A 56110-nucleotide genomic window follows, 5' to 3' on the forward strand; every position below is an offset into this window, starting at 1 on the left:
AGAAACAGGTAGCAGGACAAAGCTGCAGGAAGCAGATATCAGGCAGAAAGCCAGGAACAGCTACAGACAGCAGGAACACAAATGCACACCATGCCACACTTACTAAAGAAAAGGGGGTGATGAGATATTGAGAGGCAGGTTTGTCAGCAGGTAGGGATGATTTGGGAAGGTGAACAATCAGGTGACCAGGAGTGGTGGGAAATGACTTCCCAGATAGGGGAGTGAGAAGTTCAATTCAATGTTATTTCCATCGCCAATCATAACAGAAGTTATCTAATTGCACTTTTCATATAGAGCAGATCTGGACTGTACTCTTTGTAATATTATTTACAGAGAACTTCCCACTATGAGCAAGCTCTTGGTGACAGAGGGACAGACTGAGCAAAATAAAAACAACTGAGGAAGCTGTCAAGACATTGTGTGCCAGGTCTTATCACCCAAAATCAGCGGTGGACCTCCCTGGTGCTCTTGTGGCTGAGAGTGAATCCTGTAGCCGTGTTCCAAAATCTGCTGGAAAGCCTGAAACCAGAAGAGTCGAGGCTGTTGCAGCAGCAGATTAATGCCTGTGGTTTAAGATGGAGATGCTCTACATTCACTTATCAGTATAATGTCCACATTGTTTGGGTGTACACACTTTCAATGATGTGGTGGGTATTGTACTTCCAGTAATATCAGACCACACAATACTTGATTTATGCCAATAAATTTAGTGGGTGGGAGAGTGAACATGACAGTATTACATTTGCAAAATCACTTAGTTCCATGTATAAAATAAAGGATGAGCTGGATAAAACTGAGAAAGATCAACATTCTTTATCTCATCTTTCTCATTCAGTCTGATGTTCAAGGTCAGACTTTGTGTGCTCAGGCAACATTGTTTAGACAACAACATCTGGGTGGGATTTTCCGCTGTTATCAGACCAGAGGGTTTAGCCACAATGACACCTTAAATAAGACGTGTGTAGCTCCATCAAACAGCTTACTACTGATTGTAAATTGTAAAACAATCTCAGGTGGGAAAATCACTCTTTGGTTGAAATGTTTACAACTCTACAATGAGGACTTTATTGTTAGGAGTCACAAGCCCAAAGGTTTGGGTACCACAGTGTAGGAGCAAAATGTTTGTAAAACAATATGGAGACACAGATAACTGTAACCAAGGGCTTAGAGAGTTTTTGAGCCTAGACTGTTTTTTAAGGTCATGCCACAACATGTCAATTGGATTCAGGTCAGGACTTTGACTAGACCACTCCAAAGTCTTCATTTTGTTTTTATTAAGCCATTCAGAGGTGGACTTGCTGGTGTGTTTTGGATCATTGTCCTGCTGCAGAACTCAAGCGCGCTTCAGCTTGAGGTCACAAAGAGATGACTGGACATTCTCCCTTAAGATTTTTTGGTAGAGATCAGAATTCATGGTTTCATTTACCACAGCAAGTCTTCCAGGACCTAAAGAAGCAAAACAGCCCCAGACCATCACACTCCTACCACCATATATTTTACTGTTAGAATGATGTTCCTTTTCTGAAATGCTGTGTTACTTTTACACCAGATGTAATGGGATATACACCTTCCAAAAAGTTCTTCTTTTGTCTCATCACTCCACAGAGTATTTTTCCAAAAGTCTTGGGGATCGTCAAGATGTTTTCTGGCAAAACTGAGACAGTGGTAACAGTGTCTAACAGTGGTATTTGTTTTGGAACTCTGCCATGCAGGCCATTTTTGCTCAGTCTCTTTCTTATGGCGGAGCCGTGAACACTGACCTTAACTGAGGCAAGTCTAGAGCCAGTCTGCAGTCTACTTTGGATGTTGTTGTGTTTTTTGTTTTTTTTTGTGACCTCTTGGATGAGTTGTCGCTGAGCTCTTGGGTTAAGTTTGGTAGGCCGGCCAATCCTGGGAAGGTTCACCACTGTTCCATGTTTTCACTATTTGTGGATAATGGCTCTCATGGTGGTTCGCTGGAGTCCCATAGGTTTAGAAATGACTTTATAACCTTTTCCAGTCTGATAAATCTCAGTTTCATTTGTTCCTGGATTTCTCTGTATTGCAGCATGATGTATAGCTTTTGAGGATATTTTGGTCTACTTCACTTTGTCAGGCAGGTCCTATTTAAGTGATTTCTTAATTGAGAACAGTAATCAGGCCTAGGTGTGGCTAGAGATGTGATAAATCAATATTTAAATTTGTTTGATGATCTGAAACATTCCAGTGTGACAAACATGGAAAAAAATAAGAAATCAGGAAGGGGGCAAACACTTTTTCACACCACTGTGTATGTCCTTTAATACATGCTCATGGGTTTCCCACTGTTGAAGAAACCATCATGTGTGCAGTGGTTAGTAAGTCATTATTATAATAGAAGAGATGTCAGCAGCTGTAAATGTTAAGAAATTGTAAATTAATGGCTTTTGGTCCAAATTTTGCAAATTTAACAGTGGAGTATCTTCCTGATTAACTATTCTATTCATTCTAAACTCACTGGCCACGGGCCAAACACCGCACTCACCAGAAGTCGTGACACAAAAGTGACACAACTGAAGGTTCAAATATTCATTAAAACACAAGACATTGCTACAAATCTGTGAGCTCAATCAAGAATTCGTGAACTCCTGTAGCCTATTACTACAGTAGTATTCATGGTGGTGAGCTCGAGGCTATTATTAGAAAGTTACGTCACGGCACAGTGGAGAGCGCATCTCTCTCTCTGTACAGCAGAACATCATAATCACTAGCAGAGAGCTGCTGGTCCCTCCTTCTCCCGCATGGACCGGAACCACGCATAACCACGTGACCCGGGAGCTCTGGACTGAACGAACATCTCACACCGCATCATGGCTGCGGAGGATGCGGCCGCGCGGTCCCGAACCGGAGCCCTGCTCTCACGCGGGGCTCCGCTCTCTCCCTCCCGCCTGCTGCTGCTCTCCCTCTCCGCCTGCACTCTGCTCCCCGCCCCGGCGCTCGGCTTGCTCGGCTTTCGGCCTGAGGAGACCGGGGCGGAGCTGTCCGTGGCGGACGGGGTGCTGAAAGCCACCGAGGGAACCCGCTTCATGCTGCGGGTTTATTACTCCACCTCCCCGCAGAGGCTCAACCGCACCGCAGGGACTCGCGCCAACAACGCCGCGCCCTGGATCGCCTTCATCGAGGAGCCAACTCCCGGGCGAGAGGGACAAGTTCACCCGAAGCGGAACATGTGCATGGACAAGAACACCAGGACGTCCGACATCGAGGTTTTAGGTTCTTTCAAGTCTGCGTCCAGTCAGAACTCAGTTCTTGTGGAGCTGCTGGCCAAGGACCTGCGGAAGGGGGAGAAGATCAAATACTACTCCATGTGCGCCTTTGACGGATCCAAATGGGAACACTACCGGACAAGGGATTTCTGGGTGGCCGTGGTGGAGCGCGCGGCTGTCCCGGAGCTCTGGTTGCAGGTGTTGGTGTCCGTCCTGCTGCTCGCGCTGTCAGCTCTTTTCAGCGGGCTGAACCTGAGCCTTCTGGCGCTAGACCCAGTGGAGCTTCAGGTCCTCCAGAACAGCGGCACCGACAAAGAGCAGAACTACGCGCGGAAAATCGAGTCGGTTCGTCGGCATGGTAACTACGTCCTCTGCACTTTACTGCTGGGGACCGCAATCATCAACGCCTCGCTCGCCGTGTGGGTGTGCCAGATCCTGGGCATGACCTGGCTCTCCACGGTCATCTGCGCCTTCGGGATTTTCTTCATCGGGGAGATCCTTCCACACTCGGTGGCGTCCCGTCACGGTCTGGCCATCGCCTCCAAAACCATCTGGGTGACGCGGCTGCTGATGGTGCTCTCCTTTCCCATCTCCTACCCCATCAGCAAACTGCTGGACCTCATCCTCAACCAGGAGATCTCCATCTTTTACACCCGAGAGAAACTCCTGGAGATGCTGCGCGTCACCGATCCGTACCACGACCTGGTCAAAGAGGAGCTCAACATCATCCAGGGAGCGTTGGAACTACGCACCAAAACCGTGGAGGACGTCCTGACGCCGCTGTCCGACTGCTTCATGCTGGCCTCGGACGTCGTGCTGGACTTCAACACCATGTCGGATATCATGCAGAGTGGATACACGAGGATACCGGTGTTTGAGAACGAGCGGTCCAACATCGTGGACATCCTTTTCGTCAAAGACCTCGCGTTTGTGGACCCGGACGACTGCACCCCGCTGAAGACTATCACCCAGTTCTACAAACACCCGCTGCACTTCGTCTTCAACGACACCAAACTGGACGCCATGCTGGAGGAGTTCAAGAAAGGTGAGGGTGGCGCGCAGGGGTGTGTGTGTGTCTGTTTCAGGCGTGGAACCCTAACTGGGAAAAGTTCAGCAAGTGACATTATTGAAGTTCATACAAGATTATAAAGACATTGTTTGAAATTGCAGACACATAGAAAAATACATTTAATCAGAGAAAAATACCTGCAAAGGAGGTTATCTGGTTAACACATAGTAGCATATGGTAATAATACTGTATTTGTAGCCTATAATGATTATGGGATACTTTATTCTGTCTTTCCTCATCTCTCTCACTCATGATGCATGTGTTGTGTTCATCATCATCAAGGCTCCTCAAAGCAGCAATACTTTTTGCAGCTGTGGTGCCAGAGTTAGTACTGGCATGCAGGGGAAAGGGAAATGAGCCCACATGGAGTCTGGCATCTGTTGGGTGTTTAGTTACAATGGTTGCCTCTAGGTGTGGGGTACAGCAGCTGAGGCTCTGGGTGCTGACTCGCCTGTTCATCCTGGCCCCTTTGACACCTCTTTATCTGTTGAGTAGTCTTTAATCTACAAGTCATCAAGATGACACCTCCATCATCTCTTTTATTTCCATTCTTTTAACAAAGACCGAAGGATTACACTCTTGTGGGGAAATTGTAACAACCCCAGGAAGAAGACATCTCTTCAGATTTGTAAAACCAAATGATACTGGAAAGTTGAAATAAAATAAGCTTTTATTTTTTAGAGTCTTGAAAGATTTACACATCTGGAGACATGAGACTGTCACCCGGCAGTGATGATGTGTGAGCATCTAAAAAATCCTGTGCAGGAGATCAAACACACATCATGCAAAAAGTAATTATAACCAAGCAATATGCCTTCCAGGTGTTCTTATCAAGACCATAAAGCCCATGTGGTACGCTTGGTCAAGGCCCCTGAGATATGTGGAGCATGTAAGTGAACTCACAGGTTCATTTCATATCACACAGTGTGAGAAGGGTCTAACCAAATGGGCTGTGTTTCTCACAGTGGTATACTGTTTCTCTCATGATTGTCAACTTTTGTCTGGGACATCTCAAAATGGCACATTGTGTAGGCGGTCAAGATGAAGAAACGTCAGGTGAAATTTAAGGGGAGAGTCAAGAGTTTTCAGAAATACAGAATTACTTCTATTTAGATACACATGGTCAAATAGGTTTATTTAAACAGGCAGTGTGAAGGAAAAAAAAACAATTCAAACCACTCCACTTTCTTGATGACCTCCTTTATGTATGTTCAATTTAGGAAAAACATGTTCAGACAGTGAGCATTTGTACCATGTTTACTGGCTGCATAATGCCACAGACAGACAACTTGTAATGAATATAGAGAAATGTAAACTGAGCCTCGAGGCTGCTCATTCGTTAACACTGAAGTATTGTGAATGTGTATCTGTGTAAATATGAAGCGGAAAAGAGTTTGCAGTCTGCATAGCCCCTCCCTGCAAGAAAAAAAAAAGTTAAAACCCAGTTTGCAGTGCTGCTGCGGCAGAACAGTTTATTCTCCTGTAAGGAGTCAGCTGGTATTCCTGCTCTATTATAGAGTGAAATGGGTGGGGTGCTCACCAGCCAATCACAAGCCTCGCTATTTGTCACAGGCCTTGCTGCATGTTCAGGCAGCCTGCAGAGTCAGCATTGTCTATTTTTTTTTCCTGCTGGGTTTATGGTGAGGACAGGTAGAGACAGAGGTAAACCTCAAAGGACACCTTGTTCTAGACAGCATGTATTTGCATTTTTGCTTCTTTCATACCCACTGAGTGAAAATCTAGTTTTACCTAAATGTATAATTTTCAAGATGAACACTTTGCACATTTTGAAAATGCATTGAAATGTCTATGGGAAGATTTTACAAAAGCAAAGACGCAATTTAAAAATTTCAGCTGATAATTTTATACATTGATCTCCATTCTTCTCTCTCACTTTAACCTTCTTATGTATGTATGTCATGATGAACACAAACATGACTCCTGTGTCACTTTGCCACAGGGGGATCTGGATGAGATAATCTGCACAGACTACAGGATTATAAACAAGTCCTTTCCCTCTGTCTTTCTCCCTGTGTTGCTCTCTAACTCCACCCATGCCTTCTCCTCTCTCTTTAACAACACTTTCAGGCACTGCGGCAGAAAAAAACACAGATTCGCTCATTCGCTTCAATGAGACCCTATGCAGCAGTGGATGGTGCCACAGAGAGCTCTGGGAAAAACAAAGCAGCACAATAAGATGTGTAGTGTCTTAGCACAGTAAATCAAACAGGTCCTCCTTGTTTTTGTTTCTTCTTTTAACTGTAGCATAGCAACATACCCACAATAATGCAGCCCTTTGTGTTGTTGTTAGCATATCACTGCTGTGGGTTTGAATGCATCCTACAAAGTTGAGAAAAGTGGGTCTCATATTCACTGTTGAACATACTGGAGGTCCTCCGCTGCTGAACAGCAGCATGTTTCTGACCAGTTTAACTGCAGTTATTCTCTGATCTGTTTTTGTCTATTTATGATTGTTTCTCCACTTACACATTTACACTCTATATGTCAGCTGATCAGCTTTCTCATTGTAATTTTCCTTCAAATTAATACATTTGATTTGTGTAGATTCTATGAAAAATGGGAAAAAGTCAATGTTTTAAAGTGTTAAGTCACAAGTAACTCTCAACTCCAAGTCCTAAACTTTGTGTTCAGCGTCCACAATAAGTCATTAGGTGCCCTTCACCGAATGTAATGCTGTTGGATTTTAGTTACAAGTTACAAAGATTGACTGAGCTGACTTCTTAACCACAACTCAGAGTGTTATGGAGTAGATACCCAACAAGGTTAAATTATCAATTTACTGTAATTCGGTTTCAAGCAGGTCTTAACTATGCATATGTTGAAACAATGGTTACTGTAAACTACATATGTTAAAAGCAAATCTGTGCTTCAGGGAGAGTTCCTTAGCTGCAATAGAAGATACGAGAAGAATGTGATGGAAGAAACAATATCTGGGGAATAAATCATATCTTTTGCCTGCCAAGTTAATAAAACACTGATTTCACTACATTTAAAGACACTGCAGAGGTGTAGAAGAGAGTCCGCCAGTCTACTGGCACTAAAGAGGGATTATTTGGCCTGAATGCTAAGCAGTATGTCTGGCACAAATGAAGCCGGCCAAGTAACACCTTCCCCACTGTGAGGAATGGCAGCAGTAGCATGCTTGTATGGAGAACCATGTCAATGCAAGAGAAATCTTATTTAGACAGACAGGAAGCTGAACGGTTAACATTACATGCAAATCCTGGACGAGAGTCTGCACACTTCTGCCAGAAACCTCAAGCTAGAGAAGGAGGCTGTCTTTCAGAAATGAGCCAAAACACACTACAAGAACAGCATTAGCTTTAAAAAATAAAAGAATGAAGTTAGTCTTAGTGTGGCCAAATAAGAGCTCTGACTTTAATCACATTGAAGCTCAAATCTTCTGCCTGTCACCACCTGACAATTAACCCAAGAAAGTTTCCAAAGAGGAAAGGCAAGCAAATACTGTAGCTTTCTGTCTCAGAGTCCAAATGTAAATGAGTGTTGGTATGCACCAGATGTGATAAATATTGACAAAAGAAGAAAAATACCTGATATATTTTTATTAAAAAAATGTATTTATGATTTACTCTTACCCTTTATTAATAGGGAACTGCTGTAATTATGGTGGGCCATATCCACACAACACAACCCAGGAGGCGTCTCCCAGGAGGCTGCGTATAAAATATTCAGTGGGCTGTATTTCCAGTGTGTCTCCCAGCCATCTGCTCTTTATATTCATGTAATTTTTCACATGTTTCAGTTGATCAGCCCTCATCCTGAAAACACAGGTGCATGTGGTGAAATAATAGTCATCCAAGGTAATCTTAAGCATTTTAAATGAACGAACAGGCTGTAATGAGTTTAAAATTTAGGAGGTTTTAGAGTCCTTCTTGGTCCATAGCACCCAAGCCTAAAATCATTCATCAGTAAATATTTTATTCTCTGGTATTTTGTTTAGTTTTAGTACCTGTAAAGCTTCACAGATGGGATCCTGCAATGACACTAGATGAAGTGAATTTAGTCATTAGAAGAACACATTAACAGGTCTTGCCACTGAAAGAGGTGGTTGCTGCCAGAGTGTGAAGGGACAAGGGATGCATTCATTACAGGGTAGCATTTATATCAATTACCATGACTCACACTCAAAATGTATTCTTTTTTTATGCTCGAATGAACTAAGAATCCATCCCTTAGCTGGTGGAAACAGGGTTGAGTGATTGAGGAAAGTGTGATTCATTGGCAACCATAGTCCCTTCGTATTTTGGTAGAAGTTGTAAAGGTTGATGATCAAGTATGGATGTAGAGTTTCATTTTCTTACTTCTTACTGCGGACTCCTCATTACTAAATTACCATACCATATGTTGTGCAAGCAAGCTCGCAGCCTGGCCACTGGGAAACTTAAATCTCATCTGGGCCATCATTAATTAATTAACAGAAGGACAGCTTTTAAAAAATTTAAAAAACTGTTGAAGAAATCTGGACTTTCCAACAATGGTTTAATCTGCTGTTTGATTTTTTCTAATTGGATTCACTCAGTGCATCACAGGACATTATTTCTGAGTAATTATGTATCCTTCGGGAAACAGCTGTGTTACCTGTTGAGTTACATAAAAGGAGCCAAAATAACAAAACCCAGTACTTGAGTGAGATAAGAGGGATGTCTTCAGTTTGAATATACAGTTTGTTTTATATCATTCAGATTCAATTTCATATAAGTCAGTCTTCCAATCAGAAAACTGATTTTATAACTTTGAGGAAACTTGTGGGGAAATCAAGGAAATGAAAGAATTTTAGGGCGTCAAAAAAATACCAAACAGAAACAAAATGTGAAGAAGACATTGATGGAGAAACTAAAACTAAAACTGAACTGAAATTGGAGATGTGGTTCTTAAATCTGCAGAAGATGGAGAGAAAGAACATATAACACATTAGCTGCAAATACTCTCTTTCACTCTGTTCTGTAAGGCTGACCCATTTAGCTGAATGCTGCTCTGCCAGACTTGTGTTTAGTGACTCTGTGTGTGTATTGGCGTGTGACAGAGGTAGTAGGCCTATTTGGCAGGCAGAGAGTGTAGAAGCAGAGAGAGAATCTCAGTGAGGAAGTTGATTTGGAGCCAGACTGTTGAGGAGGAGCCACAAACAACGATTCACTCTGTTTTCTGGCAGTGTGTGTATGTGTGCAGGGAGTGCACGAGTATTTGTGCATGCGTGTTGTGTGTTTGTGTGTGTGTGTTTGAGCCCATGGACACTGACAGTAAAGTTGTGAATTATGTAATGGTGGGATGACTGACGCAAGGACAAAACTGTAGCTGCCTGCAATGCAGATACAACCCTTTCCTCTTGTGCCTTCCATGCCATTTACAGAACCGCCTACCTTAAATTAACTTAAATAAGCACTTAACATTTAAGATCCTGTCAGCCTGATTAAAGACTGCTCTGTTTTGTTTTATTTTCTTCTGCAAAATCAGTTTTTCATCCAGCAGTGCATGGATTATTAATTATTCCATTTATCTTTGGAAAACCCCCAACATTTTTACCCTCAAAAGCATACACTCATCATCCTGGAGGTAAACACAGCAGAAGCACTGCGGATTCTGGAAATGTCATCTGAGTGTGTTTATGTGATGCATCCAGAGACTGTGTGTTTTGTATTGAATCCTCCCTGCTGTTACACCCACTCCATTCAGCTCCTGCTGTGTCCCGACTTACTGAACATCAGACTGCAGAGCTCCTCTCCCACTCAGCGTGAGTCATACATGTGAGAGGCGATGTGAGCTTTACACAAATCTAATCCAAACTCTGAATCTAAAATCTAATGATCTTATTTGAAAATACTTAACCACTACAACTGTATTCTGGTATCTCATGACTCACTTGTTCAGTGAATAACAGCAACAACATCCATACCTTTTTAAAAAAAACTTTCACTGCAACTAACTGCTGCAATTTTAATTTATTAATGTAGTTATGTTTCAGAGGATCTGAGTAAATCTCCATATTTCTCTTGCTGTCAGTAAAATCTAAACATATATTGAAGCCAGGATGTTGTACTGTGACGCTTCATCAACTCCTTTGCCATCCAATCAGTTTTAAATCACGTGATCGAGTATTTTCCATTACTGGGGGAGCAAACCAATTTTGCATGAAGAATCACAAGAATTAGATCACTAATCGACACACATAAGATAATTATACCTATTACAATTCCTGAATATACACATAATTCACAATCCCCATATTGTCTTAATTTACATTTAAATGAATGATGAAGAAGAGGTTCAGTCACTGTGAACAGTTGCATAATTGTGATAAATGGGCGTACTTATAGTTTTAATTGGGTTAACTTTAATTGACATATTCTTGAAGTGGGTTCGTGGCTGCAAGTCTGCTGGTTTGAATCCTGGACTAGCTTTATTCTGGATGGAAAAACTGAATGAGGAAAAGCAATTCCCTCCCTTATTATTTCATACTTTTACATTTTGGTTAAAAAGTTTCTTCAGTGAAATCAAAGTGCATATTCTTTCTGTCACCACAGTTGAGTATCATGTCTGCCCATGTTATGTTCTACAGACATTGTTTACAGCAGAAAAAGTGATTATCTTGTTTAAATACTCCTTATTAATGTTTTTAAATTGTATTTATTCATTTACACTTTAGTCTTTGTGTTTTATGTAAGATTTTCTTCTGTTTTTTTACTATTGATGTCTATTAACATACTCTTTTTTTTTTGTTCAGGTGCTGCTGTCTGCAAGGGTGTTAAACAATGCATTGTGGGTTAAAAGCAAATCTGATTTGAGCTTTCCGATTAATGTCACCCTCCAGGGAAGTCCCACCTCGCCATTGTGCAGCGAGTAAACAACGAGGGCGAGGGCGACCCTTTCTATGAGGTGCTGGGAATCGTCACCCTGGAGGACATCATCGAGGAGATCATCAAGTCAGAGATCCTGGACGAGACAGACCTCTACAGTATGTACGCACACACACGCACACGTAACATGTCAAAATATTTTGAAACATAAAAAAGTGTGATTTGAACATCCTCATTTTGTGTGTGTTGGTGTGTGTGTGTGTGTGTGTCCTGTCAGCTGATAATCGCTCAAAGCGCCGTGTTTCTCACCACGAGCGCAAGCAGCAGGACTTCTCCATCTTCAAACTGTCAGAGAACGAGATGAAAGTGAAGATTTCTCCTCAGCTTCTCCTGGCAACGCATCGCTTCCTCTCCACAGGTAACAGCCAATCAGCTTGCTGCTGATGCTGTTCCTGTATCTCTATACTTCATGGAACAAACATCCTCACGAGGAAGGAGCTTTTATTCCTTCTACCATGTCACAAAACCTAATAATCTCAGGGCAGTGGTAAAAAGAACAGTGTACCATTAACGTCCACATATGGAAGAGTAAAATGAGAATGAGAAAACCCTAATAAAGTCAAAATATTCAGTAACACTGACGCTTTCCTCCATCCTTCAGAGGTGGAGCCCTTCAAACCAGGTCATATCTCAGAGAAGATCTTGTTGAGGCTGATCAAACACCCCAGTGTGGTTCAGGATCTCAAGTTTGATGAGAAAAACAAGCGAGCAACACAGCACTTCCTTTTCCAGCGCAACAAACCTGTGGACTACTTCATCCTGGTGCTGCAGGTAGACTTCCTGTCTCTTTGTTTTGGACATTTGTGGTTCAGTCCCTCCACAACATTTTGAGAGGCTCTTTCAATATGCTGTTGCTGTTGTGATTATTAAAACTCTCTGAGGGCTACAAACGATACATTGATGTGTCCTGGGTTGATAAAGAGTCTAGGCCATTATGTTAACATTGGAAATGATGCACAGTAATTAACAGAAGATAAGATGCAAACTAAAAAACATGTTTATCTTCTTGTGGTGTTTCTCTGGTGTGTTCAGGGTAGAGTTGAGGTGGAGTTTGGTAAAGAGGCGCTGAAGTTTGAGAATGGAGCTTTTTCTTACTTTGGGGTACCTGCCATCATGCCAACAGGTATAAATACACACACAAACATCTTATAATTGCATTGTTATGGGGACATTTCAATGACAAACCGCTCCCAGACCCCCAAACCTAACCTCCTTCCTATCCTCTACAGACCTAAAATACACTCCTGCCTTAACCTGACCACCTAAATTCAATCCAGATTTTAATATTTACCCTAAAGTGAAGAGATAATTGTAATTTAGAAGAACTGAGGGATGTTCCACAGCCTCACGCCAGATGTTTTAACATAGAAGTGGCAATAGAAACAGACACAAAAACACACAAACATTGAAAAGCTTAAATATATAAATTCACACAAAAATAAAACTAATTCCACTCTTGATAGCTTTTTTAATTAATTACACACAAACGCACAACAGAAGAGATATACTGCATACTGCAGGGAAATCAAAACAGTTCAATCACAAGAAATATGTGAACATTTTCAATTTATTCAACTGCCAAACCCTTGAATGCAGCATTCATCAAGTAAAGTGAATGAGATGAATGAACATTTTAAAGCCATTCACTTGTTAAGCGAGGTGAAATGAGTTTGCGTCCCTGAGCTCACTTTGTCAATGACTGATTGACAATACCAGTTCTCGTCTTGTCCTTGAGAATGTGTAGGACAAATATTTAAAGTCTATGCTTCCTCTGCAGTCCACAGATCCCCCTCTCGCAGCAGTGGTTTGGACCGCTCTGAGTCTATGCCGTACGGAGGAAGCATGGGCCAACTGAACGGAGGGGGGAACGTCTACCTGCCAGACTACTCTGTCAGACAGCTCACACATCTACAGATCATCAAGGTAGCATCTGAATCTCAAATGACCTCAGTCTGGATTTCTTCCTTTTAAACGTTCTGTTTTCGCCTTTACTTTGATCTGTGAAGACAATAGCGTGTGGAGTTTCAGGCTGGGTTTTCTTTTCTTTCATTTATTTGGTGATTTGATTTGGGGTTAATTGTAGGCAGCAGATGTTGTACATTTAGAATGAACTTATAAAATATAACATGTCAGAATGTGAAAAAGAGGAAACATCCAAAGTTCTGCCAGCCGTCCCCAGAGGGTTCATTACACTGCACAATGTGAAAGTTTTGAATGGAGTCAACAACATGACATTTTTGCTATTCTTAGGGCCAACTGAGATATGACAATTGCGACAGTATAAGATAACTTGCTCGTAAAGCTGGTAAAAGTCAACAGTAGATAGATGACAGGAAATGAGGGGAGAGAGAGAGATGGGGAGAGTAAAACTGGGGTTGTTGTGGTTTACAGCTGGAACCTACACACCTATTATGGGATAGCGGAAATGGAAGATGAGGGGTCACAGCAAATATTAGCATTCAGGGACCATGGATGTCCACAGCAGATTTCATGAAAATGTGTTTTTGAGATAACTTGTCATGGACCACAGTTTTAGTCAAAAGGAAGGATGATGGAGCTAGACGGGGGTCAGGGGGTCACTAAAGCTGTCAGGAATCTTCCCCTTGTGACTATGAATATCTTCCTTTCTGCTAGCAAGGCAAAAATAAAGTTGAATACAACAAATGCAGAGGACATGTTGGGTTTCTGTAAACATCACAGAGTCTGCTCTAGACCTGCTCTTTTATGAAAAGCGCTCTGAGATAACTGTTGTGATTTGGCGCTTTATAAATAAAACTGAATTGAATTGACATGATATTAGTTACAGCCTGAAAGCTTTTTTTGCATTACATGGAAAAGAAAAATAACTCACTGCTGTTGCGTTAAACCTTTTCTGTCCAACACTGGGGAAAAAAATCTATGTATTGTATTTATTTTATGAGTTTAACAACATCTGATTCTTCAGTTGAAATTAAAACATAAACATGATCAACAATACATCAGCAATCAATTAAACTGTGACAGTGAAGCTGTTATTTCAGTAATTGTTATTTGAGAACAATCTAATAATTTAATAATACCTATTAATGCTTTGACGTGTCAGATCACCCGGAGCCACTACCAGAATGCTTTAACAGCCACCCGGATGGACAGCTCTCCTCAGACGCCTGATGCTGACACCCGTCTGACAGAAGGCAACACCCTGATACCGGAGCCTCCGACAACGGAACACGGGGCCACCCTAATGCCCCCGCAGCACACCACCACCACCCTCATGCCCCCACCCAGAGAGCAGGGCCGGCCCAGCTCAGCCCGAACCCGAGGACAGCAGTCCAGCGTCCCACACAGCACCTCGCTGCTGAACGAAAAGAACCGCATCGTCCGTAAGTATCCTCGACTCCAGAGGCATGTGGTGATTAGTCCAAACATAGAGAGTCAAAGGGCAAATGAGGATCCTGCTGCATGTTTACAGTTCAGACCGACCGTCAATAAAATATTATGTGAACCAACAAACAAAAGCTGCTCTCTCAAATTAGTTTTGTCTGGATCCATATTCAGGACGAACAGAGTTTAATAACCTCAGCCATCTCTCGCTGCAAAAAGATGTTTTTAAAAATATTGTGACAGAGACGCAGTCTGAGGACAGATAAACAGATGACAGAGAAAACAAACAGAAAGAAAAGGTGGGACTATCTCAGTGGGGGGGGGGGGTTTGTACTTACTATGTTTTAGGACATGTTTGGGAAATAACTAAATGAGAACCAGCTTAACATTTAGACTTTGGAAGTTTTGGTTGGACCTCAGTGAGTTAGGTTTGGTTTTGGGTTAAAATTAAGTTCATTTAATAGTGGGTCATGGTAGGGCATTTTTCAAAATGTATTTCAAGTGAACCTTTAATTCCACACCCAAAAATATTCACATGTACAATCCAAGTGCAACATACATAACATTTCTGTAACTATATATTGAGGTTTTATGTTAATGTGTTGCAGCAGTGACGTTTACAGCGGTTATAATCTTCCATAACCATCTCTTCTACTGTGGACTACAGTTTAAATGAACCATCTTTGTTTAAATTTGTCACTGAAGGCAAACATGATGAGATTAAAGCCATCTGAAATATTGATGCACCACTTGAAATTAGTTATTTTGTTCCTAAGCGTTTTGCGAAATGACGCATCTCAAGAAGACCAACGGCACCAACACTGAGGAAAAATAATTAGCCATTGCTGATTACAAAACCAACCTTCTACCATCAGGTAGTCTAATTAAAGACACAAGTGCCTCATTCGTTTTGAGTACAAATAAAAAAAGAAAGTTGTTATGTTGTAGATGTGTTATTTTGGCCAACAAAAATAACAAAAAGATGGATGTTTGTCAAGTGCATATTGTACGGCTGTATGTATTGTTGGCTGTGGCTCAGGTGTTGAAGCAGGTTGGCTGTTAATCGGGAGGTTGGCGGTTCAATCCCTGGCTCCCAGGCCGCATGCTGACGTGCCCTTGGGCAAGATACTGAACTCCCGAATTCCCACTGGCGGCTGTTCCGCCATTTACATATTGTCATTGTGTGAATAGAATAAGTTAAAGATAAAGAAACATTTACAGCCGAGAGTTATGTTGGGTTTTTTTTTTTTTACTTTAAATTAATGACAAGTTGGCAACTAGTTCTCTCTCATGACCTGCCCTAAATGGAAAGGTATCACATGTATTCTGATGCGTGCTTCTGTCTACATGTGTGTGCTGCAGGTAGTAAGTCGGATGGCCAGAAGAGTCCCAGTGATTCAGTGTTTCTCCGGATGGATGAGATCCCCTACATCAGAGAGGACAGATCGGAGACTGACACACACACTGGTACGATATCAACCTCCATTTATGTAAACAGATGTTTTCACACAAAAAATGTGATTGGTCACAACAACCCTTACAGCTAACCTTCTACATGTAATGGTAACGTTAATAAATTCTAGTGATTTAACGTTATTTTTTCTGCTTCCACTTTTGCACGAATAGATGAAGACCTGGGTGGTTAGCATGAGCAGAGATAGTCACCATGTGTAAAGAAATAGGAGAAACATCTTTAACATCTTATTTTCACATCCAAATATTTTCCAGCAAGTAGCAATTTCCCAAATTTGTACTCACATTTAGCTGAAGGGCCTACAGGACTTTAATCTCTCCTCCAACCGAGACCAAAGCTGTTCTTCATTGACAGGGTCATGACTATGTCTCTCTCTCTCTCTCTCTCTCAGACATGGCCTCCATTCCCATAGAAACGGACACATCTCCTTTCATCAGCAGCCTCTCGCTGAGTGGCTCAGAGGACACACTCGGCAAGAAACTCCTGCTCAAACTCAGTCAGTCTCTCTCTCACAAACCCACATTTCTGTGTCTATACTTGTGAGGACATAATGCATTATCTAGTGTCTAACCTTAACCATCACAACTACAAATGCATAACCCCAACCCGTACTCTAGCCTAAACTAAATTCAAACCTTTATGCCGAGTCTTAATCTTCAAACAGTACGTAGTGAGGATGGAAGGACTGGCCACAATGTCTTCACTGCGCTGGTTTAAAACCAATAATGGTCCTCACAAAGATAGTAATATAACACCTCCTCCCACCCCCACACACACACAAACAGGCACACAATCCATCTATCAACCAACCTTTTTCTGTTTCCCTCTCTCTTTCCCTCCTTGGCGTTCATTCACATGCAAACACAACCACCATAGGAAACACACACACACACACACACACACACCCACACACGCACACGCACACACATAGCTTCCCCTCCAGAATCTGCTTCCTACTTACACTCACATTTTTGTTTTCAATTTGCCCACTTGGCATTCCCATGTTGTTTCTTAAAGGACCATGCCAGTGTTTTTCCTCTACAAAGGTACACATTATTGTTGGCCAATTTGCAAAGCATAGATTATAAGCCAAGAAACTACACGTAAAGATAAAACTAGACACAAACAAAAAAAGTAGTTTGTGAGGTTTTTGAATGGATATGCTTCATGTCACTCTGTATGAAAACCATCTTGTTTCGATTTGAGTCTACACAAAATTATTTTGATTATGGCCACACCTGACAGGCCTCGCAGTGTCCCTGCAAAAAGATCTTGTAATCTTCTTTTGTCTTCCCTCACCTACTTTGACAACTTCTATGATGTTTTTCTTGATGTTGTCCAATTAGGGCACACAACGCTCTTCAGTAAACAAGAAGACTGAGGTTTTATTTCATTTCAGGCTACCTGTAATCATTAGAGTATCCCCGTCTGGTCGCAGGTGTGACATCACCGTCTGCACACAGTGTATGCTGCTCATCTACACACTCACCCCTTTCATTGATTGGTTCTAGCTTCACTTTCATTCATAAAACAGTGATTGTAGGTATAAACAGCCGTTGGTGCAACAGTGCAGTTGGTCCTTGGCACCTTACCAACCACCGCAAGTCACAAAGGCCAAAAGCTATGATCCGTCTTGGAGCTTTTCAGTCAAGTCACAGCAAGAATTTATGACTTTAAGATTGCCTAACCTGACTCAAATTACAAAAATACTGTGTAGGCTGATCTTGGCATTCTCATTTAAGTTTCAAGCAGTGTATTTCTTCATCTAGTCTGACTCAAGTGAAAAAAAATGTAAAGAACCAGTGGCAAATAATAATCTGTAAAATATTTAAATGCCTGGAACTGTCAGTCTGAGCTACAGCTGTGGATGTAGATGTGAATGCAGCCTTAACTTTTCCTGTTATCATATTTTGTCTCCTCAGGCCACAAGAAGAGGAAAAAATCCCGCGAAGGAGAGAAAACACCAGAGGACATTTCAGAACAGCCTCTGGTGAAAACCTAGCAGCGTGTGTGTATGAAACAGACCCGAACACTCCATCATCTGATGGTTCTTCAAGTTGTTTGCAAAGACAAATGTGGTTGCTGAACTACAGCTATCAGAGTTTTATCTGAAAACAACACCCTCCGAACCCACTGTAGGAGATTATAAAGAGGTCCCATCTCCAGTAATGTACTGAACACGTGGATGGAAGACACCATCTTGTCAAAGTGCAGGGGTGTGCAGCATTGGCAATATGCATTAAACCGTAGTTTCTGATCTTAACAGGTTTTTCATGCTGATGCTCGTATATAAACAAATGACTGTGAATGTAAAAGATTTGTAGTAATAATAGGTTTTTATACACTATATACTCTCCTCATGCGATCACTTCTCCAATGGAGCTAAAGGGAATGACAGTAAAAAGGAAACAGACGGAAGACACCAAAGATGTTGCTGTTTTGTCACATAATCCTCCAAACTGCATCTCAACAGAAGTAAACTGGCTGCTTTGTGTTTGTCCTTTTTCTGTTTCAACATGACAATTGGCTTGAGCGCAAAGTCAGGCCCATAAGGAAATGTTTTATCCAGTTTGGCATGGAAGAACAGAGCCCTGTACTCAGAGCTTAAAAGAGCTAGAATACTGGAATTCATTCGCCAGATGGCCAGAAACACGACTCCAAATAAATGCTCTGTATCTACAGGATGTGTAAATAGGTAACTGTTTGCTAACAATTCACCTAATCAACTGACCATATGTCAGTGTTGCGTTCACATCCATTCCCTGCAGCCCCCAAGTGGCTAAAAAATCTGTTATTGCAGGTTTAAAAATATGCCTACCAGCAGCTTGTTTGTGTTGTCCAAACACACAAATAATAATGTAAAATAGACCTTAGCGTTGCTAACATGAGAGTGGTATCGATCTTCTCATCTAACTCTCTGCAAGAAAATGAAAACAAGTGTAATTCCCAAAATGTTGAACTGTCCCTTTAACTTTTTGTTACGTTTCCAAACTTCTCTCTGAACATCTCTGTAAGTAGCTTTGTTCTGCGGATTCAATGCATTTTGAATGATTTTGTTTTGCTAAATGATCACATAGTGTGGATGTTAGTGTCAGGAGGTCAAAAAATGTTTCAACACCTGTCTCATCACAGCTAATTACTGTATCTTCAAACCTTATTATTTAACAATGATCAGATTGGATTTTTACAGTGGTTCATCATAATTAATTGTTTATTTTGCTTTGTCTGCCACTTATCCAAAAACTACTGTCCTTCTTGTTTTTCTCCTGAGCTCTTCTTTTTCTTTATCTGAGCCTTTTCTTCTTTTTTTTTTTAAGAGTTGTAATTTGAATTGCATTTATATACCTCATAAAATTTTCATTTGTTTTGTTCCTTTTTTTGAATTTGGACCTCAGAAGGCTATCAGACTCAGACAAAAGACAGATTGGAGCTGCTTTTCTGCAAAGAGATTTGAGAAACCCTGGGTCAGCCTTTCATTTCAGTTTCTGTTTTATTCACCACGTGATTTATGACCACTGAACCTCGTTAAATAATCATCGCCTGAGCTGAGCTCTTTTTATTAGATCCATTTCAATTATAAATGAACCTCATTTTTTTGGCTTTACTTTATTGGAGATTAAATGAAACTGAGCTGAAGGCTGCAGCAAGTGTTCACCAAAACACAGTTATGTGTTCTATAAGATGCCTAGATAGTATACGTAAATAGGTTTATGAAGTCAGCAGTCAGCACCTATATTATCTAAACTGGAGACACATACCTCTGAAAGGCTCTATTGTAGTCTCTGAAATATACCTTCACTCGTCAGCGTCTCTATTTTACAATTTGTTTGATTTAATGATATTGATTTTCAGTATTTTTATCTCCACATTGACAACAGTAATGGGATTTCTGAAACATACTGCAAAAAAAATGTTGGTATAATTTGAGATGACTAATGTATCCAGTACAACTGTGGATGTTGGCTCACTGTCACACTGTCATGGTTTACTTGGACACTTGTCAAGTCACAAATCAAAATGTCTGCTGTGAAAAAGCTACATTGTCCAGCATGAGGAATTGGGACAGGGCCATTAGTTGATCACATACTCACCTGGCAGAGATACACTGAGCTCAAGATATATATTAGACTGTGGGTTATTAACATGTCTGCTTGTAGCATCTATTATCTCAAAAATGAATTAACTTATCCTGGATACATTCTCTCTTGAGGAATAATAGGGGGAACTTGACATTGTGTGGCTTTTATATTAGTGGCTGTTATCATATCACCTATTTGGAAATCAGAATTGACCTTTTTTTAAATCAACAGGTTACTATAAAACAAGTTGTGGAGAAGCAAATGTGTTGCTTTCTAAATTCTTACAGAACTTAAATCATGTAGATGGCAACATAGAAGAGCTGAAACAAGTCTTGGTTTGGTGGATTTAATTTTTCTTGCATCACAGAAACCTTCAGTTCCACCCCAGTGTGTGCATAGTGTTCTCACGGTGTCCCTGAGCCTGCAGTGTTCTGGATGGGCGTGACTCCATCTGCCTACTTGTGCAGAATCAGATTTGTGCCACTGCAGCATAGAGGAGGTGGAGGAGGAGGAAAGTGGGGATGTGGATAGAAGTCTGAAGTTTCAGGCCTGACCAATAAGGAGGCCGTTAATGGCCTTATAATAAAAAAGCCAATCAAAATAATCAATATAATTTAGGTTGCTGCCTGAACGTACTGCTGCAGCACAAACTGTGTTTTGGTGGGTCACCTGCATTGAAGAGCTGCATTTGTTTCATTGGAGGTTCAGAAGGTCTACATATGTCTGAATAGTTTTTGTGGGTTCCTTGGGAAACAGGCAAATACAATCATCAACTTTAAAAATCCTGAAAATTGCCATCAGCAGCCTCTCCCAGCAGTACTGGCTTTTAAAGACCCAAAAAGATCCATCGCAAGCTGGGGACAATGAAAAAGAAGGAGGGGTGCTTTTTAACTCCGCTCACTTGCTAATGTCACAGGCGGAGGAGAGAGAGGGAACATCCCTCCTGGCTGCAATATATCAAACCTGCTGAGTCACTTTGCTGCATTGGAGCACCGACCACAGCCTATCAACATCATCCTTTGAGGTCAAAGACAGACAAAAACTGTTCCTGCTGCAGGATGTTGTTGATTAGATTGTAGGTTTGACGGATACATTTCCCTGCTGCAGATCCATTAGATCTTTGGTTATCAGGATGTGTTCCTAAAGAGTCCGAGATCAGTTTTCACAATTTCTGCTATGAGCCAATATAATCGCAGATTGCTGCTTAGTAAAAATGTGCATTGCTTTCAGCTGTTTTGCTGTATTTTGTAATAGAATGACCTGCGTGGAAGAGATGTTTTGGGAGAGAATATAACAACTTGATACTTGTAAAATAGAAAGCAACTATGTATGGTATTTTGCATCAAAATATACACAGAAATATAAAGCTCCACAACATACTGAACTTCAACAGTCTCCAGTCTTTTATTATTATTTTATATTAAAGAGTAAGTCTGGAGATTCTATGTTTATCCTATTGTCAACAAATGCCCTACATCCACTACATTTCAGAAGGAAAGCGTTGCTTAAAGTAACGTTTGAAAACACCTACAGTGCTTTCTTTTGGTCTTTTCATGGGATTTAAGGGAAACCTCAAAATATAGAATATTTTGAGTCTTATGTAACTGTTAAAACTTAAATACTACTTCAAGAAAGTGCAAAACAAAGCTGGTGTTGCATGTTCAACACAATTATAAAGGACACAATGAACATCATAATCTTAATTTTCTTGTTTGTTTCTTCGCACGTTTGGAGACTATTGCTTTTATACATGTAGATATTTTAGATACTGTGCTGCATAGAAAAGGTTTTATGGGGAAAGAAAAAAAAAAAAAAAAAAACAAACAAACAGGCACAAAGCAAATATTTGGTTCTTGTGTTTTATAGTTTATTTCTGTAGGAACACACATACTGTTGTGTGTACAAACAACACCAAATAATAGGAGTGTTCTTGTGTGGCTAACAAGAGTCAGCCTCAGAGGTCTGATGAGAGAGGCTTTCTGTAACACAATAAGGGCACTGCAGGGTGGAAAGAAAACAACAAAGAGAGGCAAGGTGATTTTGTTCACTGATGGCACAAAGTCGCTTTCTGAACTTCAACTACCATTAGGATCTTCTACGTAGCTGCACAGGTATGACAAGGCAAAACCTACAACAACAGGCACGTGCATTACCTTTAAGTGAGCTTTAAACCCGGTCACGTGGCAGAGACAATAACTCAGAATGCCTCTCTGTAGATTTCACATAAGAAATATCCTTATGCACAATTTGTTACTTCATATAGGTGCTCAGTGCTTCTGCAGTAAATAGTAGGAGCTTCGAGAGTGATTACATCTATTGACATTAACAGCATTTTGTTTAATTCTACAGAAGTATCATATTTAATACCTTGAAATGCTATAAATGATTGACCTGTAATTGAATAAAAAAAAAACAAAAAAAACACTTCTGATTTTTTTTTTGTGACCCTAAATGCTTTGGATATCACGAAAACACCTTTGTGTATGAAGCTCTGTTGGACAGTGAGACCTGGCTGTGTGCCTTCAAGTGTCTTCCTAAAGTAATTGCACCTCCCAAAGGTTCAGAACAGAAAATCATCCGTCCTCTCATTGATTCAACTGCAAAATCCCCGCTGCAGTTCAAACAATCAGAGGTCTGGATAGGCAGGGGAGGGGTACAAGGGCACACACATGATGATACTTCCCGTGGCGCACAGGAGGCAGGAAATGGGCGGACAGGAGCATCCTTTACTGGACCTTAGTGACGGCATCGTGGATGGACTGAGCGACATAGTCGATGTTCTTGGTGGTCAGACCGCACATGTTGATGCGACCGCTGGCCATCAGGTACACGTGCTTCTCTTTGATCATGTACTCCACCTGTTTGGCTGTAAGACACATTACAACAGAGTGAAGATGAAGAACTGATGCTTAATGCTTTGTTACACTTTGGGAGTTTACTATAAAACAGCTATAAAACATTTCAGTTTCATTTTAAAGATGAAAATACTGAGATATTAATACATGGTAACAAAAACAGAGAAATTGGAAAGGGTAAGAAACATGAGCAGTCAGACCATCATAAATGTTTAAGTAAGTACAATGTTGGGAAACTGGCTTAAACCAGAACAATAATAACCCAGAGTTATCCTTTTTATCCTGTTTGTACATAAGAAAGAATTCCAACCAGACTTTGTCATGTTTGCACTTGATTAATGTTAATACTTTACTTTACTAACCTGTCTAATGTTAATATTCTACATGAGGACAACAGGATGGTCCATGGGTGTAATGGTAAAAGTGCTTATAAACAGTCTAGTGAATAAACTCCAGTGCAGTTGGTAGGGACTAGGGGTGTGACGAGACACGATACTGGGTTCCCGAGAAAGAGACAAGACAAGATTTTAACACTATTTTAAAGAAATTTTCAATTATATTAAAATTTGGAGCATTAGAACATTTAATTTCCTGCATTCTGGTGATTTTTTTGCACCAATTTCTGGTGGAAATGTTTGGATTTATGTACAGGGAAACAAAACTCAGGTTACAATGACAATTCAAAATATAACAGAATACAATGCAGTAAGGCTGTCAGGCATTCTGTGTTGCTTTCAGATATGTTTTCTCCTGCAGATCAGCTTTTCTCATTTAATATCATCCCTGCTGAGTCAACACACATGTAGGCATGGTTTAGTCTTCCCTCCTCTTTTGTGTCTTTTGTTTGAGAAAGTAACCTCTTTAAATGTGCATGTGGCCCCTTTTCACCTTCCTCGGAATTCTCTTCTCCCCACACAAGAGGCCTAGGCCTCAGTTAAACACACCGGCTTGCCCCGCCTCTCTCTCTGTCTCCCCCCTCGCCCGTATACTCCACTTTCTCCACCAGCAGTACGTTTTATAAAGTCGACAAAAAGACACAGAACTCGTCTTTTTCCACCCGCGATCCGTTATCACGGCAGCAGGTGAGCCGCTTGTGGGCTTGTTAATGACGCAGCCCATCAAACAACTGAAACCACCATCTGCACCCTGTGTGTTCACTGCTGCTTCAGCTGGTCCTTGCTCGTAAAGTGTCATTTCAACCGCGACTTGTAACGTCACCAGCTACCAAGTTTTTAACTGAGTAAAGTCTGTGTGAGTGAACACATGCGCAAAAGACGACCGCTATCACCCCGCGCGTGCCCCCGATGCCATCGTCCATCCCGAAGTTTCAATAGACATCATCTGATGGAAATTTTGTAGACATCGCCCAACCATAGTTCGCTCCGTAAGTCGACATTATCAGTCATATATTTGTTTTTCCACTTATGGGGTTGGTAACAGCATGTGCAAAATGTCAATTGAGTGAGTCACTCGATACTGCTTTTAACCCGATGAGAAATCTTGGCATGTTTTAATCTCGTCACACCCCTAGTAGGAACACTTCACCCCAGCAGATAATTGCTGACACAAACTAAGGGTGATGTCTTCATTCACTTAGCAACCCTTTTAATTCACAGGATTTCTGGATGTGCCTCTGTGTATGTGTACGTGAGCGAGAGAGACGCTTTTCACTTACGGTTCAGGCCGGTGAAGCTAAACATGCCGATTTGCTGGGTGATGTGTTCCCAGGTCCCCGGGGTGCCCAGACTCTGCAGCTTGGTCTTAAGCTGATCCCTCATCAACAGGACACGGTCTGCCATGGTCTTCACATTACCCTTCCTACAGAGAGGAGCGGAGAGAAGACAGAAACTTGTCTAAAGTTGACTCTTTAGCTGAGATACATTAAGTTCACCTTGATGTTCTCAAAGCCCTAATAGTTGCATGTACAGTACCTTTTCTCATTTGCTCATGTGCTAGATGGATAAATTACAGATATGCGACACTGCACAATGATGATGATTCAATTTACTCACAATAGAGTGTTAATTATTTGGGGAAAAGTGAATGATTCCAGACATGTTAACATTTAATATTAAGTATTTCAAATGCATACAATTAACATAATGTGGCAACACTTGGCAGCAAACGCAACTGCAGAAGTGAGTTAGCTAATACTAACTGGCTAATGCTGGAAATGTCAACAGCAGGAGCATACCATTCAGCGAAGAGCTCGGGGCTGTTGAGGGTCTTGCTGACGATGCGTGCTCCCTGAGACGGTGGGTTGGACCAAGTCGTCCTGACAATCTTCTCCATCTGAGACAGGATGCGGGTCAAGTTCTCGCTGTCCTGGGCAACCACGGTCAGGTTGCCAACTCTCTCATCTGATAACAGCAGATGTATGAGTGAGGTTTCTATTAACAATGTGCAAACTGTGTGCATGTATAAAATATTTTTGGGGGTTAACCCTATTTTTGGCCACCCAGGACTTCATAAAAAGGTGTGTGCAAGTCTTTAGGTGTGTGCATATCATGTGTACGCACTGTAGAGGCCGAAGTTTTTGGAGAAGGACTGAGCTACAAACAGCTCAAAACCCTCTGAGACAAAGAAGCGAATGGCCCAGGCATCTTTATCCAGACTGCCAGAGGCGAAACCCTGGTAAGCTGAGTCAAAGAACACAAACAAGTTCCTCCTCTATAGAAAAGGAGACAAAAAATTACAAAATATAACAAGGAACAACAGTAAAACATGAGAAAACACTTCTTCACAATGATGTAATACGCAGAACAACTTTGGCTACAGTACATGCTTTACTCAATGACAGAGCCTGAAAACAGAGACAAAATGTGTTAAAGGCATGCGACACCTCTAACACTGTTACATGTATATGAACACCGTCTTACCTTCATGATCTCTGCGATCTTCTTCCACTCCTCCTGGGTCGGGTCGGTGCCGGTGGGGTTGTGCGCACAGGCGTGGAGGACAAAGATGGAGTGTTCTGGAGCTTTCTGTTGAGAAAGAAAGAGTCAGATCAAATAAAATAACCATGTTGAAATATTAATCGTCTGAATGCTGTTTTCAGAGGCCTTTCAATGAATGATGCTCAAGTGGAGGTTTTGGTTAAATTATCAGTCTCTTTTAAAACCAGTCTACTTATAGTACAGTATTAACTGGAAGTTGTTAATCAGTAATATGTTACAAACATCACTAGCGTGTGCATCAATGTGATGTAAGAGGCAAACACAAGTAACGGGACAAAGTGAGATTTTTAGTCACATGTCACAGTCTAGTCATGCTGCCAATTTCCCTAAGAGTCTGTAACATCCATTAGTTAACCCAAAATGTAGCCAAAACAGCTACATTTTTGAGAGCTACAATTTTTTTAACCTAATAGTGGCCTTTTCCCTCCATTTCAGCCTTGGAAGCAACCAGAAATTCCACATTATATTTCTACCATTCTTGTTTCATTTATAGTTACAGAATACCTACAAGTGTTCAAAAAGTTTTATATGATTACCCGTTACCTAAACTTTTTATAAACAGGGATAATTAGATGGTACGCGGTGATTTTTTTTGTTGCGTCATTGCGACGTGGAAATGCACGCCCTTCCTCACCTCCAGGTCATCCACGAGCCCGGAGAAGTCTAGGCCCCTATTAGCAGCATCCCAGTAGTGGTAGGGACGGATGTCTTTGAAACCAGCGTCAGCAAACACAGCATTGTGGTTCTCTGGGAGGAAGAAGAACATCCAGCAGATGTTTAAAACATTCACACATCTCAAATCAAATATGAAATGGGCTGTGAGCCTTATTACTAATGTCCATTCTTCAAGAACAGTATAAACTTAAGGCAACGTTACATTACTGAAGATTTCACATTTCAGGCTGCAGCAAATGTTCTAAGACATTTGAGAATGTAGAGCACTTGATTTCCATATTACAGTAGTACCCTGTTACTTGCTATTCAGCTGTTTACTAACCCCACGTGGGCGCTGAGACGTAGACGGGCGTGGCTGTGTTGTTGACGCCGTTGTACCAACGCCGCAGGAACTCTGCCCCGATCCTCAAGGCACCTGTGCCACCCAGAGACTGGACCCCTCCCACCTGAGAGAGAAGGCAGCAGGAGGGAAACAGGAAGAATATGAAAAGAATAAAGATGGTAAAAATGGTTAAACATTTGCTAAATGAAACAATTCAGGAATGTAAAAAATAATTTAAACCATTGGTTAAATTTTAATGAGATTTATTCTTTAAAATATTAAAATGAATGACATATCACAGATTATAAAAGCCCAGGATACAATCGCTGTAATCTGTTCTGTACTGATCACACACACAAACCAAATGGATATTGATCTTCTCATCAGACTCTGGTTATGAAGGTAAACAAGCATATTTCCCAAAATGTTGGAGTGTTTCTTTAAGATTTATTTTAAAATGGTTACTGTTGTAATTGAGGGGGTGCATACACTGTTGACTGTACACATGCAGCCTCAACAGCTTAGTCTGACTTAAATGTTGACCCGGTTTAGGACAATGTTCAAATAAGCGTCTCACCCTGTTTTCCTTGATAGCGGGGCTGTCGTCTCCCAGGGCGACCTTGGAGGAGGCGGAGCGGAATTCGGGCAGACCGAGGATGGGCAGGTACTCGTGGTTCAGGCTGTCGTCCTCCACAATCAGCCGTTCCACCTTCTTCACCACCGGCAGCACCCAGGGCTGGCAGTCATCTGTACGGTAAGCTGGAGAGAACACAAAGCAGCACAGCACATTATCAACACAAAGCCTTCTAGTTCCAGCTTTAAGACTGGTGACAGTAATGCAGAAAGTTAGTCACAGCTGGATTTCAATCTGGACAAAAACTACAAAGATTTTAGCTTTTCTGTTGTGCTCTGAAAAACTATAGTTCACAAACTTCTACTCCAACAAAGTGTTTCCAGTCATCCAAAACATGATTATGTTCAATTGTATTCTTAAGTACTTGCACAAAAAATGTTTTGTATTTGTTGCTGTGCTATTGTCCCTAACCCCATGTGGTTTGTGCATAAAACACACATTTTTTAATTTGGCCAAAACCAATATGTATTTATTTATTGCTAGATATACAGATGGGTGAGAAATGAAAAGGAAAAACCAATAAGAAGTGTCTTAATATGGAGTCAGGCCACCACCAGAACAGCTTCATCCTTGCCAAGTCTGTGGAACTCTATTGGAGGGATGAACAACATTACTCCAAAAGATATTCCCTCATTTATATAACCACCTTTCATTCAATCACGTAATCTCATTGAGCTCAAGATCTATTTTGCAAGAGAGGCCTGAGTACAGCAGATATGTTCCTTCACTATTTTATTCAGCGTTTTACCTTTACTTTAATCTGTCTGAAATTATAAAAGATATAGCGAGTGAGTGAGTGAGTCAAATAATATTTGATTGTATATCATGTCACACACTCTCTGAAGGTCGCCCTTAACAGCCAGACTAAATTATGTGTGTGTGTGTGCACATATTTGACTCCTTAAGAACTCTCCGTCATACTGTATGAGGGCCTGTGCAGAGCTGTATCAAATATCAGGCTTTCACCACAGCTGCAGATGGTCACTACGGTCAAACAAGTAGATTATCGCTATTTGCCTAATTTAGGGTGCCACCAAAGAGATAAAGGATTGAGGAAACAGTGATTACAATATAAGACTTTCAACAGTTCAGAGCCAAAATTGCAGAGCGCCATGGCTCATGGCATCGAAGTATAAGATGTGGATCAAGTGGCAAAAGGTCTTTCAGGACTGACTTTCCACAAAGTACAAATCTAGATCAGCTAGAGGTTTAAAAGGTAAAAGTAGGCAATGAGGTGCAAAAGTTCAGCTAATGAGTACATATTGCACCAAAAGACAAGGTGATCTGTAATAACCCTGTAAGGAAGCTGGGTCACTCCTCACCAGGTACGTTTGCCTGTTGAGGAGTGTTTAGCTGTCTTAATATCGATATCATTATATAAGACTACATATCTTGTGGGATTTTGGTCATTTTGATGTTTTCTTGGACTTAAATGATTGACTTTCTATAAAGTTACAGCTTTCTGAAGTCATTAAAGATGAATTAAATGAATAATGATGTTTGTTTTTGTTATTTTTAAAATGTCAAGGATAACAAATTCCAAGACTTGTTTCTTATCATCTATTGTTTTTTTCTGAAAAGGTCATTTATTCAAATTCTTTAGACCATGGAGGAAAGAGTATACATGTTGTTATTAACCCACAGCAAGTCCAGCTAGCTGTAGTATTGGTTGGCACGAGTTCCTCCAACCCTATGACAATAATACATATTAGAATATATTAATAGATTACATATCAGATTAACTAGAAAGTGGCTCTGGTAGTGAATGATGCGTTCAAGGACACAGGTGAGACAGTGGAAGTATGCGGGAACCCTGCTGTATATTTCACATCCTGACAAACAGTCTCTAGTCTATTCAACTGCTTTTGAGTAAACAGTGAAAGAGTGGGGTTCTGTTTTCCTAAAGCGTCATTTCCTCCAGTATCAGAGATGTAGCAACTGTAACTTGAGTGTTGAGTTAGCTTCTCTTGTCAGCATAAATGCTAACTGTCAACTCGTTAGCTTCACTGCTAGCTTGTACCGAAGGTCAAATCAAAAGAGCTGCTAATGTTTGACAGCATGAGAACACCAGCACCGCGTCAAATATATACACTCAAAGCTTAATAGCTGGGGGAAAGGCAAACTCAACCGCTGGTGTGCTGCTAACATGAAATAAAAGAAAGTTTCAGTAGCCTACTTCATCTAACGGAACCCCAATCCTCATGCTCAAACCCCATTGGCTCACAGAACAAGGAAAAACCGCAATTGGAGGCTTGGCGACTCACCGTCAGCAAGCTAACTTAGCTTTGCAACATTAGCGGGCAGCGACCATCTCTTACCTCCAACTCCCAGGTTCACCTTCTGCGGGTGGCTGTCCTCCCTGAAATCAGCAGTCAGTTTGAAGACCGCTACCGGCGGGGCCTGCGGGACATCGCTGAATATGGACATGGCTCAGGGCACGGCAGATGATCCCGGTGCTTCCAGCGACGGGTGGAGTGAGAGACGGGGCGGTTTCACCTTCACCCAGCTGGTTTAGGACAAGCAGAAATAGCCTTCAATTCGGCAGCCAATAGGAAGGTACGTAACACTGACGCAGCCCTGAGATAGCCAATGAGAGCACAGTAATGGAAATAATAACACAACATTGTTTTATATTTTTCATATGTATTTATTTAATATATGTATTCATATTTAATCGTTTGCCTCTTTTTCATTTACATTATATTTTATATATTTAAAGTGTATATGTAATAGTTATTCATCACTAAACTAAAAGTAGGACCAAACTCTTACTCAGAATATACACCGATCAGCCATAACATTATGAACTAACCTAATATTGTATAGGTCCCCCTTTTACCACCAAAACAACCCTGACCCATTGAGGCACGGACTCCACTAGACCTCTGAAGGTGAGCTGTGGTATTTGGCACCAAGACATTAGAAGCAGATCCTTTAAGTCCTGTAAGTTGCGAGGTGGGGCCTCCATGGATCCAACTTGTTTATCCAGCACATCCTACAGATGCCCGATTGGTTTGAGATCTGGGGAATTTGGAAGCCAAGTCAACACCATAAAATTCATTGTTGTGTTCCTCAAACCTTTCCTGAACCAATTTTGTGGCAGGGTGCATTATCCTGAAAATAGAGACGGCTTTGGCCCTTCCTGTAGAGGGCTTGAGTGTTCTTGGCCCAGTCCAGTTTATTGTCCATGTGCACTCCCAGGTATTTGTAATCCTCCACAATATCTACACTGACCCCCTGGATGGAAACAGGGGTCACTGGTGCCTTGGCTCTTTTTAGATCCACAACCAGCTCTTTAGTCTTTGACACACTGAGCTACAGATGGTTCTGCTCACACCAAGTGACAAAGTCCCCCACCACAGCTCTGTACTCAGCCTCGTCACCCTTGCTGATACATCCAACCACAGCAGAGTTATCAGAAAACTTCTGAAGATGGCAGAACTCTGTGTGGTAGTTGAAGTCTGTGGTGTAGATGATGAAGAGGAAGGGAGAGAGGTTGTTGACCATGCTGTCTGACACACAGTGTTGCAGGCGCACATACTGTGGTCTGCCAGTCAGGTAGTCAAGAATCCAGGACACAAGGGGGGCATCCACCTGCGTCTCACCCAGCAGGGCCGGCCGGATGGTGTTGAAAGCACTGGAGAAGTCAAAAAACAGTGCTCGCCGGCTGGTCCAGGTGGGCGTAGATGTGGTTGAGCAGGAAGATGAATGCGTTCTCAACTCCCAGTTTGCGCTGGTAGGTGAACTGGAGGGGGTCTGGAAGAGGTCTGACCATGGGCCGCAGCTTATCCAGAACCAGTTTCTCCAGGGTCTTCACAATGTGGGAGGTCAGTCCACTAGGACTCCACATAGATGGGGGGCACAGGCGCACACAGTGTTCCCAGCAGAACATTGCCCAAAGCATCACACTAATGCATCCTGATGCCATGTGTTCCCGAGGAAAGTGAAGCACACATACCTGACCAGCCACATGATGTAAAAGAAAGCATGATTCATCATATCTGGCCCCCTTCTTCCATTGCTCCATGGTTCAGTTCTGATCAGAACCAGCAAAGTAGCTTGTCTGTTAGATCAAAACCACACGGGCCAGCCTTCACTCTCCACATGTATCAGTGATCTTTGGCCACCCATGACTCTGTCGCCGGTTCACCGTTTTTCCTTCCTTGGACCACTTTTGATTGGTGCTGACCACTGCAGACTGGGAACACCCCATAAGTGCTGCAGGTTTGGAGATGCTCTGACCCAGTCGTGTAGCCATCACAATTCGGCCCATCTCAAAGTCGCTCAAATCCTTATGCCTGCCAATTTTTCCTGCTTCAACTTTGAGAATACAATGTTCACTCGCTGCCTAATATATCCCACCCACTGACAGTTGCCATGGTAATGAGATAATCAGTGTCATTCACTTTACCTGTCAGTGGTCGTAATGTTATGGCTGATCCGTTTATACCACAATACCTGCTTCCTGGTAGACTTAATATCAAAGACAGGGACAGTGGTAGGATAAAATAGTAATAGCAGCATAGAGTTTGTAATCTAGATAAGCCCATTTAACTGATGAATTTACTGATGGCACTAATTGACTAATTAAGTCCCATAATTATAAACACATTTAAAGTTATAATTAGATAAATGAATGCCTTTCTGAAAATGGGGTTATTAATGCTCATGTAGCTGACGTATCTGAGGTATTACTTAATATTGTGTAGACCTATGAATGAGTGATTACCATAGACAGAATGACTATGCAAGTGCATGCATGTATGCAGATTTGTGGTCGTTTACTGTTGCATTTACTGTTAAAAGAACATGTGTTCACAAAGAAAGCCTTCCCGTTTCACCAAAAAGCCGAGACACAGCAAAACATATACCATATACAAAACACAAATGTTCCTAAAAGTCTAGTAGGTCCTTCAATGTTTCATGAACTGGCATCTGTGCTTTACTTAAACATCTGTGATGAGCAGTGAGTGGTTCAGATAAGCTCAGCCACAAGAGGTCAGTGTGACCAAGCGGAGGAACTCAGAATGACAGAAGTTTTCTTTCCCTCTCATTTTTTTTTCAATTTGAACATACTTCTTCAGTATGACTTACAAAAAGCCACATATCTCTTTGATTTCACATTTTACAACAGTGTTTGATGATACTTTTGATCGGGTAGGTGTCAGTTAGCAAACTCCCTGCCACATGTTAATAATTAATTATGTACTAGAATGAAAGAAGTAAAAAGATTTAATTACAGTTACATAGAATTATTTTTCTCCCAGTTCAGTCCCAGTGTTTCCCTTGTCTGTCTCATCACCAGTGGTACAGGCAGTAAACAAAAGTAATTATGACACAATGTAAAAATTGTCCTGTGTTCGGTACTTAAGTATCTGCAAAAGTATTTCCAGCCAAACAGACTTACATAAAGTAAACTAGTAAAAGTAAAGGAAGACAGAATGGCCCTTTTAAGCATGTTACATATATTATATTAGTGGATTGTTATTCTTGAAGTATTAACATTTAATCGGCATTTTAAGGTGACACTTGTCGAGGTGGAGCTAGTTTTGACAACTTGTCAAAGCTGGTAGTTAAAGCTGGAACAGTAAAGTTAGTACATGTAGCTCGAAATTGTACTTAAGTACAGTACTTAAATAGTACTCCCCACCACTGTTTTACATACCTAAAATAATATTTGGAACTTGAACAATTATAAAAACACGGAACTCTGCACACACATAAACACACAGGCCAGTTAAGGGTGGACTTTATGCTTCTCCATTAAAGACTGTATAAAGTTCTTCACTATCTCTATACTGTTAAGAAACTTTGTACAAACATCCAGGTGTGCCCCCCCACCAAGCCCTCTCTTGTGTTTGATCCAAGTGTTTGATGAATAGCCTCAGCTTCAGTTCTTTATAGCCTCCACTTCCAGCCCTCCTGTAGCTAAAGTAGCATGTTTTTGTGTCAGTGAAGTGTGACTTTCTGACACACGTACACACGCACGCACACATACACACACACACATATACATATATACACACGCAACATCGAACCTTAATTTCCCATGACTAAACACCCAAACTCTAATACATATATAATACATATTCTATCCCAAATGAGGTCTACACTCACCTCACCTTTCAAAACTGTCTAAAACTCCAAATAATTTTCACATGGACAGCAGTACACACACTCACAAACATACATGGTACTTAACACATCACACTGGTCTCCCACTGCTCCCCTCTCACTCTGTCATTGCCACAGATGATGAGGCCTCCTTCTCTCCTCCACTTTTTCCTTTCCCTCTCCAGAAACACTCCAGTGAACCGTCAACAGTGTTGAATTTCAAAGGGGAAAGGGGCTAATGCTCCTGGATGAAGCTGATTGAGACAATTTGTCAACATGATGGACGTTTTGTGGCCTCGGCTCCTGCTCTCCTGCTGACTGCAGGCTACAGGGCTGACGGAGGCCTTTCAGGTATTTCTCAGAAGTGTAAAAAAGAAAGAGAGAGAGGGATGTTGTATTGCTCAGTAAGTGACGGAGGAAATTACCTGCTGGATCAAATCTTAATGAGACATCATTGGGAATCTGAATCTGAATGAGCTTTGTAATTGCCAAGAGCATTTACAATTCTCTTCTGGGAGAGTGTGCAATCTTAACATCAATCCAGATCACTTCTAAACATGAGAAAACTATCACAAGCTGTTTCTGAATAACAGATAAAATACAAGTTAAAGGGTTGGTCCACCCAGTTAACAGTGGTCATAGTGGGGTACAGATATACTACATTTAGTAGTATGAAGCAATACTTTATAATGCACTATATGTATGTACTTACTTTCCTCATTTTCACTTTTTAATCATCTTCCCTGTTGTGTAAAATTTCAGCAATCCATTGTTTTCCTCTCCCTTAACCACTGGGAATTGTTCTGCATTTTAACAGGAGATATCAGATTCCCTATTCAATCATTAAGTATTTCCTAATTATAAACTGTATGTGGACACAGAAAGGTAAAGCAGGTGGAGCTGAACATTTTGATATATTTATATGACATATGTATAAAGACTGATTGTTGGTTTACTGTTGACTACAACAATAGAATTTCCCACTGTACATGAAAGCTCCACTGGATGGAGGAACCAAAATCCAGAACTATACACACAAGGACGTGATAATAATAATTAGTGAAGGCGACCATTCAGATAATCTCATTTCCTCCAGCTGGAAAAACAAAAGTTGCTGCGGCTGCTTGTTCTCAGTCAACGCCCGTTATCCTGCACCAAGGCCCTCTGAAAAGCAGTGGATGGTGTGTGTGTGTGTGTGTGTGTGTGTGTGTGTGCGTGTGTGTGTGTGTGTGCGTGCGTGACAAGGGCATTTAGGGGGCAAAGCACCTGCATACTGCCCACCGCACCAAACACATACACAGTCTCCCTCCAAAACTTTCTCAGATGTTTTCATTCCTCTACATGTGTCATCTAAGCAATGGGGAAAAATGGTGTTTGTGTGTGTGTGTGTGTGTGTGTGTGTGTGTGTGTGTGTGTGTGTGTGTGTGTGTGTGTGTGTGTGTGTCTCATGAATGAAAAGGTAAATATGTCCTTTCACTGTACATCTGGATTAAGCTATGAGCCTGTGGAGACCATTCAGTGCCTACAGGGGAGGTCTGGGCATGGGAGTCAGCGAGTGGGGTGGGGTGGGGTGGGGTGGGGGGACAGATGGATTCATTGTCAGGTCAGTAATTATCAGATTTGCCGAGGCCCCAGCAGGAGCAGGACACACACATACACACACACCTTAGCCAGCCCCGGGCTAGCCAAGGCAAGGCTGAGAGAGAAGAGCTGTCAGTGGGATGAGTTGACAGGCCGACCCCCAGGGGGAGACGATAGCCAGCGCTGCTCTGACAGCTGCTTAGTGGGAGATTCTGCCTGCTCATGCTCAGAAACACAGATACAAACGTACACTTACAGGCTCTGACACACATAAACACACGAAGAAACAGACAATGATGCATTCACATCTAGATAGAAATTATTCTTCACAGTCTACACAAGGAAAGGAGAAAACTAAGGGGAGACATATCAGCGTGGAGACGAAATGAATCACCAGTCAGACAGTCTGATTCTACTACTTACTACGTACTATTTCACTGCTAATTCTACTATTATGAAAACCTGCTTATGTGTATTAAGATGACACCCAATTTATTTCAATGAATGTTGCTCCCAGTGCCGGAAAACTTATTCAGGAACTAGTTAAGTTATAGTTTATCACATTTATGTGTCAAGGAAAGGCAGAGTAAAGAGATGCATTGTATGAGATTTAGCTTAAAGTTAAGTTTAAATAGAGCTAAAAGACACAAGTTAACATAAATGTTGACATTTTTGCCAAGTCTTTTGCCAAGACGGATGTAAGGGGTTAGAGGTGAATACAAGCTGGGTAGCTCTGGTGGCTTTGGGGTGTTCCTGGTTCAGGTCTATATTGCATTTCTCTTCCTCCCCTTTATTTCCTGACAGCTCTCTACGGTCTTCTCTCCAATGAAAGCATAATATACCCACCAAAATATATTTTTTAAAACTACATAGCTTAACAGCTTCTGTTGAAGGTGAACCACTAATTATACTAATTGGCACATCAGTACAAAAGAAAAAGCTGTCTGCAACACGTTTCTCAGCCTCCACAGGGCCTCTGAGAGTCCCTGGAAGCCTCTTTGGTCATCACCTCCCTGGACAGTCTCTGTGATTCTGTGGATGTGGTTTGCCATTGACAGTTAATGGGGTGTGGTGTGTCAGTGAGCTATAGGTCTCATTTCCTCCTCTGTCAAACGTGTGCGCACAACAACTTGTCAACACAGTAATTTACACTGCTAATCCAAGATCAAGACCTTACAGAAAGTCTAGGTTGTGTGTGTGTGTGTGTGTGCTGTATGTTTCAGTACGTGCACACCCAGCACTCCCTCTCTGCCTTCTTGTCTGTGTTGAGTCTGGGCGATCTCTGACAGGAAGTGACCCGTGTTGCTGCGTACACATCAACAAACAGGACCTGGTTCTGTGAGGGGGAGTTGGAGGAGGAAGGTGGTGGAGGTGACGGAGAGGGTCAGAGGTCAAAGAGGGAGGAGACTGTTGACTGACTGCCTTTAAGCAGCAGCGTGTCTGCTGTTTGTTTGACCAGAGGCTTGTCCTGTCATCAGGCCTCACCCCGACAGTGGAGAGGAGACAAGACGGGAAGGGGAGCGCTTGAAGACAACGCAGAGATGGGTTACTGGGTGGATGAGGGGTGGTGGGGGATGAGGTAAAAGAAGTGGTTAATTAAAGATTGCCACTTTGAATTTGAATCTCCTGACACACTTTATAGAAATGAAGCCCTTTCAAGGTTTGTCCATGGAAGCACATCTTAGTCTTTGCACTCTCTATTCACATAATTAGTCGTACTGATGATAAGATTTTATTGATTGTAATATTTTGACCTTTAATATGAAAGATTCTTAGTATTTTTAAAACAAGAATCACATTTATCATGTAATATGTTTTGCTAATAGTAAAAAAAATCACTGTTAAATCACATTATGTCCGCAGTGACACCAGACCACATGCCAGTCTTTTATTCACTGAACATACCTCGTCCATGCAGAATGGTACCCCTGAACTGTGCAATGGGCAGTGTCCGCCCTCCGCTGACTGATGGCTTTATTGTTGCCATGCTGGCTAGTTGCAGTCAAGGTTACTGAGCTACAACTCAGGGAACAGTCAGCTCCTATTTTTGGGTCTTCAGGGCCACTTTCTTAGGGGGACTGACAAGGCCTCGCCAGCAGCTGATGGGAACTGGATCAAGTGTGTGTATCCGAAACTCAGCATGCAACACTGAGACACACAGCAAAAGCACCAAACATCTCAGTCGTTTTCAGTGTCAGCAGGATCCTGCAGATTCTCTCCACCAGAGGGAAAATCTCTTTAAAACACATTGGCAGAACAGCAAGAGATTTATAAAAGTAGAATATGAAGACTGTGAAGAAAAAGAGGTTAAACAGAGGATTCCTCCACAGTTGATGTAAAAGATGCTGATAAAATCCTGCAGCAGGTGAAGACTGAATCAATGCAGGAGGAGGACAAACCATGAGCACCATATATCATCAATATAACACTAAATTTTAGTGTGTTTGTTTCATGCACTGTTAAGATCTAGATAAGATATATAAGATCAATGTAAAATGTACATGATATGACACAAGTAGCACATTGAAAAAATAAATGTGAAATCAAAAATAAGCCACTGCACACTAAGATGACTTTACTGTGAATTATTTCGCCCATGGCTTCTCCAGATTCACTCACAGTGAAATTGCAAGACCACTTTCAGGTGTGTGAAGTCAGTCACATGACCCGTAATCCCAGTTTCCATTTTTTCTATTGTTTTTTTTTTCACAGTTGAACATATTATAAAGATAAAAACATACTACTCCCAATTCTATACTACAAAATACATAAACATGATAAATATTTTAAAAAAAACATAGAAAAATATGGAAAAACATACATGGGTTACAAGAATTGCATCATTTCACATAAATCCATAAAAAGACTAATGTGACGCTAACTGACAAGAAACTATTAAGTACCTAATAAAAATGTCAAATAAAAAATGTCTTTAAAAAATAGAGAAAGAAACATGCATTAAACAAACTATGAAAGCAAAACAACAAGGAAACAAATAATAAGAAACAATTAAATAAAAAAATCTCTCCTACAAGCCTGTCCAAAACTTATTAACTAATTATGATAAAAGTGATATGAAGCTATTTTATTTTAAATTCTAGTGGAGATCCCAAGTTTGCAAACAAACCAAATACGTCAGGCTACATTATGGGGGCATATAAAAATCTGGATGTAGAATATTTACAATAGATGTAAATGGTGGAGCTAAAAATAAACATGGAGTCTTGGGTTGAATATTTCAGTGCTGGAGCAAGCTGATACACATCACACTGTCATTGTGTGAAATAAGATTATCTTTCAACCTACCTGTAAAGGGAAAGCTTTATCTGTCTGTATCTTCTCTGTGTGAGACCACATGAAAATGGTGAACTATAAATGGGAACCACAGGCTGGGACCAGCAGCAGGGTGTGGAGAGTGATCGTGTCCTGCTGGTGTCAGTTTTTACCGCAGGAGTTGGAGGTGAGCGTTGTGTTTTGCCTCAGAGACCTTGGAGCCTGCTGTGCTGTGTCCGCTGAGACTGGGCTGCAGCTGCAAGTGCGTGTGTGTGTGTGTGTGTGTGTGTGTGCCATCATCTGTATGTGTGTGTTTATGAGAGACAGTTTGGCCCATGTATTTTTATGTGTAGTTTACTGCCCCCAAACATTTTTGGGGGAAAGCATTTCTTGTTCAAAAACCGCAGCGTCCAGGCCTAAAGCTCTGCTATGCAGCTCTTTATTTACATCGTTGGCGTGTGATGGAGGAGCAAGCAGTCTTTCCCAATAACAGATTGTCATTTTGATGGCGACGCCACAGGGGGAGAGAGCAACAGCCTCAGTCCATCCCTCTGAAACACTGTTTACTCCCTGGAAGGTCACAAGGCCGCATTAGAGCACAGGGACACGCACTTCCATGCACACATGTACTTACACACACTCACATTAAAACTTTATATTTTCTATATGCAGTTTAATTTTCCCTGTTTTGTGCTGAATGCTTGTCTTTCTCATTAAATAATAAAATATTTAGAGCTTTACCCTCAAATTAACTAGCCTAAAGAAAGGAACTGTAAATGATCGATCATCATTTGTTGTCTCAGCTCTTTATTCTGTGTATTTCAGTCTGCATCAGGGAGGATACATGGGAGTTTTAAAGTGCCACTGCAGCACAATCAATCAGAAACAACATGTAGTCTATAGATAGATTTGTGTAAACGTACAGTCAGCATGCAGATACACACACACACATACACAACAAGACAACTTCCTTTCACATGAGTTACAGCCACTCCACAATAGCTCCAATAATAGTTTCCCATCTCTGTGCTGATGACAGCGGCGACCCCTGCCTGACCTCTCGAATCTGGTCACAGGGGCGCTCGAAATCACTTCTGGTTTCATTCATACCAACAAGGCAGCAAACAGACGGATCATTTAAAACTGGACAGGACAGTATTTGGCCTGCAGAGACGCTGTAGGACGCCACCTGTTTGGACAAGTAAAGAAGAGAGAGAGAGATAAATACCCCAGAAACACATTTTGGCTGTGGAAAGTTGAGAAAGATGTTGGTGCAATGAACTGCAGCCACAACAAAACTCTGTTTAAATAACCATCGCCAACATTAGATTATAGGTACAAATTTTTAGCTCTCCACCAATGTAGATTGCATTTATCTGATATTGTCAGACTCTTGGTGGGGGGGGGCGGGGGTAAGCTAGAGATATTGTCTTTTTTATTCTATGCATTGTTCTTCCTTGTCAAAACCTGGCACCTACATTACCCACTGACAGTTTGGTTGGAGAGATTCAGATATTTTATGCTAGCTAATGTAGCCATGAAGCTGCTAATCTCACTGGTCTTGTAGGCTCACTTCTTTCCAACTCCACCCCTCCAGCTTTTTGTTATTTTTAAACTTGTAGTCTTCAGCTCCCACAGCTAGATGCTAACTTATCTGCTGTTTGGTGATAGGCAGGTAGTTTTTAGAGCTTTTTTTGCTGAACAGATGCTGCTCCTGGAAAGAACACTGATGACAGCGGTGAGACCAAAACAGCACAGTCACTGGATCTAAAACCAAAACGATGAGCTGAAAGATGCTAAAATCCTACGTGGAGCTGAGAGGAACTGCAGGATTGGTGATAATTAGCCGTATTCATCACGACAAATATTCCCTTTCACATTACATACAGTCTGTTGATCAAACGTTGATATTTCAAATATGATTAGTGCACCTTTAAACTTGAAAAGCCTTAACTGCTGATTTCTCATAACAGATTTGAGTCAAACTCCTGTTTACTGAAGGGTTATAAAATGATGCAGACTGGCATGTCTGCATCATTTTATTTAATTTATTTTGCAAGAGACCATATACAATATTAATATTTATAAACATAAATGCCACCATTTGATGTGTTGTACCAGAGTTAACTCAAATCCAAATCACCACAAATATTAGTTATTAGATGTATCAGAACCTTCTCAAACAGTGCCAGTGAACAGTAGGCTAAAGGTTTGATGGCCAATGATTATAATTTATCATGTTGAAAAAATGATAATATTTATAATCAACCCTAATATTTCATCATAAGTACCAAATAATACATGAGTGTCTAGCTAAACATGCCGTTGCTACATAAACAAACAAATCAAATGGTTTCGCAAAATAAGCAGCCCTGGAGCACGCCACATCACTGGTATTTATTCTTTCATGTCCCAAAACAATCCTCAGAAGGCCCAGATTTTCTAGCTGCTTCCCCTGCTTACCACACAATTATAAGTGAACAAATAAAGTTTGCAGCTTACTTCTTTCCTTTATGCTCAGTCCAATTTGGATTCTCCATTAAAATCCCCAATGACAGAAATGGTGAATCGGGGATTAAGTTTCTTTCTTTGTGGAATAATAGGTGACAAACTGGAAACTTAACTCATCCCCTGTAAAGAAGGTGGATTCACACAAACACTATTTTGCCCTCTATTAGCGTGAACTGAAACCGCAAGGTGAAATCACAATGACTGCGCTTCACTTTTTCTTCATCCCTTACCGCAGTGCCTTTGTATGATATTAAATAGTTTTCGTTTAACTGTTTATATATGTTGTAATTTTTACCAGTTAGGTTAGGTCTAGGTCAGGCCTTTTAAATCACTGTTGCCCCTATCATATGCCATGAAAATTGTATTTCTTCCCAAATGTAATAAAATGTTGCCACATTATACGTTTTCTGAGTTAATTTCTTTATTCGGCATGACAGAATTCATTCAGAGTAAAGTGACACTTGGGTTGACTGAAACAATTAGTCCACGATTAATCATTTTCATCAAACATCTGCACGTTTCTCATGTGTGAGGATTTGCTGCTTTTCTGATGAGAATGTCTTACAATTTTTTAGCGTATGTGATAGCCTAAAACGATTCTTTGATTTATCTGAGAAAAAAAGACTGAAAAAGTGAAAATATGAAGATGAGTGGACGAAAATGTGTAATTTGTGTTTTATGTACATAATGCATTTTGTACCAAAACATTTCTTAACATAAAATTCGGTTCAACGCACAAAATGCAGCATGTAAGACTCCATGTGGGGAAGTCATGAAATTCCCTACTTGATCTCAAGAGCAGCAGCACAAACACCCTGACTGCTATCAACACTACAGCCCTCAGACTGCTACACACCTGCTGGATGTGTGTGTCTGCTAGGTCCTGAGGGAGTCCTGTGGTTTCCCACATCCTGCGACAGCTGAGTTCCCAGGTGCTTAAGTTCGGTCCAGGAGAGCAGGAACTGTCGTGACATTGTTCTCCCCCAGCAGAGAGTCGAGAGGGAAGTGATCCGTTAAACAGAAGGACGAGCTGAGAGAGAGAGACTGACTGAGGAAGGAGTGATTTTTGATTTTGCTGTGGAATTCTCTGATGGGGGAGGTGAGTTTAGATTTCTTGAAGTTTTCAGATTTTATTGATTCCCAATGAGGAGAGTTTCCTACAGGTCAGAGGTCACTTGCAGAACAACCAACCTTGCGCAGGAATGAGTTCAGTGTCTTGCTCAAGGACACCTCAGCAGGATGGATGCATGATGTATCAGGCAGCTGCCGGACAATCTCCCTCTTCAAACTGCTGCAGATAGTGTTTCAGGGAAACCGGGACATAAAAAAAACTCCAAACCTAATTGATTACCGAGAAACAAAGCAGCTATTTTAACAAGACATTCTGGTGGTTTCTTTAACTGAACTTCAGCTATCACTTTCCACCACGTTGTAGCTAGACACAACAAGATGCACGGCACTCAACACTTCACATATTTTCCATACACACACTGATCATGTAGCTTGAAATAAAACGGTGTCAAGGGCCGTCGTCCGCAAAACACCTTGCATTAAAACAATGCGGAGGGAGTGTTGCTTCATGTACAGGTGAGACAGGAAGTATAATCCAAGAAGTCCAGTTTGAGTAACAGATTCGTGACTCTGAACAATTGACACTAAAACACTGCACAAACAGGATTTTACAACTCTGGAAATATGTTACATTACAGAATAATCTGCTTGAAACACGTTTTAGTTCCTTGTGGAGTTCCATATCTACTCAGACAGATGCAACATCCATTTTTATTGTACCAAGAAATTTCAATATAAAGCACCATGTGATTGGAATAATCTTCATCCTATCCTAAGATCTATCAGCACTTTTCACTGCTTCTTGTCGTTTTTAGCTCTGTCTGGGACTGTTGTTGGAAGAGTTTGGACTGACAGTGGGGGCTGTTTTGACCAACAAACAAAGCTTGGAATCTGAAATAATGCATAAAGATATTCAAAGAGTCTTCAGTACACACAGCTTGTCTCATGTTGCATCTTCGATCCCTTCACCTCTGACCTCACAGGTGGTCATTTTAGCAATAAAGCCCCTTCAACAGTTAGACTCCCTGTAGTTGCTCAGGATCCTCAGATAACTTGTTTTATATAATATTGTTTATTCTAAATCTTCCCCAAATTGTTTTAAGTTTAACAATGTGGTTTAGGGTTTCATCAACTCTGAGGGGCAGGCGTCCTGATCAATCTCATGTACTGTGCAGGAAATGAAACATCAGCATTTTAGATTTTTGGCCGTCTTTATCCTGCAGATGGATGACTGGCAAACTATCACAGCAGCTCTGCAGCTTTAAATGGCAGAGTGACAAAACAAAATGTGACTCCAGGCGTTACATACCGTCACATCAGAGCGTCAGAACATGGCCAGCACTTCCTGACATTCCTGTTGCTGCTCAGATGCACCGAGAGCGAACGTTGTTATGTTTCCAGCTCTCTGATCTGTTGGCCAAATCACACACACACACAAACACACACACAGGCACACACAGAGCAGCGAGGACAGGCCTGTACATGACGTGAGCAGTACTGCATTGCTGAGGTGTGTGTGTGTCATTCTTTCTCTGTTAGGCCAAGCACTATTTCAGGGTGTGGACAAAGATCTCAGAGTGCAGAATGTGTGTGCTTGTGTGCATTAGGCCCCGCCCACTGCACAATGGCAAACATGTCAATCAAACCATCAGCACTGCACGGCTACTGGCTTCTGTCAAGGCTTCAAACTACACAACTTGTTTAAATGTGTGTGTGTGTGTGTGTGTGCGTGTGTAGTAGCAGACACCTTACCTCTGCTATGATTAGACCTGCAGAATCATTCCACAGATATATTAGCTGCTTAATCCAGCGCAGGTCAGCGAGGTCATACAAAACAATGCACACGATACACACAACATATGCTAGAGCCTGACTAACATAATATTCCTTCCCTTACAGAAAAAGCACAATTTGTACATGTAAAACACATACTTGTCACATGCAGAACATAATTTAGCATAATAGCCTAATTTCTGACGCTATCATTTTACATGAGTGATGGGATTTTCAAATATTACATATACGTGAATTCAAAGACGTCACTAACAGGATTTCACATGTAATACATATATGCGATTTTTCTTTTGATCTTACATGTGATAAACTCACATAGAGGCACATATTGTTTTTGGACATTTCACATTTTTCCCACTCAAATTTGGCCTAAATTTTGCAGTTTAATAAACATTACTATTAAAGATGACACTGTAAATCTAATTATAATCTACCAATACGTTTGAACAGCAGATTCAGTAGAATAATTAATAACTGTCAATAAAAAAACTAATAAAAAGTAGAATGAACAAAAACAAGGATAAAAAAACAACAAAAACATTTGCTTATTAAATATTAAAAATCTGCCATTTCTAAATGAAATATGGTTGATGCATGATTTGATATGAATAGATATTCTGATCAAACACATGATGTGATGAAGTCAACATAATATATAGGTTATGGACAAAATTTACTTGAATATCATGGATAACATGAGTGCCCTCCTGTTTTCTACTGTTTGTCACACGACACCTTAGCAAACTTTTGTTGACAGCGGCGGATATAAGTGTTACCTGAAAACAGTGTGCACCTGATAATGTGTAATGACTGTATTTCTATTTATTTTTACTTTAAGAGCTTCTAATGTTCTTTATGTTGATTTGGAAGCCGTCTTCACCCCACTACATATATAAATATTAGACACCCTGTTCACAGAGGAACTAAGAAGCTGTGAGTTGCTTACCTATTCTTCACATAAATTACATTTTAAGAGGAAATGTGGGAGCTGAGGATTTAGCTTTAACTGCATTAACTTCAGAACATTTGGGAAAGAAACAAAATACAAGATGGACAGGACTGTGAAAACTATCTTTCCTGGCTGTTCCTATTATACACTCACAAGGGACACGCACAGACACACACATTAATGAAGTGTCAGATGGAGGACTGCCAGCATCATTACATGTCTCTAAGGCTAATTACACGTCCAACAAGCTCATTAGCTGATTCACTGGACTGAGTTACAGCATCAATTTCAGTTTAGAGGACACCCAACCCCAACTGACACACACACACACACTAGTTCACATGTACTGTACACATATAATACACGCATCACACACAGCCCAAGGTCGTGTCATGGCATACAGGTAAACATCCACACACAAAGCAGAGACACACTTCTCAAATACTGTAGCTAGAGGAACTGAGAGACAGAGAGGTGATGCAGAGTGGAAATGTTCACATGAATCCCCTTCCTGTCAACACCAAAGATGGCTTCAAATGAACTGAAAACACAGTTCCTTTTAACTTTAACACATATAGCCATTTTGACTAACAGATCAAAAGTCACTGCCTCTGTTCACTGACTGCTTGTGTGTTTTAGAAAATGATTTTGACAGGTTAGTTGACGAAATTTATGTGAACTGACTGTCAAAATCATTTGTGATTTAGGTGATGTAAATCACAGCAGAAATTCTCTCTCTTATCTACTGTATGATCAAGCCATGCAGATACTTTTTGTTCTATTTAAACAGGCTTTGAGATAAAGCTTAAATCCATTTGTAGAAGCAAGACATGATCAGGTTACTTTAGATTATAGAGAGACCTCTCTATGAACAGTTTCCAATGGAACTGGTTTCTACTGGTTTCGTTAAAGGCTCCACTATGTTTGAGATATAGATTTAGACCTATATGAGTCCATGGACGGATAACTGGAGAAGGGCACAACAGGAGCAGGAGAGCTTGGAGGCCAGAACCAAAAAAACAAATCAAACGACAAACAATTCTGTGTTTTGCTCCTGATCTCTTGATACTGAGTACCTGCCTACATCGAGTCCAATTTGATAAATCTTATATCTTTTTTTATTTTGTTTCTATGGTTCATAAGCTGCACATTGAAGATGTAGACGATACAATACATTAAAATTAGCAAAGTGATTTAAGTATGTTTGACAGTAGAAAACTTGGAAAATATATACAACCTGAATGACAGGTGTCTGTGGTTCTTTATCTTATAAAGTAAGCTGTAGCTATAGCAATTTGCATGATATCTGTGAAATGGCGCATACAACCTTTTAATGACCTGCGTGTTTACCCCAAGTGAGTCATAGTTTATTTCATAAACATCACTAGAAAATTTATCTAGAGGACAAATGAAGATTCAAAATCCAAAAAAAGGATATATTCAGTGTTACCTGAAAACAGTGTGCACCTGATAATCTATAATAACTGAATGGTCATCAATCATCAGTTACTTGCTCACAGCACATGAAACCTTGAATTCAGATTAATTTACCTAAAAAACGGTTTTAAAGTGCTTTTGGTAAATGATGTTGCAGTAAAACGTCAAGTGCAATGTGTAGAAATCGATGCTCTGTCAGTGCTCAAACCCATCGAAAAGCTCATGAAACTGGACTATACTGAGAGAAATTAAAACCTTGTCAGTGTCTTCACTCTTGAAGTGAAAGTGAAAGTTAATGGCAGGAAGCTTCCCTGAGAAGTAGGCCTAGCAATAAACATCCTCCACCCCTCCACCCTGCTGTCATCCCGAAGGATGACAAACTCCCGAGCAGCAGCGGTGCAGGGGGCCCTTGACCCCCCTTCTTGTTCGGAGCCTTCCCAGCTGTGAGGTTCTGCTCGCCCGGCCCCAGGGGGACCCGTTGGTCGAAGTGATGTATTATCGGTGTCCGTCCGGCCAGAAGCGGGCCGGTCCCGCCTGAGCGCGGCGCTCCGGAGGCCCGTGTTTAGCCTGATCCAGGAAACAGGCCCTTCCTCCGCCTAAACACTGAGAGCCTCTCGGGGACCGGCAGCGGCACGTCGCGGGCAGCGAGGCTCTCCGTCCTCCAGCAGAGACGGGGTAACTGGCAGGTCAAAGAGAACGTGCATGATGTGACGTTCACGCGCACCAGTCGATACCTGGCCTGCCGTGCGTGATCAAACCTGTGCGTAAAAGCGAATAAAGCGCGTTGACTTAAAATCAACTAATCACGGAAAGACACTATGATACTCTATTTATTTCAGAATTTGTAAATTATTTCTACAATGAATGTTATTTTTTAACAATTAAACTATATTTTATAGCTATTGAAGTAGCCTAAGAAAAAAGGCAGAGAAGGATGGCAATTTAGACCTTAAATTTGTGACACTTGAAAAAATGAATTGACTGATAGAATTTCCTTCAGTAGCAGCTTGTGGTTAAGAAGTTGCAGGGAATATTTCTGCCTTCGGAGTTAATACATCAGGACTGACAGAGGTCGTGTGAGTGGGAACTTTCTCTGCATCTTCTGAACAAGTGAGTTGTTGCAGGACAGCAGAGCAGTTTTGAGGGGGCCCTGAAGCCCCTGCACGGTCACTATCCGGACTGAAGAATATATATCCCGAACATGTCTAATGGTTCTTCGTCTGAAAGGATGGCAAATCATAAACAGCAAAAAACATAAACATATTAAAAGCCCGTGCAGGGGTGAAGGATTCTGCTCGTCTCCTAATGTATTGAAAGTTGCTCTTTGAAGGTTGGATTTTGGAGACCAAAGAAGAGAAAAGCAAACCGTTGAAGCCACTCAGAAAGTAAAAGCATTTATTCTAATGGATCATACATCAAAGATAAAGAAAGCACAAATATACTTCAGCAGCCTATGTTTAACTTTTTTTATAAGAGAGAGAGAAAGTGGCTTTTAATGTTCTCAATTTTTCTTTTTTCCTTCTTTGACCTTAAAAAATACAGTCTGTCTTCTTGGGATGAGATCACATTTCCTCTTTTGAATAATATGATGTTGGATGCAGATGTATTCCATAATGCGTCTGTGAAAAATATTAATTTGATTGTCAGGTGAAATGGAATTCATGATTCCTTAAATGAATAATAGTAATGTTGCATAACAGCAATGTTTCTGAAGATGGAAAAACGTTCTTCTTTTTATTTTCTTTATGTGTGTTTTAGAAAATTGTGAGAGAATGCATGCTTAAAACGTTGTTGTTGTTGTTTTACATGCTTCCGTTTTATACCACTCCAAATCCGCAGTCATCGTCTGTCGGGTCTTGTTGTCCTTGTGAGATGCTCCATGCAGGGAAGCGTCCTGACACCCGGAAAGAGAGACAGAGACTCGGTCCGGGCCTGGCAGAGCTCAGCCCGCGGTGATTGATAGTTGAAACCCTCGGCAGGTTGTAAAGCAGCCAGGCTGGACGCTGTTTAGGAGATAGAGAGCTGATAAAGGAGACGCTCGGCGAGAGAAAAAAGGGTGAAGGGGCTCTAATGGTGCAGGAGGGGAATCCGGACTGTCTGCGTCGTGATGGAGTGGTCTGTCTCCCCCCCTGGAGGCACTAATGCCCCAAAGTTTATATGCAGACAGACAAACTTCTTCTCAAAGTAGACAGGAGAGATCATCACATGGCCTGAGTTTATCTGGGGAAATTATTCATCATAAAAATGCTCCACTCCTCGAAAGCACTGAGAAAATTAATCCCTGTGGTGTGATAAGACTAAAGAGCCTTACAGGCTCATTTATTCTTTTATTTCTGGAAACGCATCTCTGCCTCTGTATGGTTTTCTCATCAAATTAGACCAACAAGCCTCTCTGGAAATTTCTACTTAAGTTAAGAAACAACACGGTCATAAATCAGAGCGCCGTGGCTGTAACGACTTGTTTCCTCTGCAGTAATAACAATGGAAGTGCATGCTTTAGGAGTCGATATACAGGGCGAGGGCTCTCCCTCCCTGCATCCACCTCAAGTTCATTCCCCCTTCATCGCGCTACAATATGAGAAACAAAATAACAAAACACACATCTATCACCTTGAAAGACATTGCCTCCTCTCCTCTGGCGCGTTTATATACAAATCGCCCGGTCTTAATGGTTACTGGGTGGAGATCATTTACTTTATTTGCATGGTTAGGACGAGAAAAAAAACGTTTCGCTCTCGTTTCATTTCCCACATAAATCAGGAATTCCTCTGCCGGTAAAAGTCGGTCGTTTGTCAGCGGAGTCTGGCGTGCCGGGTGACAGAAAACGAGAAACAGAAGTCCCATTAGGTAAACCATTCAACGCCACAATTTATACAGCAGGCCGGGCGGGTTCATAAACAGAACCAGTTGCGTCATGTGGTGTATTTGGGGCTGAGTGTGAGAGATATAGAGGCCTGTCCCAAAGTTTTAACGACTATGTAACCTATTGGAATAAGGAACAAATATCAGCAGCGAGTGTGACGTGTAAACTCACACTATGACGTGGAAACTTGTGCCTTTACATTACACACTAATAGCAGGATAAATCCAGGAAATTTTGGAAACTGAGCCGTATTTTCTGGAGAGGTGTGTGGCCGCTGGTTGTGTCCTGCCGGGCGGACATAGACGTTACGGATCACTGAGATAGAGTCTTCCCACTCTGCTTAATGGAGCTATTACTGGCTGCAGGCCTGTGCTATCTAAACACAAGCACGCACGCGCGATTGCACCAGTGCACGAATGGCCTTTAAGCTGACGCGCAAACTTTTACGCATGGCTGCTGAACAGGAGGCGAGCTGCGAACAGAGAATCAAATCAACTCTGTCAAAGATGAAGATTTTCTCCTTTTTTTGAAATTGTTTCTTTATGTTAAGGTGTATTTTATTTATGTACAAAAATCAATATGACGTCTTCATGTAAGTTAGGGTCTATTGTTTTTCTAAAGAGATAAAAACGTAAGACCTTCAAAATGTGTTTCTTCGGCATCATGATTAAATTAAATATTACACGTGAAGGGAATGTTGATATAACAACAACAATGAGTTTTCAGTTACTTTATGTAAAATCGTTTATCTCATGGAAGAAGAACAAAGATTACAACATTTTAATGAAAGGTCTAGGAAAGATCAAAGTTGTATTACTGTGATTATTCTGGTGTAAAGCGACCAGGCAGGAGTGGCAGTGAATAACTAAAAGGCATCAGAATTATAAATGAGTGTTTCAGAATCACACTGATGTTTAATTTAGTCGTAACGCTCAAATTATAAAACATAAATATGCTTTTTGCAAATGTTGACAATTTAAGAAAATAAAAATAAGTTAACCAACTACATCTAATTATTCAATTTTACTAAAAGAAAATCTGCAACGGGACGCGCTTTTAAAAGCTTCTTTTGACTCAAAACATGTTTCCTCATCACAGGAAAAAATGCAGTAGAATAGACCCTGAACACAGGCTTTAAAATGTATTTCCTAAAATTCACCAAATTGTCTCACGTTTCCAAACGCTTTCAGAATTGCCTACATAGAACATGTTTTTACAAATATATATATTTAGGTATAAAACACATATTTAATATACAGATTCGACAATGGAGCATTTGTTATTTAAATTTTTTTTCAATGTGAAACTTTATTGTAATTTGAGTTGTGCCGTTTCGCAACTTAAATTACGCCTGTTCGTTTTAGGCTGTTAACGGCAGCTTATATTATATGGAGTTTAGAACCGCAGCCTGAGTAGCATGTTTACAATAAACTGTGTCTCTTTTTGTTGCTGGAGTGAGTAGCTGTTCTGATTATATGCTAGTAACAAAACACCAACAGGTTTATGTTTTAAAGATAATGTAAACATTATAAACAGTAGCCCTATACCTTTTCTTGCTCTTTAATGTTTAACATCCATCTTAAATCTTTAGAAGGCCATCAAAACTGTCAGCTGCCCCCAAACACAAACAAGCACGCGCGCGCACACACACAGCCTATTGAGGACGCTGGCTGAGATTATCTCTCCTCTCTCTCCATCCAACCATCCAGAGCCGCCTGGCGCCTCTGCTGGGTTGCAATTGACAGCAGACAAGAGGTGTAGCATTTCCCATTGTTACCTCCGTTTATAACAGAGAGAGAGAGAGAGAGAGAGAGAGAGAGAGAGAGAGAGAGAGAGAGTCCATCCCTGCACCATGTTCTAATAATTGAAATAACAGGAAGCCTTTAGAAAAAAATGCATAATAGCCCCCCTCACAAACCTCACAAACATTTAATGGGAATCTCAAAGCAGATTATATTATTATTAGTCTTATTAGTTAATCATTAAAGAAAAGGCTGATGTCTATAAAGATCAATTTCATTCTCAACACAGTATTTATTATGATATTCTGCTTATTATACCATATTATAAGAATAACATAAAGACTGTATTGGCAGTAAGACCGTCAAGCCCATATCATCAGTATCACAATTTTGACAGCACAGAAAGCAAGAAGTTATGTCCATTTATTTAGTTTTATCTTTTGAGAAAATAATTCTTCTCTTCAGACTTTCCACTAGTTTCCACTGAGATTTTAACTGACATCTGTGTTTGTGTGAAAGATAAAGCCTGCAGTCTTACTTCCAGCTCTGTTAGCACCAGTCATTTTGCACAAGAATCCACAATCATTCAGTCCTCTACGGGCTTTCCTGCATGGGCACATGATGACAAAACCTCAGAGGTCCCAGTCATGATCCCTGAGGTTCACACCTCAAGCAAAATGTTAAAAATGTCCATTATTCACTCTCCTTTTAGCTCTGTTTGTTTGTGCTAATTACTCCATGCTGCTGGAAACAACATTGATGGGAGAGGTGAGTTTCTATAAAATGTGTTATAAAAAAACAAATAATGAGCTAAAAGAACCTAAGAAGCTTCGTAAAGCTGCGGGATTTAGCCACACAAAAGTCAGGGAACATCATATAAAGTTACAAAGTTTGCATTGAGAGGAGTTTAGGGTGGTTGGATGGGTGAAACAAGCACAGGACTTTCACAGACTGCTGCTCATGTCCCATGTGAAAGGTCAACTCTGACTTCTTTTACCTAAGTAAACTTAGGTAATGTTTAACTTTTGTCATGTATATAATGTAACTTAACTTATGTATTTAACATTCTTACTGTAATCCAAACCAAGATCTTTTCCTGTACCTTAGTTTTGGAGCCTAGACCTATCCAAACTTCTTACCATGATGACGACTATGGTCACCTGACTTAGTCCTTTCCTGTATGTCCAAAACTCATGAAAGATCTCCCGGAAACCCTTCAAAGACTCATGGAGATCCCTGAATCCCAGTTTGGAAACCTTGTCCTAGAAATATCATCCAGCCTTGTGACTTAAAGTTTTCATTTCTTTCCTATAGCTGCTGTAGAGTGTCAGCCCAACACAGAAAACACAGTGCTCAGCCTGGCGTCCTTGGATTTAATGCTTATTTAAAGTAAATGGAGGCGGCTGTGTGCCAGTCTAAACACTATCCTGCCTTGTTTGGCACATTTTTACGAGGACGCGCGTGAATTGGAGAGAGTCGCCGGGGAGTCTACAGGGACAACTACACATATATCTATCTTTTTCCAGCTTAAATTGCTGCACATCAGGATATTTACTACCTGGGTTACACACAGGGACGCAGTGAAGGGGAGACCTGGCCCAGGTCTCTGAGAGGCCATGCAGGATCCAGATTGTACTTTCCCATTTAGAGAGACATTTGACTTTACAATATAGACATGTGCACACCAACAGTTGACTCACAATTTATTCAAAGTATGATATTATGATATGGCAGAGAAAACTGTGTCTGTTATGTGAAACTGTGTCATTCTTACAGAAAGCTTAGAAGTTTGATTTAGAAAAACTAAAAGGTCCTATTAATCTCAAAATTTGATCAAGTGCCATGGAATCCCCAATTTATTATTATATTATTTGTTCAAAACGTTTTGGCAAAAGCTCAAAGCTTTGACGTTGGATTTATTCCATTGTGCAAACTTGACAACATTATTTCCACAAAAATTGGAGGCTTTCGGGCCTAGATTGAGGGTAATTAAATATGATTTTATGAAAATGGACAAAGGACATCAGCAGAACTGAAATGGAGTTCACAGTTTCACTTTGTTTGGGGTTTGGCCAAAGGCAGCTGTGAACATGTTTAAGCTCTGATTATGGTCTTTTTAACAGGAGAAAAACAGTTCAGCTGTGTTTTTGGGATAAATTATTTGATGAAAAACTGTCAAATGTAAAGATAGGGAAATCCAGAATTTCACTATAAAAGTAGTTAATCTGTAATGACATAAACCCTACTACACTTGAAGACTATACATTACATATATGTATATATATAAATATATACATATATATACCAGTACTGCACGTATTGCACATAGTCTTATACCTAAGTCATGTGTCTGCTACCTAAAACTCAGCTGGAGTTTGGTTTATAATCCACATCATAAACATAAACTGTTGATGTCCAGCTCCTTCTGTGGAGCTATTTAAAGCATTTGAACAAAAATATATTACATATTCAGAAAAGCATCAGTTTAGACCAAAGTCTCGTTCTTTAAAAGACATAATCTTTAATGGTTAAGATTTGCAGCGTTTCAAGCACAAAATGCTGCTATAAGGGGACAAATCCTTAAACACTGTGAGAGAAGCATCATGGCTGTAGCTACCACTGAGGACAGCAAGGTCAAGGTCAATTTGGGGGGTTAATGGCATGAAGAGGAGTTTATTTTCCGTTATTGCACACAGAAACTTAAAATTTCACCTTTTTTATTATACAAAATAAAATTATGAGTTGAAATAAAGGGGTTTTAGTTTCCACAAGAATTACATTTTGTAAAGCAGTGTGAGGAAGGCTTTGAAACAACATGATGTTCGTCTGAAAATGTCTCCTTGACAACAACAACAACAGCAATAATGCTAATAATAATAATAATAATAATAATGATAATAATAATAATAATAATAAATAATAAGAGTTAATGTGGAAGGCTCCTCCACTTTATCATAATAACGTCGTCATAACTGTACAGTAGGCCTACATTTGGCTTTAACCAGTTTTTCAATATGTCAAATAGCAGGATGTAAATTTGACACACGTGAAATCTAACTTACCAACATTTGTTTTGTTAATATATTTTCTAAAAACCTTACAGGCTTTTTGTGTTGAGACAAACCGTCAAAAGGAGCAGGGTGACAGAGGCCAGGGGTCCCGCTGGAAAACGGAAAGGGGAGCTGATAGGAGCAGATTAGGCCGGACTAAAAACGTCGGTCAGTTTTCCTGGAGGAATCTTAATTGCCCCGGGGGGCCCTGCTTATCGGCCCAGGGCGGTTATTAATACAACACCCGCGATAAAGAGGACGGAGAGACACCCAATGCAGCCTGCTGCTGCTGGCAAAATCAAACATAGTCTTTGTTTGATAGAGTTGAAGAGTTTATAGCTACCAAGCATTCAATAGCAAACTGCAGAGAATCTCACATTTAAATATGTAGCTCATTGTAATTTTACGGGTGCTTTACTAGAGCTTTATCATATGAGAGAAGAATGAAATATTCAAAGCTCAAACAGACATTTAATGTCTCATCTACTACATAAAATTTAATATTTTCTATATTTTCTGGAATACTTTACAAACATTTCCCTGTTGTACAGTCTGGCAGATCTGGTGTCTTTGGAAACCTTGGCAAGTTTAGAAATGTTGAGTTTTTAACAAACCTTAGCTTTGTAAGAGGTCCATGTATGGATCCGACGAGCAGCCTTCAGCAAACTGATGTCAATCTGAAATTCATTTAAAAATTCTAAATGCACCTGCCAGAATCCATTATTTCCTGTCAGTTTAATTGAGTTCGACCACTTTAAGCCAAAAATGTTGCTTAAATCTTTCAGTTAAAGGCCAGGGCAGGGTGAAGCCGTTTTCACTGCAGGTTTTTGGTGGCACAATCTTCTCTTTTATCTCTTTTATAATTACGGTGAACCAAAATCAACCAGAATTTGTTTTGCGTGAGGTGATGCTTAAGGTTTCATTCAAGCACTGTGTAAAGTTAAACTACAATGCCAAGAGGTTCCCACTGACTCTATTGTGCTTTGACCTGACCTTGACGTGCCGTTCTTGCAGCGACTGTGCCGCCTGGCGCGCCTCTCCAAAGAGCGCACAGATTTACGCACGAACCAACACAAGGACCGACTGTTGAAAACTGTAACTGAAACAAAACAAAGCAAAGTAAAGGCTTGGGTCATATATTTGCAGTCGCAGAGCAGGGATTTTAACGTGCTTATTGAAACAATATTTGTGCTTTAAAGCTGTTGGGGGGTAGTCAGCGTGTACAGACGGATAAACACAGTGGGCATTGGAGGAGCAGCGTGTCAGTAAAATTCTTTCCACCATATTCAGACAGGTCCGAAAAAAAAAAACACTACGTGAACATACGTCATGAACGCCCCACCTACCCTCTCCCTGACTCTCTCTCCCAAATGCTTCCCTTCCAGCCCACGCGGACTTTCCATTTCACACACCCCTCCCCCTGACATCAGAGGCGCGCCTTCGCCCCGGTCCAAACTCCATTTACAAAGCTCGACATTATATCTGTCAGAGAGGAGACCTGCATGGACAAAACCGGGACTTATGCCCATGTTTCTGTGCGATTTATGGCGATGAGGGAGTCCAGAGGCTTAACGCAACCCCAATTACCAAAGAAGGGGCTATCAAGCTCAATTATTTGTTAGAAAAAGAGTGGAAAAGGAGAAGGAGTGTGCATGTTACTCGGCGGGCTTCATTTCCTCGGTGCTGCAGAGCAGGAGCTGGATGACATGATGCTGCAGAGCCCGCTCACCTCCACGCCGTTTTCTGTCAAGGATATCCTCAAGCTGGAGCAGCAGCAGCAACAGCAACAGCAGCAGCACCGGGCCCACACCCAGCAGCAGTTGGCCGGGTCTCCTCCCCAGCAGCCGCAGCAGCAGCATTTCCAAACCCCGCCGTCCTGCATGCTCGCCGGGGCCCGGGACAGTCCTTCGTTCTCGGAAGGAGAGGACAACCTGGCCTACCTCAGCGCGCTGGCGGTGCGGGAGGAGGACCGCGGGGAGACTAGCTTGTCCCCGGACATGTACGTCCATCCCGGCCTGCAGGGAGCCAAGCTGGAGGCCGCCGAGCTGGACGAGCAGGAGAGCAGTGAGTTGAAGCACAAGCTGCTACTGTACAGACAAAAGGAAACAAAGGACACGTGTAAAAAATAATTATTACAGTAATTACACTGTTTTACAGAAAAAATATCAAAGTGCTAAAAC

General features: G+C 41.1%; 3 protein-coding genes across 3 annotated transcripts; 2 read left to right on the forward strand and 1 right to left on the reverse strand.

The window, feature by feature from the left end:
* Positions 1–2726: 2726 nt before the first annotated feature.
* On the forward strand, positions 2727–22515 carry LOC119897867 (metal transporter CNNM1-like). The gene is made up of 10 exons (XM_038711885.1): positions 2727–4269; positions 11141–11284; positions 11404–11544; positions 11788–11957; positions 12219–12309; positions 12964–13109; positions 14269–14548; positions 15912–16016; positions 16415–16519; positions 17946–22515. The coding sequence occupies exons 1-10, from the start codon at positions 2829–2831 to the stop codon at positions 18023–18025; spliced, it is 2703 nt and encodes a 900-aa protein (XP_038567813.1). The 5' UTR covers positions 2727–2828; the 3' UTR covers positions 18026–22515.
* LOC119898188 (aspartate aminotransferase, cytoplasmic-like) lies at positions 21948–30056 on the reverse strand. Its single transcript, XM_038712379.1, has 9 exons — positions 29864–30056; positions 27489–27670; positions 26912–27035; positions 26549–26661; positions 25837–25941; positions 25477–25627; positions 25152–25317; positions 24633–24775; positions 21948–22968 (listed from the first exon to the last, which is right to left on the reverse strand). The coding sequence occupies exons 1-9, from the start codon at positions 29970–29972 to the stop codon at positions 22829–22831; spliced, it is 1233 nt and encodes a 410-aa protein (XP_038568307.1). The 5' UTR covers positions 29973–30056; the 3' UTR covers positions 21948–22828.
* A 24790-nt stretch (positions 30057–54846) lies between these two features.
* On the forward strand, positions 54847–56059 carry LOC119891662 (homeobox protein Nkx-2.3-like). Its single transcript, XM_038703498.1, has one exon. It carries the CDS (start codon positions 55583–55585, stop codon positions 56057–56059), a length of 477 nt encoding a protein of 158 aa, XP_038559426.1. The 5' UTR covers positions 54847–55582.
* The last annotated feature ends 51 nt before the right edge of the window (positions 56060–56110 follow it).

This window comes from Micropterus salmoides, unplaced genomic scaffold (assembly GCF_014851395.1).
Source record: "Micropterus salmoides isolate LMB-PRFRI ecotype aquatic unplaced genomic scaffold, ASM1485139v1 Ms_hic_scaffold_1, whole genome shotgun sequence".
Taxonomy (NCBI): domain Eukaryota; kingdom Metazoa; phylum Chordata; class Actinopteri; order Centrarchiformes; family Centrarchidae; genus Micropterus; species Micropterus salmoides.

What these genes read in the sequence shown, in the direction of transcription:
- LOC119897867 (XM_038711885.1), top strand. Translation starts at nt 2,829, where the DNA reads ATGGCTGCGGAGGATGCGGCCGCGCGGTCCCGAACCGGAGCCCTGCTC. An exon ending in ACCTGCCATCATGCCAACAG is followed by an intron (nt 12,310 to 12,963) that starts GTATAAATACAC and finishes CTTCCTCTGCAG; the next exon opens with TCCACAGATCCCCCTCTCGC. An exon ending in GGAGACTGACACACACACTG is followed by an intron (nt 16,017 to 16,414) that starts GTACGATATCAA and finishes TCTCTCTCTCAG; the next exon opens with ACATGGCCTCCATTCCCATA.
- LOC119898188 (XM_038712379.1), bottom strand. Translation starts at nt 29,972, where the DNA reads ATGTCCATATTCAGCGATGTCCCGCAGGCCCCGCCGGTAGCGGTCTTC. An exon ending in GGCTCGTGGATGACCTGGAG is followed by an intron (nt 25,942 to 26,548) that starts GTGAGGAAGGGC and finishes CTTTCTCAACAG; the next exon opens with AAAGCTCCAGAACACTCCAT. An exon ending in TAGCTTCACCGGCCTGAACC is followed by an intron (nt 22,969 to 24,632) that starts GTAAGTGAAAAG and finishes TGTGTCTTACAG; the next exon opens with CCAAACAGGTGGAGTACATG.
- LOC119891662 (XM_038703498.1), top strand. Translation starts at nt 55,583, where the DNA reads ATGTTACTCGGCGGGCTTCATTTCCTCGGTGCTGCAGAGCAGGAGCTG.